This window comes from Lygodium microphyllum, chromosome 6, assembly GCF_053477565.2.
Source record: "Lygodium microphyllum isolate KBCC chromosome 6, Lygodium_microphyllum_v1.1.10, whole genome shotgun sequence".
Classification (NCBI taxonomy): Eukaryota; Viridiplantae; Streptophyta; class Polypodiopsida; order Schizaeales; family Lygodiaceae; genus Lygodium; species Lygodium microphyllum.
The window spans coordinates 32,808,651-32,880,739 of record NC_141140.1 but is presented as its reverse complement, the minus strand read 5'-3'; the positions used below and the strand labels follow the sequence as shown (position 1 = coordinate 32,880,739).

At 40.8% G+C, this 72,089-nt stretch overlaps 1 protein-coding gene across 1 annotated transcript; it reads right to left on the bottom strand.

The window, feature by feature from the left end:
• Window positions 1-18,191: 18,191 nt before the first annotated feature.
• On the bottom strand, window positions 18,192-48,976 carry LOC148034440 (high mobility group B protein 9-like). Its single transcript, XM_087679375.1, has 6 exons — window positions 47,892-48,976; window positions 47,199-47,277; window positions 21,159-21,321; window positions 20,912-21,049; window positions 20,418-20,818; window positions 18,192-19,269 (listed from the first exon to the last, which is right to left on the bottom strand). The coding sequence occupies exons 1-6, from the start codon at window positions 48,284-48,286 to the stop codon at window positions 18,949-18,951; spliced, it is 1,497 nt and encodes a 498-aa protein (XP_087535501.1). The 5' UTR covers window positions 48,287-48,976; the 3' UTR covers window positions 18,192-18,948.
• Between the last annotated feature and the right edge of the window lie 23,113 nt (window positions 48,977-72,089).

The following is a 72,089-nucleotide window of genomic DNA, read 5'->3' as shown; positions in this document are numbered from 1 at the left end:
TATCAATCAATCTTTGGCATGCAGATTAGTTAGTTTGACTTCCTCTTATCTTGCACAATCGATCTTCATTTTTTCTTTCTTCCTATTTAGCTGCTTCCTAGAGCATGATGTTAGTCTTTTCTTTCTTTCTGTTTCCCTTCTCTTTTGGGGGAGGGGGTTTCAAAAGCCTTTACATGAAGTTTGCTCTTTGTTTCATTTTATTCTTCCTTCTCATTTTTTTCATATGCTATTTTATACATATTCTCTTTATTGCTAGACTATTGGCTTTCCTGCCTATACATGTTTGTTTGTTAGAGTAAGTTAGGTACCTCTATGCACCTATGAACTTCTATCAAGAAAAGTTCACACTCGCCTTTCCTTATGCATGACATGTAAGAGATGGCTTAAGCATTCCAAGAGAGGACAATGATATTGTCTAAGTGTCCCCCCATAGTATGTAGGTATTCCTCAAGATTTGCTCTCTCTAAATTAATGCTCAATGCACCTACTTGATATTGATTTTCAATGAATGTGGCATGTGCATCTATGTGTATGTTTCATCATCATTTGATTTGCTCTTGGAATGGTAGAAATGACAATGAACTCTACACAATCTAATGTGTAATTTGGCCAAATTCAATTTTGTCAATCCTTTAGTTTATGTCTAAATCAAATGTCATTTGGAATATCATTCATTATTCATCTTTCTCTGGCTTTTCGGGTATTTAAACATACTTACGTATGATAAAAAGATCAACTACCATCAAAATTTTTAAAATATACACAAGGTTTTAGAAGAATGTTGTCACATATGGAAGGAAAATAGATGGGCAGTCAAGGCTAACTATTATGTCCCGAGAATCCTCTTGAAGTTGCTCCCAACAACATCCTTCAATGATGCAGCATAATAAAATACTTGGTTTTGGTTTGACGACTTGATGATGACCTTTCCAAATATGCCACCCTAAGAGGTTGTTAAATATGAGTAATCATGGTTCCACTCAAATGCATGTAAATTTCAAGATTGCTATGGGTCCTCGTAAATGTTTGACAAAGAAGACTACAACTCCTCCATGGGATCATGGATTGTGGTCCAAGACTATCTGAAGCACAATGAGGAGACTACTTCTAGAACACTAGTGAATGAAAATTCACCTGAGTCTTGTGTGGTATCAGAGAATCCTATCATGCATTCAGAGCCCATTGCACATCAATAGCCAAGTTTGCCACCAATGAGTGGTATTGGTGCCAATGCTTACCAACAGGCTACAGGCCTATCCCACACCACTAATACTACAGAGGTTGTAACCCAAGAAAATAATTGTGATGTTGACATAGGCAATGTTAGTGCTGAAACACAATTTTGTGACATACTAATTAGTAAGGAATTAGAGATTGATAATTTGCAAAATGGAGTTGATACCTTCATCATCAAGAGGGGATCATAGCATCCACTTGTGCCTTCATGCAGATTGGTCCCCAATAAGACAACAAAGACCATAGGTGCACATGTTGAGAAGTTCAAATATGTCTTTGATAGACATGACTATAGGACTACTAATACTCCTTTTCTAGTGTCTATCATGTAGCCCTGTTTTGACATGGCCATGGAGGTGACAGATCTCAACTTACGTGAGTGGGGGACCTGTTTGGGCAACTAACAATGATGAGTTTGAAAATGAGCTTCATGGCACTAGTTGGGAGGATCTTATCAATAAAAAATTCATTATTTTGGGATGAGAACCATCGATTCAAGGAATGGTACAATTGCATTTGCGAAGGTATGTTTCTTACACTAGGATTCTCTATCATTTGTAGTCACATAATGTGGATCACCATTGTCTTGCTTTGCTCATAGCATGGTCCCATATGGCAACCTGTCATGTGAGAGTGCAATGTTAGTTCTTGGAGGTTACAAAGGAGAGACAAGGTGAGATGGTAATGGCACTACATGCCCAAAATGAGCAAGTTTGATAGTAGCCTTTTAGAGTACTCTCCTCGTGGTTTTATATTTTTCTCATTTGCCTGTTGTGTGGTCATGTGTTCACAATTTAGTCAATTGTTGCATCGGAGAAGCAACCACAACTAGAAGAATCATCAAGGAGAGTGGTATACAAGTAGGTGCTTTATTTGAGCAATGTATTGTTGTCCTTGTAGAGTATACACAAAAGATAATACAATTACCTACATGGTGCAAGTGGGCGAGGACCTTAGAGAGGGAGGGAGGTTTGGATATGCCAAAGCCCATGTTAGTTTGGGAAAATATAGAGGTGCCGAGAGGCACGTATCCAGACTCACGGAAGGAATGAGAAATTAGTTCTTGGGAGTATCGCAAGTGTATGTGGTGGTTGGACTATCCACATGGACATATCCATCCCTTGGAGGAAGCCCTTTAGGAAGGTAAACAATGAAAATGGCTATTTGATCGTAAGCTAGTGTATCATTTTTTCTCAATAGATAACAAGATGTGGTAATGCATGGAGTAGATTTTCAGGCAACTTAGCACATAGAGAAGGGGAGGGGAATGAGGAGGAAGACAATGAAGACATAAACACACTAGATAGGCTCATACATATGGAGAGTGAGCTAGATTCCACTACTAGGAAGAGGATGGGATCTACCTTGTATGCCTCAAGACAGGAGTCTTGCACAAAGAGATGCTTGGACAAGATAGCATACAAACAAGGAAAAGGAGAGAGGTGTTGGATACAATGGCAAAGGCCCTTGTATAGGATATAGTAACCATTGTGAAGTGGCCTATCATGTGAGTATTTTTATTTGTAAATTTTTCTATGTCTATGATTGAGTTCTTCATGTGGATTATATTGTGTAGAGTGGATGACTTTTTAAAGAATATTGATAGTGCATTATGCCACAAGGGGGAGCCATGTGGATTACATTGTGTAGAGTGGATGACTTTTTAAAGAATATTGATAGTGCATTATGCCACGAGGGGGAGCCATGTATGGCTATAACCAAGCTAGTGTGGGCCAACTTTCCCAATGGTCTTGCTGTGGAAATGGAGTCTATAAATTGTTCACCATGGAATCATTTCTTTGTTTCTCTCTTAATGGGCATCACATCATTTGACATCAGATATGTTGTAGATGAGGGATGGTTTGTGATATATAGCATTTCATACCATTTGCCTATTGTTTCCAAACATGCGAAGAAGGCAGGGTTTGTACATTACAAAACCTTGAACTTGCCATCATGTCCTTCCATATTGAGTTTCACATGTCTTGTATTGAGTGATATGCCCATAGGAACTAAAACCATTTCTTATTGTTAAGGTGAGGACTCTCATGGTCATAATTTTCTCAAAGAAGGGATATCCCCAGCCCACTATGAGGCAAGATAGAGGCGAGGAAGTTTCACAACCCCTCTTCAATGTGAAGTGGAATATGTTAGGGGAGCAAAGCAAGAGCTAGCCATATGAGCACACCAAAGTAGGTAATGAATATTTGCAACAAGGGTCAAAGAGGTCATCATACTTTTTTAGGTGATGTTTATAGTCAAAGATGTAAATAATAAATATACCTAATGATTATGGGTGATGTTTTGTAGCAAGTGATAGGATACTTTGTGCAAGTGGCTATTAAACACTTTTAAAAAGGAGAGAGACATAGCAGGTGATATATTTGCTAGATGTAAGGGGCCTAGTTGACAATGCAAGGATCTTGGTCAACGTTACTTGGGCATAGAGAATTACGAGCATCTTATGTTCCATGCTATGATATTTAGATCTATGTAGTTTTGTGAACTCTATTCATGACAAGTATTGAACATGACTTGTTGCCCTTGTATGCAAGTGACTTCAAAATAATTTAGATTATATCATGTTATGGTGTCTCTATCATTATTTCTTTCATCATTAGGTATATAAAAGAAATTATATATTTTGTATGGAAACATTATAATAAAGATAACATACCTAGTTGACTATGCAACACCAATCATCAAGGTTTCTATCGCCCTTTCCATCGACTCTCTGAAAGTTAACTAAAAATCCACAACATCAGGTGTTCCTCTCCTTGTCATGATTGTGAATTAGTCATGGCACCATGTAGATATTATGAATTAATAAATGCATGTTAGTAAATAAATTTCTTCATTCTTCTTCATGATTCCATACATTATACCATACACTATCAAAGATGGCAATTCCATCCATCAATTGGACTAGGAGAATGAAAAGCATACCCTTGAAAAGTTAGCCTAGTCTTTTGAAGGAAGTTGTCTATGCTTGCACTTGTAAATATGTTGGTATGGTATGCTTTTGCCTCATCTCTAATTTTCACTTCCAACTCTCTTTCCTTTTTTATTATTTTTCTCTGACTCCCCCAGGCCATGACACCACTCATCCACAAATTACATAGGGGATGTACAACCTTATAGATTGACTTTGTGATGCACAATATTTCACCAAAATAAATCTTAGGTCTAGTTACCATTAGATATGAATAGCTTCAAAGGATGTCTCAAAAATTGCATTTCAAATGTGGTACAGATATTATCAAATTTTTGTCCTACCTTTTGGATTGATCAATGCTCCCACAACTTTTCAGTAAATGGTGAATGACTTATTTCATCCATATCTCAAAAAGTGGATAGTCCTTTTTCTCAACGACATCCTTATTTATAGTAAGTCATTGGAGAAACATGTGGAATATCCTTTACAAATTCCTAATAGAAAATGGACTAGCATTTAAATGGATTTTGTAGCAGGATTGCTCCAAATGAATTGAGGTTACTAAAGCTAAATGGCATAGACAAGTAGGGATGTTATATCCTTTACAAATTCCTAACAGAAAATGGACTAGCATTTAAATGGATTTTGTAGCAGAATTGCCCCCATGAATCGAGGTAATGATGCAATTTGGGTTGTGGTTGATTGATAACAAAGACAGCTTGATTCATTCCTACAAAGATAGCCATGAAAATCCATAAGTTTGTTGGTCTCTTTGTTGAACGACTTTACAAACTCCATGGTTTACCTAATGAAATAGTCAATGATAGGGATCCTAAGTTCATTGGCCATTTTTATCAAATGGTTTTCCAAAAATTGGAAACTCAATTGTCCATGTCATCCTCAGAGAATCTTAATACCAATGGAAAGATCAAGAGAACAAATCAAACCATGGAGAATATGCTACATGTGTATGTCTCCCATAGGCAATTTGAATGGGAACATTATCTTCCTTAGATTGAGTTTGCTTATAACAATGCTAAGCATTCAATTACTAATTATAGCATGTTTATACTTATGTATGGTTATGAGCCGAAACTACCAATTGTCATCAAGCTCAAGGGGATGAAAATGTAGTTAGTGGGGTCAACCTTATGCACAAGATGCAAGAGATATTGATGATTGCTAGGGAAAGCATTAGAACAACCCATGATCATGCCACAGCTTTTACTAACCAACATCCTACTCCTCAAGAGCTTTATGAGGGCATGTGGGTTTACCTTAGAGTCCCAAAGGACTCTGATTCGAAGACAACTAGCAAGTATTATAAATTACCTTTGAGGTATTATGGTCTCTTTCACATTACCAAGAAGAGAAGTAGCATATCCTATGAGCTAGATTTACCTTTGAAAATCTAAGTTCACCTTGTGTTCATGTTAGTCATTTGAAAAAAAAATTGGGACAAGGTGAATTGATCGGCTTTGAATTTCACTCAAACTCAAATCGATTTTTGACCTTAGGGGAGTAAATCATGCTACACTGTCTACCTTGACTATTTGGTCAAATGAAAAAAAATTCCAAAGGTGGAGGCTACTTGGGAGTTGGTACGTTCATTGAAAAGTCGCTTTCCCCACTTCATTTCTAAGGATTTTACCGAGGACAATAATTATTTATAAGGAGGAAAGTGCCACATCCTTGGACATCCATATGGGTGCTAGTAGTATTGGTCACAATGGTCATGAAGTGAATAATGTGAATATATTAAGGGTACTTTGGGGTTATGGCAGCCAAGTTTTATTTATAGGACTCAAGGCCCTATTGTGCACATTCATTACATGATCACTACTCTTCGACTCTTGGCCCATTGGTTAATTATTCGTACACTAAGATGGTATGGGTTGATAGTATGGAATGTCAACCCTTGGAATGTGGTCATGACCCGTAATACTACTAGTTCCCAAGCTTAAGGGTAAGTCTATTTGGCTCTATGGCTAGGATGTAAGTAAAGATGTCCAATCCCTTTTATTTGTGGATATGACTTGTGCCATGTCTCGCATGTAGGTTGGATTCTAAGGGGATGTTTCAACCTCTATTAGTGTATTGTGGCCTATCTAATTGGTTCGATCATCATCCACCATTAGATAGATTATTAGGATTCCTAGGTTACTATAAGTTCCTTGGCCTAGTTAGATTATATATGCTTTAGGATTTTTTAGGCTACTCTTTATGTGGCATACGTTCTAAGAAAAAAGGGAAAACATTTGGTTCTTGCTCGGACACCTCTTTTGAGTAGCACTGTTTGGACCCCTTAGAATTCACATACTTAGCTAGTTAGTTGACTTCCAATCTATCTCGCAACAAAATGTCACGCCACAACCTAGTAGGATAGACCTAGGGGACCTATGACTTATCAATCTTTATCAACAATATAGTGCCTAACAAATGTCACTTTGCAACTAATCAAGATCAAGAGGAACTAGCATTGTACTTGGTTTGAAGAGAGCAAGAGATGAGTGGGAGGGGAGCATTGAGCCCTTTGCCTCAACATAATCTCAGTTTTCCTTCCTTAAATGGTGTTGGTTGGGTTTACAATTTGACCTTAGGCAAAGTTAAATGTTTAACCCTTGTGGAGATATGATAGGGTTTGCAAAAGAAGACACAGAGTATACTACCACGATTGAAACACAAAGAACTCAAACGCAAATGCAAAATAGAAAAATACAAATACAAATGAAGGAGAACTTTGAATCAATGCATGGATGTTGTAAATAAAAGAAAGAGTATACAAGATGCTCAAAAGCAAAGATGTCAACAACTAATACCCCTTGTGGGAGTAGATTGAAGGACATGTCGATGTGTGTCGAGATAGATCCCAAGTGATCTAACCACCAATTCAGTAGAGGCTGATGAAGAAAAGTTCTAAAAACACAAAAACAATGTGATGTAGTTGATGATGGCATTAGCAAGTTGGACAAAATATGGCCCATAGGAGATTCCAAGCCAAGGGCAATAGCTAGAGATAACCATAGTAATAGGCTAAATGAGGCGCTTGATTGATGAAGGCAAGGAAGAACTAGGGTAACTTGCAAAACGAAGGATGAGAAGAGTGATTGGGCACCCTCCTATTTATAGATATGGATCCTCTCAAAGTTTAGGAGTTTTCTTATGGGACACAAAAACTTTGGTAAATTTTGAGCTTTGGAGTTGTTTTAATGAGCTAGTGAAGATTTAATGTGTAACACATCTTTTTTAGCTTAACACCCTCTTAAGTCCAAAACTAGAACGAGAAAGGGATTGCAAAAATAAGTTCGCCCATAATAATGCAAGGCATCCCACCCCAAAGCTCATAATAACGTTAGTTGCCCACAAACCAACCAAGACTACAAAGGCAATAGTTATATTATCTTGGGAGCTAAAAGGGTCACTGTAGATAGGTTAAGGCATTGGACAAGGGTGTCCGTGATAAAGGAAAAAACTGGTAAAGAGGTATGGAGGAATGGTGGTAAAAGAACAGATAGTGGAGATAACTCAAGGGTGCTCTACACAATGAGATGCACAGATGAATGGTACATGATGAGAATGCACATGTAGCAAGGTGCCACTTGGGCAATGTCCCCCCTCATGGAGAATACTCTATTCCTTGCAAGGATTGTTAGAGAGAGGGAGTTGGTGCCAATTCCCACTTAGTCAATGACTCATAGTTGTGTTTGTTTGTCTTATGTCTAGGTATATGGATTCCATTTTGTGAGCAATCTTATGAGTTCTTTATTTGCAATCTTCTTCTCTATCTTTGTAGTTTGTCTTCCTTCTTCTATTGTTTAGTCTATTATAGTAGTTTTACACAATATTGCTACGGTCACTTCTAACATGGTATCAAACATCTATGTTAGATCTTTGAGCACTATTTTTTGCTATTGGGGGTTTGCCGATTTTTACTGATGATCTTCCATGGCTGTTGCTACCTAGGTGACCTAATTTTAGTGCAAAATCGATTGTTTCTAGCCATCTCTTTTGTCTATGTTTTGACATAACCTACATGCATTTTAATTTTCTATATTATTTTACTACTATATGCATGCATTTAATGCAAGTACTAACTATGTTTTTTCTTCTAGCATTTGTGTTTTTAGTTTTTTCTCTTCCATGTAGGCTAGGTGATTGTCTTTCCAAGCTATGTTGGCTATGTTTGATCATATTTTCATGTTTTAGTCATTTTTTTATCAATCGTGTCTACATTTTGTTTGGAGTCATAATAGTGCGCTATCTATTGTATTTTGGTACACTTTCTTTGTTTCTCTTCTTCACTTTTTCTTCTCATTCTATCATCTCCAAATGGCACATCCCTACTTCACAACTAATTATAAACTTTGTGGTCCTTATTATCTAACCTAGAGTGTTGTTATGAAAGCATGGTTTGTGTAGAAGTTCTTGTGATATATGGTTTCAAGAGCTAGTGGGCAGCCTTGATCTCTAAATTCTCTTCCAAATGATCGAGGCAATGCCAACTATGAGAGGAAGTTGTGCTTGCATGGGTATAGACAATGCTTGTGCATATTCCACTCTTCTCTGATGCATTTTTAAAGAGGTCCTCCCGACAGTCACCTCTTATAGGACAACTTTAGAGGTGTGGGAGAAGCTACATATCTTATATGAGAGAGGCTCCATTGACCATGCAAGCTATGACCCTCTATGGTCGACACTAATAGATGAAGTTTAAGCCTAAAAATACTATGTAATCATACTTACTTAATGCCACACATAGTGTAAGATCAAATTTGGCACATGCAATTGGCGCTTCCAAAGGCTCATCTTGTTACTTTGTAAGCTCCCTCTAGAGTTCCATGGAGTCACGAATGCTTTACTGGCCTAGACACCAGTAATACTAGTGAGCTTCTTATTGCAATAGGAAAAACATGTAAAAAACTACCATTTCTTATTGCAGACTTGACTCCTAATGCCTTTGTACAATTCATCCAAAGTCTTGTGAAGGATGATTTTAAAAATACCAAACTTTGTGCAATGTTAATTTCTTGATTATCCATTCATCCATAGTTTTGTGAAGGATAATTTTAAAAATACCAAACTTTGGAATGCAATGAGACTTCACACATGCATCCATTAGGTGGACGAGAGTCCATCTTTTTTTTTTTGCAAAAAAGAAAAGCTCGTAGCTACCCTATCCAAAGTCTAGCATCTAGAGCCCACTTTTCCTATCATGTTTGAAGTCTGGCATGTGGGGCCTAGGGTATCTCATCGACCTATTTGATGATACTCAGCATGGCACCCATCCATGCAAAGCATGTCACAGTCACCGACAAAGATATGAACTCTATCATTTAGCTTTGACAAGGTAAGGGGTCTCCATAGGCTTATACCACTAGTGATGCAAGGTCTTGCCATGAGTCACATGATGTAATACCTTGGAAAGCCAAAACATTTTGTATAATTTGTAACAATGAAATATATAATATATTTTTTGTCTCATGTGATATGTGTTCAATTAAGTTGAATATAAGTAAAGTTTTTTGTTTTATTTCATGAAACACATGACCTTTAATTTATATTTAATGTATGCGTACATCAAAAGTAGTAATAGGTACGGATATGAGCTATTTTATCACCTATACATGATCATAAGTGTATGTACCATGTGTTTACGTGATTTAATTGAATTATGTCAATATATGTACATGCATCATTCACATATCACACGTTATCATCACACTTACATGAACCACATATTTATTTAATAAATTTAGATTTATTGTTACAAAGTAAAATATATTACATTTATCAAAAAAATACAAGCAACAGATGATAGCAATGACTAGTACAAAGAGCTGATAGCCAATAAGGACTCTCATTTGTTCCTTGTCTTTTTCAACAGCAAAGAGGAGGGGCTAGCTTGAAATGAAAATAGAAGTTTCATCTTTTCTTCAAAAATGGCATGCTTCCCCTTCTACTCACCCCCCCCCCCCCCCCCCCCAAGAGAAGTGAGTTTGACACTTTTGCAAGCTCACTTAACACAGCAAGCACATGCATTGCTCTACCACGTGTTTGGTGAAACAAGTAGAGAAGCTCTGGCTACTTAACTAGTACCACCTTCTCCAAGCTAGATATTACAAGTATTGCTTGAAAAGTTTCAAACTTAGTTAAGGTCCAAATATTTATGAGTGTTTCCTCCCCTTTTGGTGAGAATTTCTTGTGGAAGACCACCACATCGGCAGCAAGGTTTCAATGTACTCCTTCAAAGCTGAATTCTTTCATCAATCTGCATGCCAAGTTCCCTTTCCTCAATGCAAACTCATCAATATATAGTATATCTTAAATGATACATTCAAATCAACAACATAATTAGTAATTGACCTGAAGATATGGGAATACAATGAAACCTAACCATAGGGTGCATCGATCCCTAGGAATCCACCGTTCAAATCTTGGGCCAAAATTATACATGTAGCTACTCTCGCTTCTAGGGCTAGAAATCTCACATTTTCCAACTTATCTTGTATATTCATTTTTAAACATCCCTATGGATAGAGGGATCCACAAATTCCTTGGTAGGAAGTTGGGGCCTTATTCTAAACAAATCATGTTGTAGTGCTTCAAACTCAAGTTGTAAAGTGTCGTTGTCCAAGACTACATATGAGACAATAGATGCTCCATTGAGTTGAACACGATATGGGGCTATAAAGCTTCTTTCTATCTATCTTAGGCCCATCCATATTTCCTACACATCAAGAAATCTAAAAACTCAATGAAGAAGATAGAATGAAATCCTAATATATAATGCTTAAACTTTAAGACTCATCCATATAGACTCTCTCTCTCTCTCTCTCTCTCTCTCTCTCTCTCTCTCTCTCTCTCTCTCTCTCTCTCTCTCTCTCTCTCTCTCTCTCTCTCTCTCTCTCTCTCTCTCTCTCTCTCTCTCTCTCTATAAAGAACAGTTATAGCATCTCACATGTTTCCTTATGAACTTCAAATGCAACTAGCCACCACACATGGTACTCTAATTGAACACTGATGTTTATTCAGTTGTTCTTCTCAAATTGTAAGGCTCTCTTTATCAAAGTTACACTAACTATTTTGAGATTTACTCCCTTAATGATCTCTCTTTCATCCAATTTGATGACAAACTGCAATTTACTACTACATTCCTCAACATACATATTACAATACATTACCACAACTAACTACACATTACATAGATCTAGATCTAGATAGTAATTGTTGGGTTTGGTAAACTTAACCTCGTGTATTTTTTGTCCCTATCTTTAGTGTTTGCATACGAAGAGCATGCATGGGATCTCTTATCTGCTCCAAAACCTTTGTGTTAAGTAATCGTTGTGCCTATTAACTTTGAAGGTCTAGAAAAAGACATGATTCTATTTCTTTTCAATACACGACCAAACACAACCTTCACACCCTTTAATATTTTCGAGTAAGTCCCTGCGCTAATGCTAGCCCTATCATAAATAGATTATGTATCCATAGGTGAAAACGCATTTGAGATATCTTTTAGCATGCACTCAATCACCTTCTCCTTCACAATCTTGAACTTTGGATTTTGCTCAAAGCCTCTTCCAATATACTTGCCTTTAGCAATCTTCGAAATGAATAATCCAAGCTCACCCTCACCTAGGTTTTCATTCTGAGCTACTTTACATACTTTGATACGTTGCTTCCACTGGGCCGATGTTCATAATTAACTCATTAATTGGCATTTTCTTTTGTTTGTGCTCTTGTGTCAGCTTGTTGTTGATCTTTCTAAGGTCGTTCAATTATAGCTTTGCTTTCTTGTACTGAAAGATGCCAATATCATTATTAGTGTCATCCATTGTGGTAATATGATTATTTGGTTGAGTTATAATTTCATTCAATTGCTTTACTTGTCCTATGAGCTATTGTATTTGAAGCTTATGTGCAACGATCGCATCATGGTAATTTTTTATTGTTGCTCGACAAAAAGTGAACACTTTGAACGCTTAATCATTGAGGCACCTAGTGTAACCAAGCAATCCATTTTCACCCTCACATACATATCTCAGCAAGTTTGTGATTTCTTTAGAAAACCAAAGGTTTATTGGTTAGGGGATCAATTGGATAGATACTTCCATCAACCCATAAGTCCATATGCTTCACTCCCATCTACCTATAACTTTGTCAAATTTGATACTTAACAATGGTACGCTTTGTCCTTTTGAATAATGGGGCATATTCTAGTTCTATCTCAATATGTAACTCCTTTTTGCCTATATTCATTTTTCTTATATCTTGTACCCTAGTTACAAATATATGAATTGATTACACATAACACACAAAGAGGCTTATGGGAATAAGGGATCTAATATCTGTGGAGTAAAATTAGAGAGTAACATATAGAACGTTGAGACACACACACACACACACACACAGGTTAATGAAAATAGTTGGGTAGGTGTCTATGGAGATAGGCTAGAGAGGATGCACAGACATGTTAATGGAAATAGGGATGCACAAATAAGACACACAGAGATGTCAAAAGAAAGTAACTAGCTTTGTTTGTTTTTGCGTGTGTGTGTGTGTGTGTGTGTGTGTGTGTGTGTGTGTGTGTGTGTGTGTGTGTGTGTGTGTGTGTGTGTGTGTGTGTGTGTGTGTGTGTGTGTGTGTGTGTGTGTGTGTGTGTGTGTGTGTGTGTGTGTGTGTGTGTGTGTGTGTGTGTGTGTGTGTGTGTGTGTGTGTGTGTGAGCATTATACAGTTACATATAACTAGTTATTAATGATTGTTTGTGAGCAAGAGAGGTTCGAATAGTTGGCTGTGTTAGGAAGGGTGGATAGACACAAAGAAGAGGTCATGGTAGAGCTATGAGAGAGTAGTAAAGTGGAGCAAAATAGCTTAGAGAGAAGGGATAACCAAGAGTTTCTGGATTTTGGAAAATTCAAATTTACCTCCAAAAACATCTCCAAAAAACAAGAAAAGTGACCAATGAGTTTGTTTTTTTATCAAATTCTAAAATATTCAAAAAATCCAAAATATCTTTAAAAGCAACTCTTGATGATTCATTTTTCTTGTTCTTGATTTAAAAATGAATTATGTATCATCTACTAATCATTTTGCATTCAAAATCAAGCATCACACTCTTGTAACTAACACCTTTTTTAATATAAAATTTGGCTGAAAAAATGTTCTTAAATTAGGAAAATCCTTTCCAGATAATGTTAAAAAGGTAAAATGAGATTGCAAAAGTGGAGGGAGAAGGGGATTATTTTACTATTCTTCTCTCCACTTTTCCTTGTTTTAAGGAGGAGAGAGAGTAGGGATAAAAGGCCCATTTGTTAGTTAATTTTTTCCTAATGGTGGAGAGAGAGAGAGAGAGAGAGAGAGAGAGAGAGAGAGAGAGAGAGAGAGAGAGAGAGAGAGAGAGAGAGAGAGAGAGAGAGAGAGAAGGAAGGGAGCTGAAGGATGAAGGAGGTTTCAAGGTGCATCAATATTCCTTTTGGCACTCTTCATCTTCCCCGTATCATCATTACTGGATCCCTTCTCATCTCCTACTACTCTCTCTTCCCCAAGTTCCTAGTTTTCTCCCAATCTCCTTATCATTTGCTACTATTCTCTCTAATTCTCCCCCAAGTTCCTAGCCTTTCCCCAAGATCGAGGGCCCTTATCCACTATACCTAAGCCCCTCCATCCCTTCCACTCATAATCTACAAAAGGGCTATCTTCCAAAGAAATTCTCAAAGCATCCTATTGCTATAGTAAGATCACACACCCTCCCCCAAAGAAAAAAACAAGATTTACTCTTTCATAGTCAAGGTCTCATATAACCTAGCCATACCAGTATCGAGCCCTAAATCTCATCACCTTGCTAAGATTTGGATTCAAGGATGCTTCAAATTTCAAGATCAATGAAGGCCCAAAGCAAGTGAGATGAGTGATGCAAACAATAGAGTTTGTGCACTCATGATGGCCCCAACGTGACAAAGTGTAGGAGCAAGGTGAGAAGTTGCATGTGCAGTTGACATCCATATTGTACCAAGTCAAGCTCACGCCCTTCCTTATGCTTCAAGAATACTTTTGATATGTTAGATAATATTGGGTATTACTTTAAAAGGATAAATAATGCGTGTAACACAACTACTGGAGTTCAACCATCTTATGATGTCTTGAGACTTCATTATATGGACACTAAAGAAATCACCCTAGGAGGGAGTTTTTGAAAGGAGTATCCCTCCCATGATGGGACTAATCCATGTGTAGTATGATAATTCTATGATAGTTAACATAATTTTTGTACTTTTGATTATAGTATGAATATTAAACAAAAAAAGTAAATTGTAGTTGAAGTTCCATGAAGAAAGATTACTAGAATTTTTCTTTAATTTACGTTCAATAAGATATTAGCTTGAACTTAGTTCAAAATTCTCTCAAAGAAATTAAAATCCAAAAGGACACTAGGTTTATAATATTGATTTTAAAATAACATTGGATTATCTTGAACATAAGAACAATAAGTAATACCTAAAATAGTCTAAGTGAAAGAAAGAGGATAGCTAGTCCCAACTGAACTAAAGAACTTCAACCTTTATTTATAGATCCATTTCATTATGGCGTGGTCATAGAAGAATTAGCTAAGAAAAGTAAGTACATCCTAACCAAGGAGATGCCATTTTCTTGTACTAATAAGGTGTAGCCCTTACTATGAAACTCAAGATAAAGAACTTAAAAAATGTAGATTAATCCGATAAAGATATAGGGGATTCCCTTCCAAAACCCTTGTGAAAGGAAATTCATTGTAGCCTTAACAAGTCATAAAGTTAAACTTCTATATCCATAAGGAGGGACTATGGTTCAAAGAAAACATAAAGGTCCTTAAGTCTAAGTACTTCAATTCAAAATAACTAAAGATTCCCAATGAGGGGAAATCAAGCCCAATCTAAGATGTCAAAACAATCAAAAAGGTTTTACATCTAAAGGATTCCCTTCCAAAATCCTTCTAAAAAGTCTATGTAGCCTTAACAAGTCACAAAGTTAAACTTCTATATCCACAAGGAGACTTATATGTCATAATAATTGGGACACGATCAAATGTTTTATGTTTCCCTAGTACAGTGCAACTTAGCCCCAGTGATAGCCATTCCCCCATACCACATGTATAGATTCTACTAAGCCTCTCACTCCACCACATGTCATATATGGTAGAATCCTCTCACCCCACGACGTCATATGTATGCTAGTTGTGCTAGGTACACCAATGTGTCGCATGTCTCACCAAAGTAATTATACCAACTAAACCAACCCTATTACTAAGTTTTTATCAATATGTCTTTTCATCTTCAATCATCCCTCCAAGCCCATGAGACCTATTGAGTGAGTTGATAGTCATATTTTAATCCCCACAAATGATAGGAGTGCTACTCCACCTTCACACTAAGCTTTGGTACCTAAAGAATTAAGGACGTAGACTAATACAACATCAATTTTATCTCCATCAACCATCACAGAAACAATAATGATATACACCCTCATCCAAGATAAAAAGCCCCAACCAAGGATTCTTCAACCAATATCAAACACCACATTTGCCCTTGCAACAAGCATTCACAAAACTTTATTTAACCTCATGAAGGAAGCAATCAACTCAGATTCACCATATATGCAAAGCCTCACATTGATTAGTCTATTAAGGTGGATATTTAAGGCAGCTTTTACCTCACCAAAACCTCACCACCCTAGCCTTGCCTTATACAGATACTTTTTATGGAGTATGTATAAATTTCCCCTCTTCCTGTCATCAAGAGCAATTTCTTTACAAAAAAGCAACACCATTTAAATAGGACTATCTCAAAGAAGGTATCTATTGCATCTATAATATTGGTATGTCCTTGGTCAACCAACATACATCAATTGACCAATGCCCTTGGCTGCTTTGGCAGGGGACATTTCAATCATAAAAAGGCGTTGGACGTGTGGCGTGCCCACCATCTTAAGCACGACCATTTTTGGGCCTCTAAGGGGATGTCAAGCCACTACAATTAGAGTTTGCACTCCAAGACAATTAAGGAGCATTAATTGCATATTTAATCTCTTTAAAATAACCCCAAATAGCAATTAATACTAGATTAACAATAATAAATGGCTTATTTTTTACAACGCGACAAATGCAACCGTTTTTGGGCCTCTAAGGGGATGTCAAGCCACTACAATTAGAGTTTGCACTCCAAGACAATTAAGGAGCATTAATTGCATATATAATCTCTTTAAAATAACCCCAAATAGCAATTAATACTAGATTAACAATAATAAATGGCTTATTTTTTACAACGCGACAAATGCAACCATTTTTGGGCCTCTAAGGGGATGTCAAGCCACTACAATTAGAGTTTGCACTCCAAGACAATTAAGGAGCATTAATTGCATATTTAATCTCTTTAAAATAACCCCAAATAGCAATTAATACTAGATTAACAATAATAAATGGCTTATTTTTTACAACGCGACAAATGCAACCGTTTTTGGGCCTCTAAGGGGATGTCAAGCCACTACAATTAGAGTTTGCACTCCAAGACAATTAAGGAGCATTAATTGCATATATAATCTCTTTAAAATAACCCCAAATAGCAATTAATACTAGATTAACAATAATAAATGGCTTATTTTTTACAACGCGACAAATGCAACCATTTTTGGGCCTCTAAGGGGATGTCAAGCCACTACAATTAGAGTTTGCACTCCAAGACAATTAAGGAGCATTAATTGCATATTTAATCTCTTTAAAATAACCCCAAATAGCAATTAATACTAGATTAACAATAATAAATGGCTTATTTTTTACAACGCGACAAATGCAACCCCAATCCTATATAAGTTGGAGTATTTGCTTCAAACCTCTCCTTACCTACTGCCCAGCCACATCGCTTATTCATGGAGCTTGTAAGAGTGTTGTGCTGTCCCTGCTGTCTGAAAGTCATCAACAGCTAGGCGACCTGTTTCTACTACTGTTACAGCTGTGCTTGCTGCTCCAGACTGCTACCTAGCTGATCAGAGTTGTGTCCTTCAGCCTGTCCGACTGATTTCAAACACTCTAGACTGCTGCATTCAGACTCCTCACAGACTGCCCTGCTCATCAGCATCTTATTCATCAGTTTCAAACCTGCATTTTGCTGCTATGCAGGGAATGCAGCATCAAAGGCATCACATACAGTCATCAACAAGCCAGGACTTGTTTTCAGTCAGCCCCCACCTTATCGATCGCCTGGACTACATGCATGCAGTCACATTTGCACCAAACGCATGCACACAAGAACACTAACATGTTCTTTAGGTAGGACTTCACACAAGCCACTGAATGTGTGTCATCACCACACTACCAAGAAACATGAGACAAAAGACAACAAAACAACCACCTTCACTCAAGCATCAGCCCAAAGCACACACTCACTTTTGCATCAAATACATGCACACAAGAACACTAGCTTCAGGTAGGACCTAGCACAAGACACTGAATGCATGTCATCACCACACTGTCAAGAAACACAATACAAAAGACAGCAAAGAAACCAGCTTTCCCTCAAGTATCAGCTCAAAGCTTACACAATACATGCACAAACCGAGTCCACACATGCAAGTACACACGCACACACAAAGCAAAAGGTTTACAACAAGCAGACATTCTCCAGCAAACAAGTACCACATGCCCCATTATAAATGGTTGTCCCAAATCTGAAGTACTCAAATGTATGTAATCTTGCTAAAACAACTGCGACTTGATGACAGACTAATCAGATGAAAAGCTAGTACGTGACACTTCTTAGCCACAAACGGCTAAGGACATTGCAGCAAGCCATTGCTATAGTTCTTAACAATTGATATAGAAGCCAATGCCTTGTCACGAAAATAATGTATTCTTAGAAGGCCAATTACACAATGCACGTCTAAAAGCCATAAATTAATGTGCTGCAAATTTTGCCAGATTGCATCTTGAGTATCTTTGAAACAGATTTCACAATTTTGTTTTATGACACCCCACAATATCTTTATCATCACTTGATCAAGGTAAGGCAAGCATTGCAGAGTTACGCAAAAGCATTACTGCTGTTGTCTTATGGCACCCACTCTCGCTTATGAGTATCTTTGTTATCAGTCAATCCAGAAAAGGCACATATAGCTCAATTGGCTATGACAAGGATTGAATGATAGTGTAAAAGCTTTACCACTTCCCTCCATTTTCATAACTTGGCATTTATCAGGCCACAAAAAGATTTTGGAATCAAATGGCCTATAGCAGAATCAGTAAAAGAAGGTAATGCATCCACAACAAAAAAGTGTCTTCGGCAATCTGTCCAATCACGCAATGATCTAGTGCAGTAAGCCTGCAACCTTTCCACAACTGGTAATCCTGCTTTCCAGGTTAAATCTGGGGGGGAATACATGAAACCTATCGACCCAAAATTGAGCAAATTGGCAAGTTGAAGTTAGAATAGCATTTAAAGAGATGTACAAACAAAGAGGATGCATCCTCTGAAAGATTGGTGGTGCATCATGTCACTAGCCCCTGTTGCCTGTAGACTAGACAGCCAATGAGCTGCCAATTGGAGGGCCTAATATACATGGAATTCAAGTTCACAAAGCCTAACACTTGCATGGAGGAAGAAAGTGTTTGTCATCCTAAGAAGTGTGATCATCCTAAAGTTACACCCATAGGATATAATTCACTGGGTGTGGGTGCTCCCCGTTTTGCACCTCACAAAAATGTGGTTTTTCTAACTTCGTAACCTGATTGGAAGGCAACAAAATAAAGAGGCTAACCATTTGAGCCCTGAATGTTCTGTGTGGCTCCTGAATGTACCTGCTCTTCATTTTTGACACCCGTATCTTTCTCTGCAGAAGCCTCACAACCATTCTTGGCCTCCTCGGTTACCATTGGCGACTCTTCTTCCGACATGCCAGATGTCAGGTTATCAGGCCTTTCACTTCTGTCATCAGCATCCACAACTGGCTGCATAACTACATCTGCACCAGCTGCACTGCCTTCACAATGAGCTTGTACATTCTGCCTCTCCCTATATTCCTGCATCTCTCTCTTATACCTTTCCTTGTCCTTCACCCCCCGTTCTTGATATATCTGCAGCCCAAAAATTCCAAATGAAAAACAACCAAAAAAAGAATTAACAAATCTGTAAAATTCTCAACTCAAACAAATAAAGCACCCAACCCTCAACTTCTTCAACAGCCATTGTTAGGGGGAAAAAATAGCTTTGACAAGCATCCATTTATTTGTCAGCTTAGCCTTTCAGACATACATACAAAACTCAGTTCCAATGAGCACAACAATGTAATACATTTATCCATTTCAATAAAAATTTTAAACCTCCCATTTAACTGCTCATACATATAATGGCCTTTGATGTCTACATAGGGTGAAGGAGACCCAAAAAAAGGTCATTTTCCTTGAGATCACGCCGAATCCATTTTCATGAACCAAGAAACAAGATGAAGTAATTACAGTAGACTGCCTAAATGAATGTTTGCGGGAAGTGTGATCAAAGCAAGCCCGGTCAGGGAAATAATACCTGCAAACTGCAAGCTGAGACCCATTTCCAGTATTATGGGCATTTCAAGAGTCATGTACAGCACAAAATTTAGGGTGAAGTTTCAAACCACAAAGCACAGAAGATCATTTACAAATCACCCATTTCGTAATAACAGTGGGAGAAGGGCCTTCTCAAGTGGTTAATTACTCCATGAGTTACATAAAAGAGGCTTCATACATAACACTAATTTCAATCAACTTAGGAACTACCAGGTTGAGATATATTGTAAATAATTGCTCATGCTTAGAACCACACAAAACAATTACATTGAAGCCCCTGCTGGAAATAAACACTTTTTACTTGTAAACCTGGGGGAGCCCAAATGAGTCCCTCTATTCTGAATCCCACACAAAACATTCCCTATCCCCCAATGAGCCATATGATTCATTTGAATACTTCTTTTATGCATATTTCACCTTCAAAGTTTCACCATCCATAGCACAAGCATAATAAGTACAAAGAGACTAGCTGATCCAGTTAGACAGCCCTGAGCCTCCTTCAGTTGTAAGTGCTATGAACCAAATGCCTGAGCCTTCATGGAAAACATGTACAAAATAGCCGAGGCACTGCAATAGCTCTAACAAGCTTTCATATCGAAGCAGCATCAATATACATCAAGACATGGGAAAAAATCACCACTCGTATTAAATAACATGATTGTAACAAGTGAGACACTTACAGCCCTCTCCTCTTCTGTTTGCTTATTCCACAGGTCCCCTATCATTCTGCTGATCTCTTTGTCTTTATCAGGATGTAATGCTTTCAGCCGCATATGCTGTTCCTGGAAAAAAAAATTATAGCCGCTTCTATTTGGTTTAGGAGCATTGGGATCCTTCTTGGGCATCTCATCCTTGCGGCGACGCCTGCGCCGCCTGCGGATCTCAGGATTGGAATCTAATCCAATTGTCCCAGCCATACCAGGGACTGCAGCAAACTGTGGGGCTAAGCTGCCAGATGGCATGTGATACAAGACACCCCTCAGCTTCTCATTGCCAACAGTCACAGTGACAAGATATCCATGCTCAAACTTCCCATCAATAACCCCAGAAACTGTATGGCCAACAGATGCTCCAAGGTCAACTGCCAACAACACCAATCGTAAACCAATCTAAGAGACATTCTGAAACCAGATGAGCTGGAAATAGGTCTAACTGGCAAGTAAAGAAAGAATACCTCCATACAACCTAGCCGGATCAAGTGTTCCTCTGCGTCGCCTCCTCTTCTTGACAACGACCTCCCCATCATCTGTACCGTGATTGGTAAAGCCATTGTCTGCAGATGGATGCCCAGGGCTTTGTCCTGGTAAAGGAGCTGGAAGAACCATGTATGCTCAAATCAATTGCCATAAACAAGTAGTCTGAACAGAAGAAAAATCTCACTACCAAAATTATTTGCCTAATTATACGCGCTAGGTCCATACCAGGAGGAGAGACTAATGGTCCCTGAGTTCCAAAGAAGTAAACTTGCTCATAATGATGCAATAGAGTAACATAATATTTGCGAAGGACATAAGAGGCACTTGTGGTGGTAGGTGGAAAGTTGAAAACTACAGTGACCTCCTTCCATTTCCGGTCTTTGATCACCTAAGATATGTGCAATCCAAGCCATAAAAATACCAACAGATATCTTAGCAAAACCAGGGTTATGATTAAGGCATACCATAGATGACAGATATCAAAATCCAAGATTACTGGAGGGAAACTCTAGAAGGGTAAAAAAGTCATAGACAATTACATCCAAAGAACTAAAATTCTCAAAGATCAGCCCTTTCCAGGAAGTGCCCATGCTGTAACACTTCAGGAAAAAGAAAACCTCAGATGACAAAGATTGAAATGCCTATTTGCAATCAAATACACACAGGCAAACTTTTGTCTCAGGCAAAGTAGAATAGGACATTCAATAGAACAATAATTTACATGCCACATCCATCATCCATGACCAACCATAACCTTACGTATAAAAGAAGCATAAAACCATAGAGGCATAGCAACTAAATTTTGTCTTTGTGAAACATCAAAATGAATCCATGTAGCATGAGAGCTACTAAATAAGCATGTTTAAATGATAATAATATTCTAAGCTCAAAACCCTAGCTTGGGTCCTACAAAAGACTCAAACTCATCAGCATTTGAACACTTACCCACATCCATTTCCTCATCTATGGACTCGATGTCATCCACCTCATCTGACATACATCTAAAAGTACCAATTCTAAGGGTATTCCCGAGTTCGCACAGTGAGAGAGAGCGAGTGCAGAGTAGAGAGAGAGAGAGAGAGAGAGAGAGAGAGAGAGAGCAAGACTCGATTTGGGTACAATCTCCAAGTACCACTGTAGGTTTTTGATTATATATATAGTACATGTGTAAGGGTGTGTGCACACCCGAACACCATAAAAGGCACGATGACCCTTTATTCCCAACAACCTCCCACCTAAAGGCAGCATGCTTGAAGATAGAGGAAAGAATCGGCTAAGTCTATGTATGTACAAAGCTGAAATACACATATACTTCATGAGAAGGTCTGCAATGTTATCATCTGTATGTACCTTGACAAGCTCAATGCTCTTGCTGTCAAGTACATCCCTAATAAAATGATGCTTCGTCTGTATGTGCTTTATCTTTGCATGAAAGATAGGATTCTATGCCAGCATGATAGCACTCTCTCTGACTATTACAATGGAGGATAAGAATCTCTGTAATGCCAAGCTCTCTCATCAGACGTGAAAGACATAAAGCCTCCTTGCATGCCTCAGTGGCAGCCACATACTCTGCCTCTATAGTAAACAATGCAACACACTTCTGCAGCCTGGATATCCAAGAGACTACTGCCCCTGTGAACGTGAACACATATCCTGAAGTAGATTTCCTGCAGGTCAAGATGACCAACATAGTCTACATCCGTGAAGCCAACAACAAATGACTTATGCTTCCTAAAGCAGATGCACAAGTCCTTTGGGCCCTTATGGTATTTGGTGATACCCTTCACTGCTTCCCAATGCTTTTTGCCAGGATTTGCCATGTACTTACTAACCACCCGCGCCACAAATGCAATGTCAGGACATGTAGCAAACACAGCATGCATCAAGCTACCAACAGCTGAAGCATAAGGAATCTTAGCCATCTCAGCCTTTCCATCATCAAATGTAGGGTTGTCATCTCTGCACTAAGTTTCACACATGGAGGTAACAGTACACCAATGGCTTCCCCCCCTCCATATTGAAATGCTGCAAAATCTTAGTAACATACTCATGTTGTGACAAATAGAAAAGACCCTACGATCTATCCTTGAGTATACACATGCCAAGAATATGGTTAGCCTCACCAAGATCCTTCATATCAAAGCTACTGTGTAGGCTTTGTTTCAAGGAGTCCACAAAGCATAAACATCTAGCATGTCATTCATATACAAAACCAAGAGAATAAGGCTACCATCTACTGCCTTCTTGGTGTAAAAGTAGTGACCAATTAGAAATCTACGAAATCCCTGGGATTGCATAAATGTATCAAATTTATGATACCATTCTCATGCTGCTCATTTCAGCCCACACAAACTCTTGTTTACATACCATGTGCTCTTTCCCCTTTGCAATAAAACCCTCAGGTTGCTGTATATAGATCTCCTCATGCAGATCACCATGTAAGAAAGTTGTTTTTACATCCATCTGTATGAGTTCAATATCTTCAGATGCAACCAAGCCCAATATGGTTCGCAAAGTAGTCATTTTGACTACAGAAAAAAAATCTTCATCAAAATCAATGCCATTTTCCTGCTTGTACCCTTTAGCAATCAATCATGCTTTATACCTTGGCAAAGAACTAGAAGTGACTTCATTTTGTAAACCCAATTACATAGTAGCAATTTTTGCTCGTTAGGCAAATGCACCAAATCCCAAGTGTCATTTTTCATGAGAGATTCCAACTCTGACAACATAGCCTTATGCCATTTCTTGTTGTCTTTTCTGTCCATTGCTTCCTTGAAGCATAACGGCTCATCACAATATGTCAACATGACATACTCGGTCACATAATTGACACCAGGAACAAACCTATCTAGCTTTCTTCGCATTTCGGTCAATCTACGAACCCAATGATCAAGATTTGTTGGTTGTTTACTTGCAAGCATCATTCCCTCCTTTTCACGGCCATTTACAAGAGATATTTGCTGCTGTCCAGCAGGCATTCTTTACTGTCCCATCGGTACATCTTCCCAAAATACAACCCTTCTGACTTCCTCAATCTTTTCAAGTTGTTTGTGCATACGATCTTCCCAGAAGACAACATCATTGCTACGTACAATTTTCCTTTTTTTCGGATCCCATAACCTGTACCCCGTTTCACCCTCATCACCGTATCTTATGAAAACACATTTGCAAGACTTTGGCTCAAGTTTATTGTGTTCTTCCTTGCGAATGTGCACAAATGCCTCACAACCAAACACTCTCAAGTGAGCATACGAAAGCGGCTTGTCTGACCACGCTTCGTGAGCATACGCTCTACAACACATTTTGGGGTGGATTGTGAGGGGTAGTGAGCTCCCTTTTAACCCCTTTGCTGTCACAAAAGTCTTGAAAGGCTTTGGACACATATTCCCCACCATTGTCAGAGTGAAGATACTTTAATGTCTTGCTGGTCTGATTTCCAACAAGTGCCAGGAATTTTTTAAATTTATCCAAGGCCTCATCTTTATGACAGATTGGATAAACCCATACTTTGCATGTGGCATCATCAATAAAAGTAATGAAATACTCATTTTCCCCCGGAGATAACCTTGGCATTTGACATACATCTAAACGTACCAACTCTAAGAGTGAAGATTTTAGAAAAAGAGATCTTTTATGTAACGTTTGAGCATGCTTACCATAAATACATTCTTAGGCACAAATTTGACAATGCGGTCAAAAGCCCCAAATTTTCAAAGTCAAGCCTCTTAGAAGAAGGGGAAGGACCAAAAGAAGAAGAAGGGGGATAACAAGTCAAAGAAGGACAAGGACAAGGACAAAGAATCCACATGTCATATTTGTGGAAAGACCAGCCATTGGAAGAAGGATTGCCCTGACAAAGACAAGAAGGACACGAAGGATTCTGGAGCGGTGGCTGCACCCTCATCAACTGCGTTTCTTCATCTAGCTGTCATTGAGGACTCTACACCGAATGCTTCCGATGCTGCGATGACAGCTCCCCAAGCTCGAGAGTAGATCGTAAAGATGGTGTTGCCCAGTTGCGACCTTCATGTGGGTAGATTCTCATTGGAGATAGCTCTTTGGTGTCGATTGCAGGACAGGGTGAGATGCAGCTTATTCCAGATAGACATGGTGGTACCCATACCTCAGAGGTCTTGTATGTACCAGGTTTAGGGTATCATCTACTGTCAGTTCATAAGATTTGTTCCCTTGGACTTATGGTGGAGTTTGACAGTGATTTGGTGTGAGTCCTTGATCATGGGTCAAGGAAGATTCTCTCATCAGGATATGAGGAGAACGGCATCTACAAATTGAAGTCTTCTACCGCCCTCTCTACTCTTCTTCTTCCCTCTCAGACACAGTCAGAGCTATGGCATGCTCGGTTTGGTCACCTCAACTATGATTATCTTCGAAGGGCATCACGTGGACAGCTTGTTCGAGGGTTGCCGGACATAGTGGTGAGCCAACAGCCATGCGTCTCCTGCATTCGTGGGAAACAGCATAGGGATGCGATTCCCAACAAAGCTTTGCGAGAACGAATCCTTGAGAGGAAGCTCGTACTTCATGTTGATCGTAGATGACTACAGCAGGATGACATGGGTCTATTTCTTGGCGTTGAAGTCAGAAGCTTTCTCCCACTTCAAGGATTGGCTTCTCTTTGAGAAGAACCGATCGGGCCGGAGATTGAAGACCTTGCGATCCGACAAGGGTGGTGAATTTGTTTCTAATGAGTTTGCTCGTTTTTGTGCAGATAAAGGTATTCACCAGGAGTTTGCTAACACCAACACTCCTCAAGAAAATGGCATTCTTGAACGGAAGAACCGAAGTGTGATCGAGATGGCGCACACCATGATGGAGCACCGACAAACACCTCAGTTTCTGTGGGCCGAGGCTGTGGCTACTGCAGTCCACATCCTTAACCGATCCCCCACTTCGGCCGTTGATGGGATGACACCTTTTGAGGCTTACTTTGGGACTAAGCCCGATGTTTCTTATTTTAGGGTCTTTGGCTGTGATGCCTATGCTCACATTCCCAAAGCTCATCGTGATAAATTTGAAGCAGCTTCCCGAAGACAGGTGTTTGTTGGCTACAGCTCTCAGTCCCAAGGCTATCGTTTGTATGATCCCGTCAAGCGGGATGTGTACACCAGTCGAGATGTGCGGTTCATGGAGGTTCCGACCATAGCAGCGGGTGAGGAGCATCCCGTTCTTGGAGATCCAGGGGAGAGTTGGACTCCCGAGACAGTTCCTTTGGAGCCCGCGCCTTTTGATTCCGATTTTGTTTCTGATACAGAGTCTACTGTTCCACCGGTCACCCCCGAGGCGTTACCACCGGTGGATATCCCAAAGTCTTCAGCTGATGGAGAGAGACGAGGAGAGGTCCAACCTCCTCCTCGTTGGGCCCGTGACACACTCCGTGATTCAGGGATCGAGGGGATCCCTGAGGAGTGGGGACCGCAAGATGGTCCGCGGCAGTCACGGAGACACCAAGCACATTCTACGGAGCTTGTTTGCTCTAACTATTGTTTGATGACCCATGTTATGCAGGATCGAGAGCCCACCTCCCTGAAGGAGGCTTTACAGTCCGCACCATGGAAGAAAAGTATGGAAGCCGAGTTGGAGGCTATTGAGAGGAATGGCACTTGGTATCTCATGCCTCACCCCCCGAATAAGAAGGTGATTGGCGTCAAGTGGGACTTCAAGACCAAGTACCTTAGCGATGATTCTTTGGACAAGTACAAGGCTCGCCTTGTTGCTAAAGGTTTTGCACAACGCCCAAGGATTGATTGTCATGACACTTTTGCCCCCACTGCTCGTAAGGCGACTATTCGAGCTGTTCTTGCCTTGGCTGGCCATAGGAGATGGCCTGTCTACCAGTTGGATGTGAAGTCGGCCTTCCTCAATGGTGATTTGAAGGAGGAGATCTATGTAGACCAGCCTCTTGGCTTTGGATCTTTAGATGGGAAAGTCTACAGGTTGAAGAAGACCTTGTATGGCCTCAAGTAGGCTCCGGTGCATGGAACGAGAAGATTGATTCGTTCCTTCAGTCACAGTTGGGATATCGGCGTTCCAAGGCCAATCCGCAACTTTATGTACACACTTCCAAGACTGATTGTGTGCTTTTTGTGTTGTATGTTGATGATTTGATTGTCACAAGTGATCATGCACAGAAGGTCAAAGAGACGAAGGCAGCTTTACATCGGACGTTCGAGATGACGGATTTGGGCCTACTCCATTTCTTCTTGGGCCATGAGATTTATCAGTCTCAGAGGGGGATCTTCATCTCTCAACAGAGATATATACAGGAGCTCTTGGTTTCTTTTGCGATGGAGGATTGTCGGACTATTTCTACTCCTATGGATCCGAACTGGAAGGCCACTTCACATTCAGCTTCTCCCATGGCGGATGCTTCCCGCTATCGTCAGATGATTAGATCATTGATTTGACTCCTCAACACTTGTGTTGATCTTTGTTTTGTTGTTGGGCTCTTGGCGGGGTTCATGAATGAACCTCAAACGGTGCATTGGCAGGCTGCCCAGAGGATACTTCGGTATTTGAAGGGGACATCTGACTTAGGGATTCACTATCCAGCAGGCACAGGTGGTTCAGATTTTGTACTTGCAGGTTGGAGCGACTCAGATTGGGCTGGTGATGTGGACCATAGGCGGTCTACTACAGGCTACTGTTTTACTTTGGGTGCAGGTGTTATCTCATGGAGTAGCAAGAAGCAGCACACGGTAGCCCTTTCGTCTACTGAGGCGGAGTATCGGGCCGCGTCTTCCACCACATATGAGACTGTGTGGCTTCGGAGATTGTTGGAGGAGCTTGGCTGCCCCCAGACTCGTCCCACTTTGCTGCAATGTGACAATGAGAGTTGCATTGCCTTGGCACAGAATCCTGTTTTCCATGCCCAGACGAAGCACATAGAGATCCAGTACCATTTTATCAGAGAGAAGCTTCTAGATGAGACAATCGCTATGGAGTACTGCAAGACAAAGGACAATCTTGCAGATTTGTTTACAAAGGCACTTCCCCAGGCTCTACTTCGGAGACATTTTCCAGGCTCTGCCCAGGTTCCACAGCCTCTGCTGATTCAAAATATAATTTGCAGATTCAAAATAATAAATATAATTTCATAACATTTTCTAAGGATTAAAAAGCAACTAATCCCAGCTGATAACTAAAAGAAAAATATGCAAGGGTGGCCAACTACATGTCAATGCTGTCTCCTACAGTGAATTTGCATGGTATACTAGTACTTGTAAAAAAATGCCCTAACACAAAAACCGTTCGACAAAGCACACAGTGATAAAAAAACACAACTAGGATTAGGATACCTCAGAGACAATGTACCTCGAACTCCTATATCTCAAAGATCAAGGCAAGGATAATGAGCTAGAGAGTGTGTCGTACTCTGAATGGATCCCGAATCGCAACAAGGTAGTCTCCGGATGTCGAACACCAGCAAACGCATCAATGAGAAACTAGATCTGATGCAAACGGCAGTGAGAAGAGAGAGACTAAAAACACAAGCAAGAAAGCCTGCAAGAGAGAGAGAGAGACTAAAAACGTAGGCAAGACAGCTTGCACGAGAGAGAGATTAAAAACGCAAGCAAGACAGTCTGAAGAGAGAGAAAACTGCCAATTGACAAGCAAGATAGCTGGGCGACAGTCTGCAAAAAGCAAACTTAGGGTTGTGATGACATGGCAAGCTGTACGGCAGCATGTCTGTGCAAAGAACAGCAATCGCCACGCTGAAATCAGCTTCAAACTACATGAAGAGGGCAAGAAATCAGACATCCACTGATGTAGACAGCAATGGACAGCTTCAGTTGAAATATCCTCTGCGAATGGAGTGTGGACAGCAAGCTGAAACACCTAAAATCTGCAAAAACGAGATCATGAGCTGAATGAAGGGCAACATACGTATTTATAGACAGTTTGGGCCTTCCCAAGTGGATTTTTGTTTTGTTTTGTTTTGTGAGTCGGGTGTGCACCTTCATGCCATGTTCACTAAGTGAGTATAGTATGCTAGTACACGCACTATCACAGGGCCAAACCCTTTCGCCTCCGGCTTCGGCGGACGCATCCGCTTTCCTCCGCTCCCTTTGGTTGATAGCTCCGGGGAGACCAACCTCTTGGCTAGTGAGGATAGGCACCAAGACCCCTATATGGGAGCCCAGGTAGTCCGGGACTTGAGAAAGGGTTGCCCTAACTCTCACCCGGTAAAACGCCCCATCCCGACGAATTCCCGCAGAGGAAGTTGCATGCCTAGCTTGGACCTCGGCTCGTAGGAGGTGTCCGTTCCTGCAGGTTACCTTAAGACCCCATTGCTACAGGTAACCAGTTTTGGTGAAACCAACCGTTTATGCTTATGGAGCACAAAAACTCTCTAAGATCGCGTTTCTTTTCGATAAACATGATTTCTTCATTAATTAAGCATATTTTAAGGCTATTTAAGTAAAGCTAATGCATTTTTAGCTCAACACCCCCTCTTAGGCCCAACAACGGTGCCACGAGAATAAAGGCCAGCCAAGCCTTTTCTTGGTTTATCTTTTACCACAAGGCATCCCACCCCAAAGAAGCCAAAGCATCAGACAAAGGGTATATGTCGATTGCCCAATAGCCTACTAAGACTACAGAGGTGATGGTTATCTTACCAAAGAAGCCCAAGTGATCACCTCAAAGAGGATAGGGCATCGGACAAAGGATGCACATCGGCTGCCCACCAGTGGCCTACCAAGCCCTACAAAGACGGATAGAATCAGCTATGGACTTTTTTTTTAATAGGGTTTTTTAAGTTTGATAGATTAAGCATTAAGTGAGGGTTTCAAATCAGGTTTCTACCTATTGAGTATCCGTGCCCAAAACGTGAGAGTGATAAGGGATGATCAAACCCAAGACCTTCACAAAATAAGCATACTATCCCTACTACTACTGAGTGTCAGTGACGAAGAAAATGGCTAAAGTGTGTATAGCAAATATGTCAAGCAAGCAAGCTGGGAAAGACTACCTTGCAGACCGCCATGTGCAATGCCACGAATATGATGAATCCTAGAGTCGGCCACTCCAAACGACCAAAAAGGGATAAATGCGCATAGATACATGTTTACATGAACAGAATGCCAATGCATGGGATAATGCAAAGGGAGATGCAAGATATCACGCTCATGCAATATGCTACACAACGGTACCACTGGAACAATGCCCTCACAAGAAAATTGTTCACTTGTCCAAGTACCCTTTTACAATCATGTCATCCTGACAATGCAGATGAAGTTACAAATGTTCATAATACAATATAAAAGAATAAATGAATATAATGTTTTAAAAACATTGTAAGCATCATCACTGTCATTATCAAGAGTAGAAGCCGTCCTCTCTCAATTTGAAAGGAAAAGCAAGAGAGAAGCAATCTCTCCTCGTCAAGCTGAAAAAGTAGAGGAGAGTGTACTCAAGTCAATCTTGGATAGCAGGTTTTAAAGAACTGGCGGTTGACAACTTCTGTCAATATATCTACAAATTATCTGATGATGGCACAAACTCCAGGCGAATAGTGTCTAGCTCAACTTGCTCTCCGAAAAAGTGGAAGTGGACTCTCACATGCATGTCCGTGGTGTGATGATCAGATTGCCCGCAAGGGCAATGGCACTCTAATTGTCGCGATAGACAACTATGGGAGAGTCACATGGAAAGTGAAGCGCCGCCAGTAAACTCAAATAGATAGCCTCGGTGGCGCCATCAAAGAGAGCCCGATACTCAGCCTCGACCGTGAAAGCCGCCATCATCTCCTGCTTACGACTGGACCAAGAAATGGGAGCCGTGCCCAAGGTAAAGAGGTAGCCACCATAGAAACACCGAGTATCGAGATCTCCTATCCAATCAGAATCAATGTATCCCTACAAATATAAATTAGAACCACATGTCAGGCCGTAAGAATAAATACACCGCAAATAAGATAACACACGAAGGCATACAATCCAATGTGATATCCTAGATACTATGAAATACTGATTGAGTATGCTAACTGAGTAAGCTAAATCTGACCTAGTGTGAATTAACCAAAGAAGTTTTCCTACAACAAAACGATAAGTATATTCATCGAAGGGTTGTCCTAGGGTAACCTTCGATAAGTGGACAATAGGATCGAGAGGCGTAGCCACTGGCCATGGCTGATCCTAAGTATACTGATCTGCGAGCTGAAGTGTGTATTTCTATTGTAACACAAAAATATAGCCCCCAAAACGAACTACATCCCCAAGAAATAGAACAACAAACCAAGATCTGTCATCTCAAATGTAGCTTTAAGCTTAGCCTTAATTTCCGCTATAGCAACGGAATCTGAGCCTGTGATGAGTAAGTCATCAACGTATAGCAGGATATAGCTAACCCCCTTTGCAATAGATAGAACATATAAGTTCGTGTCATAAGGGATACAATGTTATCCGTGAGTCTGCAAGAACTCATCCATCCTATGGAACCAAGACCGCGGCACTTGTTTCAGCCCATAAAGAGCTTTATAAAAACATAATACCTTATTCTTCCTAGGGGTTCCCTGAAGGAAGGCCTAGCGGTTGCTCCATATAGACTTCCTCCTCCAAGAAACCGTTCAAAAAGGCACTCTTGACATCCATCTGATGTATCCACCAACCGTCGTGAGCAGCTACCGCAAATTATGCAAATGATGTCTAAAGAGCAAGCCAAGCAGATCTTTTAGGTTCCTCCAGAGTGGAATTCAATGATAGGATCCCCGAATCCCGCATGGTCTGTTGGTACGAGTAAGGTAACGAGTTTCGAGAAGGGGGCCTGAAAGAGGAAAAATCTACCAAAATGTCAGGAGCGAAAAGTAGACCATAGTTGTTAGGTACGAAAGATACAATACAATACGGTATTAATTGATACCTTATGATTTTATAAGGTATGGTACGATATTAGTACGAAAAAAAATAAGATGATTTTTTAAATAACAAAAACCATCAATCATTAAATGATAGATTATAAAATACGTATTTAAAGTGGAAATAGCCATTTCATTACAGAATAAGATCAATACATGAGGGTAACCATCGCGGTCACATGGGCTACGCAAAACATATGATACAACTACAGTCTAGTATATTTGATACAAAAAAAGAGACCTATGTCATATGAATGATAAATCTATGATGAGGCATCACTATCATCATCATCAAAACCATCTGAGTGCTCATCAAGAGAGTCTGAAGATGACTCCTCGGCATCCGATGATGAGACAAACTCATACTCATCCTCATTGATGAGGTTACCATCATCATCAAATGATGGCTCCCTAGGTGGCGCCTGTGTAGGCAAGGAGGGGATGTCAACATGAGACACAGGATGTAAGCTACTATAGTCCCGCCTTACATATGTCTGCAAGCCACTCAAACCATCCCTCCTCGATGATGGAGGACGTCGAATGACCATGCCGCTGCTACCACCTACTCAAATTTTTCGCCCATGAGCATGCTGACTGCGAGTGTCACGAGTATCTGCCCCTTGCGGTATTTCTTTATTTTTTAAAAGAGAAAGTACAATGGGTTGTCTTTCACCTATTCTGGGTGAAATTTGACAACATAACAGTACAATTACCGGCCCAAATCAAGTTGACCAGGAGGGGAAACTCTGCCCAAGTCTGAATCTTCTGGTTGAAGTGCAGAATTGACCATTTCAACCTGCTGTATTTACTGGTTCAGACCTGTTTACAACTCATATTGTTCCCTGTACTGTTCAGTCCACTGTAATTACTGGTTCAGACCTGTTCTAACACCTGTTCTCAGCTCATATTGTTCCCTGCACTATCCTGCATCATTTGGGCCAAGTGCCCCTTGATTCTGACATCAATTGGGCTCTGAAATAACCTCTGAACAGTCCAAAATCAGAACTGATTTAATGCTGTTTCAGACACTTGCTTGGTGAGGTTACCACCCTCACCTGTTCTTGCTGGTGGGCAGAAAACAACTGCTCCTGTTCCTGGAGAAAAGCGGCTCTTGCCTCATGCAAAAACAGCATATGAGTTGTACCTGAATCAGAAGAAAGGCCCTTGATTCTGCAGCATAACCATACTGTCAGGGAGAGAAAGAGAGAGAGTAGGAAGCAAGCTCAAGCCTCTGTGCATCATAGACAAGGTAGACCAGCTCTCAAGAGCTCTCCATCTGCAGCAATCCATCTCCCTTTCACAAAATGAGCCCCCCATGCATTGAAACCCGTTTTTTTGTACTGCCCTCTCTCTCTCTTTTGGGAATTTATGCCCAAATTGTGACACATGGCATACATGTAACAATTTTCCTGTTTAAACCTTTCGCTCTAAAATTCTCCATCCTCGATTCAAAATTTGACCTCGGCACAGATCAGAGGATTAATCCTCGTACAAAAACGAAGATAATGACGCAAACAAATTCTGGGGTCCAAAAATAGTAACTTCCTAAATTTTAGGAGTTGCTTCCATTGCATCCCCACTAGTCTTCTGACCATCTTTGCAAACTATGGCTACATCCAAATCTGTAATGTAGCTCAACTGAAAGTGAATTTCCACTGATGACCCCACATGGACTAATCTCTTGAAGATTTGTCCATCTTCACTTTGAACTAGTCTCTTCCAGGCTAGTTCTTCAACAGTATAAGACCTGAACTGTCCAATCTTGACTCACTAGACATTCCTGTCCGTTTCACAAACTGGCCATGCAACTCAGGCGTTTAGATTTCAATTTCACACCCGAGCACATTTAAAGGCATGAGGCCTTTATTCCCAACAAGTGAGAGAATCCCAAGATGAGTGTACCAACTCGTCACAGTACACAAAGAATAAAATGTATTTATATGTTAGTTAGGATACAAATAAGAGTGTGTTCACACCCGTATAAGTTTATATACGAAGATTAAGGGACTTTACACCCAACAAGCTCCCACTTAAAGGCTCAAAGTGGTACCTTTGAGCTAGATGACTCTCACTAATCGAATGCAATATTCATGCTAAGCCTTTGCAAGACTCTTAGTGAGAACATCCACAAGATTATCTTGGATCTTGACTTATAATCTTGGATCTTGACTTTAGTCAGTGTGACAAGATCATCATCCAAGACCTATCAAATGAAGTGGTATTGAATATCTATATGTTTGGTATATGTATGAAACATGGCATTCTCAGCCAGACATACTGCACTCTAGCTATCACAACCAAGCACTGGAGTAGATGAAGAGAGACAAAAATCCTTGGCCAAATGGCCAAGCCAAATAACTTTCTTAGAAGCTTTTGTGGTGGCTGAGATATATTCAACCTCTGTAGTACTCAAGTGCCACAATTTTCCACAACCTTGAACACCAAGAGATAGCCCCACTAACCAAAGTAAAGACATACCCACTAGTAGATTTCCTAGTGTCAAGATCTCTTACCATGTCCAAATCACAAAATCCCTGCAACTCTAGTACACCCTTTCCATAGCATATACACTTCTCAAATCCATGGATGAGCATAAAAGTATCAAACTTTTTATACCACTATCTAGGGGCTTATTTCAACCCATATAAGCTGTGTTGCAACTTACAAACCAAATGCTCTTTCCCTAGAATAGCAAAACCTTCGAGTTGTTTCATGTACAACTCTTCATCCAAATCACCATGAAGAAAAGTAATCTTCACATCCATCTGATCCAACTCTAAATCCAAGGATGTAGTGAGGGCAAACAAAACACGAAGCATAGTCATCTTCACCACTGGTGAAAAAACCTCTTCGAAGTCTCTGTCTTCCTTCTGTGTATAGCCCTTAGCAACCAAATGAGCCTTGTACTTGGGCTTCCCATCAATACATTTCACCTTGTAAACCCATTTGTTAGGGATAGTTCTATCCTTGGCAAAGGTACAAGCTCCCATGTGTTATTTGCAAACAGCATCTTCATCTCTTCCTACATAGCAAGCTCCCACTTTCTCTTGTTTTCACATGATTGCGTACTTGAGGTTCCCATCAATACATTTCACCTTGTAAATCCATTTGTTAGGAATATCCTTAGGTACAAGATCCCATGTATTATTTCCATACAAAGACCTCATCTCTTCCTACATAGCAAGCTTCCACTTTCTCTTGTTTTCACATGATTGTGCCTCTCTAAATGTTAGAGGCTCACCTTCATCATTCAATAAAATGCAATCCAAAGATAGGCTAAAACCTTTATGAATGCCTTCTGACACAATCTTACCCGATGATCTGTATTGTTAGGCAATGGGCCTACATCCTCAAGTGTGTGCACACTATCACCTAGTGGCTAATTTTCAACATTTTCTTGCTGTTGTAACCTATTTTCAACATGTTCTTCTTGATGTCCTATTCCATCCTATGCATCTATTTGCTGTCCATTATCTTCTAGCTCTAGCACAATAGGTTGCTGCTTGTTTTCAGTATCAAAAGAAACAAAATCTTCAGCTAATGGTACCAAATGGCTAGATGTTCATGCTGAAATTTGACCTTTTTGTCAACGTCACCCTGTGTAACATGTTTCAGCAACTTTGCCTCACTAAATACGTCTCGGCTGTGTACTATCTTCCTGCCTTGAGAAAGCCAAACTCTATAACCCATCTCTCCCTCATCTACATATCCCATGAAGATGCCCTTGATGGATTTCATGTCTAGTTTAGTCCTCTAATCTACAAGAACATGCACAAAGGCATCACAACGCAAATGATCATATGAAGCAAGTCTGCCAAACCAAACCTCTTCAGGGATGCCATTTTCCAATGCACGATTGGGAGAGCGATTGCATAGATGAACTGCAGTTTTAAGGGCCTCTCCCCAGAACTGCTACGAGAGATTACCTGTGGACAACATGCATCTAACTCTCTCACAAAGTGTGAGAATATATCTTTCGGACACGCCATTTGATACAAGATTATAATGGGTTGTCAACTCCCTCTTAATGCTACGCATCTCACAAAACTTTTTGAACTCATTAGAAACATACTTGCCCCAATTATCCGTTCTTATAGCTTAAAACTTAAGTCCTTTCTGTGTGGTAACAAAAGCATGAAACCTTTTAAAAGCATCCAACACTTCCTTTTTGCTCTTTAACACATATACTCATGACATTCTATTGAAATCATCAATAAAAGTAACAAAGTACCACGCACCCCCATATGAATTAACAAGCATAGTGCGCACATCAGAGTGTACTAAATCAAGGGCATTGGACTTTTTAATGACACCAAAGTAATAAGGAGACTTCACATGTTTTTCATATATACAATCATTTACGAAAGTTGAGATCAAAGCCTTTTACATCAAATCTCTCTAAAGAGCAAAGTTTCTGAAGGCCCTTTTGGCTCATATAGCCAAGTCTTTTGTGCCAAAGTTTCATCTATCAATATACTTCAGCCACAACCAAGAACTTGCCAAGTAATGATTTACAATGCAAATAATACAAAGTCCCCTTTTTGTTGCATTTAACAATTAGCATAAAGCCCTTGTAGGCCTTCCAAGATCCACTACCAAAGGTAGTAAAATACCCTCATACATCAAGCTACCCAGCTGACAGTAGACTTTTTTTTAATGCCAAATACATATCTAACATCCTATAAAATCAGCTCTTGGCTATTTTCAAGAACCAAATAAATAGTACCTACACCCACTTATCTCACATACATAGTTGTTGCCCAAGTAAACCTTACCTGGGCAACCTGCAATGTATTCAAAAAATGACTCCAAAGAAGGAGTAACATGAAAAGAGGCAGCGCTATCCACTATCCATGATTGGAACAACCCATCATGAGCTGAAAGTAAGGCATCAATTACTTCCTTTTTGGTGATGTGCATATCTCCTACTATTCCCATAGTGTCTACATTGCATGAGACTGCAACAAGTATCTCTCTAGTGTTAGAGAGCTCTTCAATGACCACACTAGATGTAACATTTGCCTTTGCGGCTTCTTTTGAGGGAGAGTTTTCATCATTTTTATTGTCATCCTTCTTTTTCTTTCCCTGTTGTTTCTTTCTTTCTTGCTCTTTCTTGTAATTCCGACAATCAAACTTTTTATGGCCTTTACGCTTACACTGATAGCAAGTAACATCCTATTGTTTGCCCTACTTTTACTCCTACTTTTTCCTTTATTTGTTGTTGCATTACCCTTTTCTCTGACCTACCTCTAAGATGATAAGCTAAACCACTACTTTATCCACTAGACTTTCTTCTGATCTCCGCATTGAGGATAGAGTCCCTAACACTATCAAAGGTTCAAGTAGTGTTATTGGTAAGTGAAACAACCAAAGTCTCTCAACTATCAAGTAAAGTCATTAACAAGAAAATAGCATTCAGCTAATCATTGAAGGACTGCAAACCAGAGTCGTGCAACTGACTCAAAATCCCTGTGAAAGCACTCAAATGCTCAAATATTGTCTTAAGACTCATCCAACTCCATGTTGACAAGCTTGCGCATGAGATACACTTGATTTACTAGAGTTGCATTTTCATAAGTATCCATTAACTTTTTCCATACAGCATAAGTTGTATCAAGACCCTTAATGTCTGTGAGTACATCATCAGATATATGCAATGGCCTTCTTGTTGAGTCTAGCCCAATCCTCATCTGCCATAGTTGTAGGCGTAGTTTCTAAGAGAGTATCATCACAGTCTTTGAGAAACAAAATGCCTAGCATTTTGTCTTTCCGTAGATAAAAGCCAATGCTGTAATTTATAACAGCAAACAACAAGCTGAATATTCAGCCTAAAATTTCAAAAAAGAAGAGCAAGATTTAGTGTCATTCTATTACATGCATACATCATTGCCAAGTGACTCACACTTCAGCTATGTTACCAAAAAATACATCTCCAACAATCCTAGATCTACACATGATCTCTAAGACTACTGCAGCATGAATATTCAGCAATACATCAACTCAATAGGAGCTGCCTGACATGTATACTGCATACATAGGTGTCCAAATCAACTTCTGATATACAAAAATACCAAAAATTCTCTGCAATTTCTCCAAAATCTCACAAGTGGGAGATAAATGACTCAAATTACACTACTTACAACACCAAGTTTGCTTCAGCAATATCCTTAAAGTGCGTTTCACACATCAATTTTACCAAAATCCACAAATTTCAGAAAGAGCCCCAAAATTTTATTGACCAATCTGCCCCAATTGCATTAACACAAGTTCGCAAGAGCATAAAACGAGTGAATTTAGCAGAAATTCGCAAAAGTTGCAAAACCCCCAATTTTTCAGGTCCAAATGTGCACCAAGGTCAATGAATTCAGCTCTGCTCAGCAAAATTTCACTGTTACACAAAAATCCCCAATTTTTTCAGAGCCAACGTGCACTATGTTTGCAATGTTTGGGTCAAGTATCACTGTTATGTGTGAACTGCATCAAATTTGGGAAAAGCCCCAAATTTAAGGCAAAAATCTGTGAACTGTGCATATGCACAAGAACCCCCATCAATGAGCGAGGGGGCTGGTTGCAAAGGATATTGAAAAAAAAGGACAAACTGTAAAACAGATGATGAACTATCCAGGGAATGTGGTGCGCACCCCCATTGACCTATCATCTGAGTTGCCTGTGGGTGAATTCTGCCTGCACGACTGATGACCCTAAGCTGTCAGTGTGTGTGTCTGACCTGTTGCTCAGCCCTGCAACAGTCGCTTGCTAGAAAACGGTCACCTGACTTCACGCTGGCTGAAACTGATCGCCTGACCCAGTCGCTGCCTCCCCTTGACCTCTCAACTGCACTCACGTTAGTTTGATCTGACGCTTCTTCGCGAGGACTAGCTGAAGTTGGCGCACACAGACTTCGGGAAGCGCGCACACCTCAGCCACAGCTCTGATACCAGTTTGAAGGGAAGAGCACGTAAAGGGAGTGCAAGTCAGAAGTGGAGCAACAACGTTGAGAGTGAAAGAGAGTGAATGCCGTACCAGATTGTCACACTACACAGAATTAAAAACGTATTTAAATGTTAGGGTACAAATAAGGGTGTGTTCACACCCTTATAACTTTAACACACACCCATATAACTTGAACACACACCCGTATAAATAAGGGTGTGTGTTAAAGTTAGGGTACAAATAAGGGTGTGTTCACACCCTTATAACTTTAACACATACCTGTATAAATAAGATTGTCACAATACACAAAGAATAAAGAATGTATTTATATGTTAGGGTACAAATAAGGGTGTGTTCACACCCATATAACTTTAACACACACCCATATAACTTTACACGGAGACAAATGGACTTTACACCCAATATGATGAATGACTTAGGAGAATGGAGGCTAACAATAACTAATCAAAAATATTGCCAATAATAATGAACAATCAGTCAACAAAATCTAGCACCCAAAATCTTTATTGCAATCATTCAAAGATGCCCCTTCTTGCCACAATGATAATGCTAGGCTTTCTTCTTCTTCTACTTGTCACCTTTCTCTAAGGCTGTGAATGCATCCTACTTACTACCATATGGAGATGGTAGCCTCCCTAATAAACACAAAGAAGCCTCATGCTTAAGCATCATAGAGGTCATATGATCAAAACTAACAAGTATTGCCGATATATCTAAGCTTCTCAAGCATTGGCAAAAACATTAAACTCCAGAGGAAGCTTGTAGAGGACAAAACGAACAAGACAAGCTTATCAAAGTTGATCTTATGTCTGCATTACTCCGAGAAGGAATGATTGAATCATATCAGCCACCTCAAACTTGATAGTCTAAAATTGACCATAGAGGGTCATAGCTCGATGGTCGATAGAGCCAGGTACATAAGTTGTAACTTCCCCAATGCTTCTAAAAGACATCCTACAAGAGAACTACCAAACGAACTTCTTTAGAGTGTTAGAAGTGGAGCAGCAATGGAAGCGTAAACATATGTTGTAATAAACTGCTAAAACACAAGACAAAATAGAAAAGGAAAGAAAGAACACAATACAGATGAGAACTCAAATGTATACTCGGGAAATGGAATCCATATATCAAACATGAGACTGTCGCATACAACAATGAGTCATTGGCTGCATGGACACTAGCACCAGCTCCTCTCTCCATGGGACCTCCACGTGGTGAACTAACCAACTGAAGAGAAGGAGCCCAAAATAAATAGGCACAAATAATGCCGTAAAATATGTCAAGTCGGCTAGCATTTAATGCTAGTCGGCCAACAATAAACGTCCAATGTGACCATAAAATGGCACAATAAAAAATGCCTAAATAACCTAAATAATGTGCCCAAGCCTCTACAACAGCTCGGACTCACACATGAGCTGACATATCTGCTAACACCCTCTCTCAGATCATGGGTGATCTAATACAATACAATGGTACAATGAGAATTAATCATAAACCATACAACATAGAACCACCAAGTAGAACCATGGATACCCAAGCAGTGGGTGATCAAGCCACCACCAAGGTGCCTCAGAGAGAACCTGATGTCGATGTCAATTGTACCAACTTCAAAAAATAGAGAAGACCATAGTAGCTCTCAATGTCTGTTAATGATGCCTCTAATGTAGTACACGTGACCATTCTGTCACCAATGCCGCAACGCATAAATGACCATGGATTCCCCTTCTTTGGCCATCCTGTCACCAATGTCGCTGCACATAAATGACCATGGATTCCCCTTCTTTGCCCAGACCGCCAATGTGTCCCCTCGTATGAGCTCCATACAAAAGCCACCTGCTCTTCGTCAAAGAACCAGTCCATCATGAACCTGGATGTCAATCCTAGCTCCAAGAGTTGTACCTGCTAGACTTTGGTCAATGCGTCAGGAACGTCTCTCTCTGGATCCTGTGCATCTGTATAGAAATATAGATGAGGCACAACTGCCCCATCTCACCACCCTCTCACACTCCCTCTCTAGCACTGAAGAGTCGTGAGGGATGACACCACCACCACCACTAGAAAGCAACTAAGGAAGGGGCCACCAAGCCCTTCCCATGATCTGAAAAATACAATCCCTTCCACGCCTTGGACTTCGCCTTGGCCGAAGGATCTGCATCGGAATTTGAGACAGACGATGACTCGTCGGAGGAGTCCACATCCCGCTTCATCTTCTGGTCCTTTTTCTTCTTAGAAGCCGCTAACTCTTTGCAATCCTTCCGCAAGTGGCCCTTCTTGCCACAATGATAACATTGGGCCTTTGACTTCTTCATCTTCAAACCCCTCTTTGAAGCTACAAGAGCCTCACTAAAATCTCCATGTAATGTATCATCAGTGGATGAGCACGGAGAAGCCATCTGTAGAGGATTTAGAAGAGGAATAGAGAAAAGAAGGTATTTGGAGAGGGAACACAGCCAAAACACGAGCACAAGTTGCAAAAAACAAGAGTTCACATGCAGTATAACCCAAAATCTGACCAAAAGAAAACAAAGCTACTGCGAAAAATCAACAAATCTATCAAAAACTGCCAAAAACAGCAAAAACGACCTGAAGGTACAGTCGCCCAGCCAAGGAGGAGTCAAGAGCACCAAAACGCAAGCTGAATATTGCCACAAAAAGGCTAGAAAATTGTCACAGCAACCTGAAAACTGAAAACGCAGGTAGCAAAGGGGCTGTAGACAGCAGGTAATGGCAAATCTACAGAAAACACAAGTAAAACGGGTCACATGTATGGAGCAGCAGTCACCTGATCAGCAAGGGTGAAAACAATCTTGAAATCAGCAAGAAAACACAGCAGGAGCACAAATCCTGAAATTTGATACCATGTTAGAAGTGGAGCAACAATGGAAGCATAAACATATGCTGTAATAAACTGCTGAAACGCGTGACAAAAGAGAAAGGGAAAGAAAGAACACAATCCATATGAGAACTCAGATGTATGCTAGGGAAATGGAATCCATATATCAGACGCAGGATTGTCACATACAGCAGTGAGTCATTGCCTACATGGACACCGGTACCGGCTCCTCTCTCCACGGGACCTCCAGGTGGTGAACTAACCAACTGAGGAGGAGCCCAGAATAAATAGGCACAAATAATACCATAAAATGTGTCAAGTCGGCCAGCAATAAATGCCCACTATGACCATAAAATGGCACAATAAAAAATGCCTAAATAACCTAAATAATGTGCCCAAGCCTCTACACTCACACATGAGCTGACATATCTGCTAACATAGAGACACATCAAAGAAAAGTTAAAAGTATACACAAGAATGATGTATTCTAACTTCTAAGTAAGAATTTGTTCCTTTGTTGTATTCGTCCCATCTTGGAATAGGAGAGGCCATCCGTGGACATAAAATGGTTCCTAAGATGATGTACCACAAGCAGTTCTGCACAAACCAAGCTTGTCATCAATAGAGCAACATGGAAGTGTCATTTCAAACGAGGTGCAAAGAATATAAAAGAAGGCAAGGGTTTTTTTTTTTTTGGGAGAGAGAGAGAGAGAGAGGTACTTGCTCAGAGAGAGCCAAATACCACTAGTTAATCAGTTCAACCTAATACAGTTCAAAACACAGAAGGAGAAATAGATGCACAAGATTGTAGTGATAGAAGCTCGACAACTAACACGCGTGAACATTCCTCTAAGCATGTCCAAATCAAAGTGAAACACAAACTTGGCTAAAAACGCATGCCTTTAAAGAGTAAAATCCTACGAAAAAAACAATTGCAAATGACTACACACCACCAAAATTGTCAACTATAGAAAAATACTTGCTAGAAAAAGAGCACTTGGGCTGAAAACTACCACCCATGACCCAACACTCTATACACATCTGCTTAGACTTACTTGGATGAGATACTCAACAAATGCAAACTTATGGAGCAATCTACACGTGAATAAACGTGAAAACAACAATCAAACACAGCAAGCAATGCTAATACCAAGAGACACAAGCTTTATTTTCAAGCTTGAAAAGAGTGGAGCAACGAACTACAATGAACACAATGAACAGAAAAGTGAACAACGAAAACATAAGAGCTCAAAGAGAATAGACTCAAGAAATTGAATCCATATACCAAGGCTCGAGAACAATATAATGGCACGAGTAATGAGTCATCAACAATGTGCAGCAATCTCCCTCTTTCCAACAAGAAGCAATCGTGTTGTAGGATGTGTATTTGATGAATGATTGAGGAGGGAAGAGATCGACCGATAAAATGCAAAAATTATGATGATTTGAGGAGGAAAGAGACTCTACTATAAAAAAGATATGCACACTAATGCACAAACTCAAACACCCATGAGATGCACTCTATTAACACATTGTGGGCAATAACTCACGAAGGCTACAACTCTGAGAAAGGGTAACCTCCACCAAGCACCAAGAGAGAGGGATAATCAATCTGAAGATCTAATGGAGAGAGAATGGAAACCCCACAACATGTCCTTTTACAAGAGAATTTTGAGCATTTATTCTACTATACCCAAATAAAGCCTTGTAAAACAAATAAAGCTTTTTGGGTGGCTCAACATTCTCCAAAATTCCCTCCCCATATAATTTAATGACTAAAAAAGGTAAGAAAGGAGCAAGCTATCAATAGCCACAAAAAGGACTAGGTCAACTAACACCAAGTCGCACCAAATCAAGACAAATAACAAAAAAAAGTGTCACCTAATCACTAGCTACATGTCCCCCAACTTATCACCCAACCACTAAAGTACAGCACCTAGCATACCAATGTGCCTCCCCAACCAACATCGTCAAACCATGGGATGTAAATGCTAACACCCTCTCTTAGATCATGGATGATCCATACAATAAAAGATACACAATGATGGCAATACCACAAATAAACTATGTATGCCCCAACTAACCAATGTTAGATATACCTTAAGAAGACATTGAAGTCAAGGCCGATCGTATTTGAACCCTAATCATAGATAACAAGAATAGCAAAATCTCTTTGTTTACCATAAACCACCTTTGCAACAGCACATCATTACCATGGACCTTCCCCTTCCCCCCTTGAGTATGCCCTCAATCATCTCACCAAAGAAACCCCTCGTGTATGAACTAAAATGAAGCAAAGCCACCTCTGTCAAATTCACCCATCTTGGAATTTAATTTACACCAACTCCAGACAATGAAAAACCATCAAATAATTAATGCATGTAAAAATCCATACTCAAGGGACCCCGCATCACATAGATATATGTAAGAAATGCATGCTCCACCACCATCATCCTCTCATAGTCCCCCTATGAACCAAGAACATATGAGAGGCACCAACTTCCAAAGCACCATGGCTAGAAATGAATTCCATGGTCACAAAAACCTTAGCTACCACACCAAAATCAAAGTTGAAACACCCTTGGCCTTTCCCTCTTTGAAGCTACTACTTTTTAACAACCCTCCGAAGAATCCCATTCTTACCAAAAAAGAATCCCTTCCCTATTCTTCTTGACTTCTCCCCTCTCCAATCATAAAAGTTAGCAAAGCCACTTCCAACATGATATGACAATCTCTCCAATGATCTTTAATCAAACTCATGCTCAAAGAACATAGATATCATACATGGAAAGCTTGCCAACTAATATGATGTTTGAGCCCTTAAGGCATTCGCCAATATATCATACTTGAGATGGACCTCGTAGAGAATAATCCCCGCCAAATGAGCTACTAGAAGAATTGTTGGCGTGTTCCAAAGATGCTTATCACTAGTCATCACTCACACCAGGAAATGATACAATACATTCGACCACCTCATAGGGAATGGTTGGGAGAGCCAACCATTGAAAGTGATAGTTTGCATGGTCAATGAAGCCTTATACGGGAGCCAAAGCTTGGTCCATGCCTTGAAATATATGAGAGAAATATCATGGTCCTAAAGCTAGACATCCTCTTAAAAGTTGTCTTCATCAAGATCATCAAGAAGAGGTGATGGCCATTAAGGTCAACAAGCCAAGCCAAAGACAACACCATACTCTCTCTTGCAAAAACCAAGTTCCATAAGAACACTCTGATAGTGATACTCTAAGACTTAGCAACTTATCATACTTTGTTAGTACACAAGGTATTGTGAGCAATCCATAATTCGCGAATGATCACTATGTACCTAAACCAATGAGAACATGTGCAATATTGATCAGATTATAAGGAGAAACACAAAAAAAACATAAGCGAACTGAGACAATGAAGACACAGAAAATACAAGCAGCTATCACCACAATAGCATTAAAAAACAGTCTAAATAGCAGAAAACAGCAAGATATCCACACACATTAGAGGATGGCATGATTCCGATCCATTGCTGTCCAAAAGGCCATCAATGATGTAAAACAAGAGCACTTGGCTTTGCTTATTTTGCAAGGATTTGCCTTTACATCTAGACATTACATGCCTGGAAAATGGATCTCAAGTACATAAAGAAACACTCTATTGAAACGAGTAAAGTTATTTGATCAAGTGAAGGGGGAAGGTTGCAAAGCAGTATGAAATGCAGCAACGGTCACCAAAAAGCCTCAAGCACAGCTCTAACACAACCTGCAACATCAAAACCTAGACAAGATCTCAACAGACTAGACATCTAATACCATGTGAGACTACACAATGGAAGTGGAAGAGTAAAACATAAACACACAAACAAAGTACACTAGACAATGAAAGCAGAGATCAAAACACAAAAGACGACCGAGGACAAACAATGGAATCCATAAGCATGGGGACAAAGTTGTCTCCTCCAACTAATCTTTTGAATCAACGAGAGAACCAAGTAACAAGAGAACACCCATGTTAAGCTCACCCATCAATACTATGGACTGTATGAGCGAAGGGGAAAACACATTGAAGTACAAAGGGTGAGAAGAGTGGAGGTGGGGACAAAGTTGTCTCCTCCAACTAATCTTTTGAATCAACGAGAGAACCAAGTAACAAGAGAACACCCATGTTAAGCTCACCCATCAATACTATGGACTGTATGAGCGAAGGGGAAAACACATTGAAGTACAAAGGGTGAGAAGAGTGGAGAGAATAAGCACATCTTTTTAATGCTTTTGTAAAATGAGATGATTGACAAACGGTTCACATCGGTTGGCTCTACTACATGAGGTCTAATGTAAGATCTAGCAAACGCAAATTACCTAATCTTTGGAAAATTAGTCAAAACACATGACACACAAGACAGAGACTATGTAAAAACGATCAAAATCAAATTCAATATCTTGCAATGTATACCCAAAAGCCCAAATACACTCACACATCCAAGACATCAAAACTATAGATATATTAAAAAAGGTTGGATTCTGATTGCCAACAACCATCCTAATGAGCCAGACATGCAAGTTACTACAAATAAGAATGTGACTAAGGATAGCCAAAAACTCCTCAATAAGTACAAGATAGGCCAATACATCAAATACCTTGTCCTGCAGCAAAAGTTTTAAATCCCACATTTCAACTACTGTAACAATCACCTAGAGCCATTCTTAATGCCCAAAACTTTCACCAATTTGAATGGACAACTTGGAAACACTCCGAACAATCTCTTATCACAAGACTCATTTTCTTGCCTAAAACTTCTTCTATTGTTCCCCCATCAATATGATCATCATCTACATTTCAAAAGCTAGTGTTATGGGGCCATTTTGACAAACACTAAACCCCTTATTTGTATTTTCTGCAAATATATTGATAGCTAGGATATATGATAACAATGTGCTATGCACCTTGCGATCTTGGTATATAGCAATGTAGCTTGCTTTTTGCTTTTTCAAGTATTGACAGGTTGGGATATCAAAACAAGAGATCATTTCCAATGATCGGCCTTTGCAAACAAGATATCATTTCTGATGATTGGGCTGTACAACATACATGGTGCCTAGTGCGGGTTGAATACAGTGCCAACATCTTCTCAACCATAAGATTTAAGCAATTGAGCTATCCCCAAGTAGCTGCCCCCCCACCCCACACACACACACACACATAGAGACTCATCTTTTAAAAGGCTAACAATGGTCTTCTCTACTCGTCCACACTAGTACCATGTGAGATCTGAGAACCTAAACTAAAAGCACTAGGGTGAAAGCATAGTAGTATGAGACATGTTTTGGAGACAGGCATAGGAACAAGGGAAGGGGACAAGAATTGCCATCCCCCATTACCAAGAGAGAGGGCTCTAACATGGGGACAAGACCAGGACAGTACAGAGACAGGATGCTGGGACTGGGATGGGAAGCATTAAAATAATGGCCATCCCATACTACTATGGGTAGAAGACACATGGTAAAATACAACCACTTCCCAAAAATTGAATTAAAATATTTGTGACATACTTGAAGAACAGAGAGCAAAATTGGTTGAAGAACTCTAAACGCAAAAATCACATTACCTGTTCAAGCCCACCACGACCAGTAACCTCTACATAAAGCAAATGCAGATCTAACTCCTTACCACCGATAGTAGGTATCCTGAAAACCACATAAAGTCTTTACACATCAACCTTGAGCCTGAGTTTGTGACTAATGAAAAGATCGTGTTCAAAAATCCTAGCATATCCTGTAACAGAGAACGCAAATGAATACCACTGACAATTTGACGGATTCACTGAACACACGTGACAAGCTTACGACACTGCATTCCTTTAAAACCTCAAGCCCACCAAAAAATTAAAGATAGATTTCCTAGCAGAACATGCGGATGCTGATGATGTCACTGGAAAGAACCAAATCATCTTGCATCCTCGGAGGTGCCAGAGCCTGCAGAGCCCAATTTTACAATTCCAAATGTCAACTGAAAGGCATGTCAAAGTGCCAGGCTGAAACCTGTGACCCCTGTAGCCATTTCTTTGTTACATGACCCAGTCGTGATGACATGTTCAGAGAAGGAAGTGCACGAGCACCAGTTTTATGGTCTGACATGCTACCCAACCTGTCATCCTATACATCTTGTATCTCAATTGCTTTCTGATTGACCCAGAACCCATGTCTCCCGGCTGTGCTACTGTGGACCAAAAAAAAGGAGCCACATACATTGACATCGCCAGTCGAAATTTGGAGCTTCAGGGGTTAAATACTCTACTCACATGAGGCGTGTACCAAGTGCAGCATGAAATTTGTTCAATGTGTCGTAGAACACGTCCCGGTCTGTCACTACCGTCTCATGCTTCGCAAGGGCAGAAGGATAGAGAAGGGCAGGCTGCTGGGGTACAATTGCCAATTGGGAGCCCGCAGCAGGGGAGGAGGTGGCGGCAGCGGCAGGCTGGGAAGTGTTCGACGGCGCCAGCTGTATGGATGGAGCTTGGAGGTTATCCTGGTGCAGCTGCTGATGTTGCGGTAGTTGCTGCTGCTGCTGCTGGTGTTGTGGCAGTTGCTGCTGCTGAGAAGGAGATGGAGAGTGCAGGGGCGCAGCAGCCATTCTGTCAACCGATGAAGGAGGGGGCGGAGCAGGGGGTGAAGACGCCAGAGATTGCCCTGACATGATGGATCTGTCGGTGAAGCACCAGGGTACTACTGCTTGCTCTAGTGAGAAGGAGCAGGCCCGGCCCCAAATGCGGAGACACACGCGTATTCTACTCGGACTGATGACTGTCTAACATAGGACAGGGTATTATGCTCCAACATTAGAGAAAGCAGGTCAAAAAAAGGGGGCAGGGGGCAGAGTCACAGACGGATGAAGTAAAAAAGGGGCGATGGTAGTTTGCGGGTGGCATCAGGAGAGGAATATGTGGAGGTGCGAGTTTTGGAGGGAGGGAGGCAGGGAGGGAGGGAGGGAGTAGCCTAGCAAAACATGGGAAGCCGGAGATCGGGGAGGGGGGGGGAGGGGGGCCCGTGGAGGAGGCAAAAGGGAGGAGGAGAGAGAGGGAAAGTCAGAGATTCAAAAAGGGGGGGTTGAGGGGGGGAGGATAGAATGTCAACAGCAGGAACAGGGGAGGCAGGGTAGAGTGGTACACTACCTACAAGAAGCAGGAGAAGAAGAAGCAGAGGAGGGAGAGAGGAAGGAGAGGAAGAAAGGAACGTCAGAGAAGAGAGGAAGAAAGGCACATCACGTGATGACTTTCGTGAACAGCGGCATGGCCGGAGCTGAGAGAGAGAGAGAGAGAGAGAGAGATGGAGAGAGGGGGGAGGAGGAGGCGGAACAGAAACACAGGGAGGAGAGAGAGAGAATGAGTGCGTGTGTGTGTGTGTGTGTGTGTGGCGGGGGGTGGGGGGTGGGGGGGTCCGGGGGTTTTTAGGGTTCCCCCTTTCGGAACAAGCGCCCGCCGCCGCCGCCACCCCAAAAGAGGAATGCCACCACCCTCCTTCGCTACCTCCGCCCTTTGCCTCCCGAAGTCACATTTACACTTAACCCCGGCCGTTCACACGCGTGGCCCGTTTTGGACGTGTTTTGTTTCTGACCCTGTTTTTTCCCCCCCGTCGCTCTGCCCCTTATTTATTTTGTCGATATTCTCTTTTGTTTTAATTTTTGGAGATCACGCTTTTACCAACCCCGATGATCCCCAGCCTTTGCTGCCTGCCAGGACTTACTACACGGCCAGTATCATCACATCCGGCACACGCGTCTCGAAAAAAAAAAACCAAAAAAACAAAGAACAAATTAAAAAACGTGAGGTCTAAATTCTAATAAGTTATAACCATCTAACGCCTTCTTTTAACTTTGAAGCCAATTAAATTACGACGCTATTTGAGCCAATCGTTGCATACGCAGACTCATGCTATTAACAGCACTCAACGTTACTATTACCCGTTGGTTGTGCCTGCCCGCTCTCTTGCCAATATGTGCTTAGACGACTTTTAAAAGCCTTCCTCATTGTCACATGGCATTAGCACACGCAGCCTTACACCTAATTATACCAACTAATAATAAATAACCAGTGTATGACCTACATGTTGTCCTTATAACATCCAAACAAAGTCATCTCTTATCTTCTACTTGATTATTTGCATTGCTTCCTAAAAGCCCTGCCTCCATTTTTGCTTCAAGCATTTCTAATGCTTCAGCCAATCTTTCGCATTGCCATGAACAGAATAAGGTCTCCCCCCATTGCTGCTTCTCACTCCTTGGTATGATTCACCCAACTTTTCCAGCCACCATCATGAACACCTCCATCGTCACATCCAACAAGATGCCTTGCATATCTTCCTTCAGCTATCAACTTAGAGAGGTTACTTACTGTAGGAAAACTATTTGCCTTCGTTGTTACTTCCCACTCCCTTGTGCAACCACCATCAAATGAACACCTCCATTGTTGCATCCAACATGATGCCTTGCATATCTTTATTAAGCTATCAACTTAGAGAGGTTATAATTTTTTACTTTTTTTTTAACCCACCCACTAGCCCAAAGGAAACAAAGGGCATCATGCCACAAGACAATGTTATGGGCTCCACATTGCAACACTAACAAACGAAGTTGGATGGGCAAAAGCTCACCATGGGCATGCCCTACCCAGATAAATGAGATAAGGCAATTTAGTAGTTTGAAAAATCATCGCAACAATGGGCTTTGAACTTACATTAGCATCTTGAGAGGCTAGTTGCCTGGCCACTAAGCCAAAACAACTTTTGGTTTGAAGAATGGCATTTTAGTCTTTGAACATCAAGCACACTGGTTTTTTATTTTTGTAGGATGGGCAAGTGTGAGACTAGTAGTAGATAACCACCCTTAGTCTCATCCTTTGGAATGACTTGCAAATCTTCCTTTAAGGAGTCTTGAGCACTGTACTTGGCCTAGAATGTCATGAGGCATTTGCATGACATGTTAAGCTAAGAGGTCTAATGCAAAGACAAATGCACTTGTTGTATGGTTTTACTCGTGCTAGAATGTGTCTAGTGGGGAAGATTTCTCCTCTTAAACATCCCATCCTTCACCTTGACAAACTACCCTAGCTCTTTACCATTTGCCAACCTTTAATTGCAAGCTCTTCTACCTAATATTATCGATTTCTTTTTGTGGCTTGAAGATGCAATCTGTTAAGATCCTCTAATATTATCAAAAAAAAAAATCCTGAAGATGCCCTCGGTTAAGATCCTCTAATACTCATCAAATAAAAAATTTAGTGGAGTACATGCTTCTAAGTCATTTTTCATTTTACATGCCTATCTAGCATCTTATTAATGAAAAAGTCAATTCCAAACAACCCCCCCACCCTCTCCTTTACCTATGCTTCTCCATAACATGCATCACTAACAATTACAAAACACCTTTTTGTGTAAATTACACACATGCACTTCTTACGACATTTCAGAATATGCTTCCTTTGAATTGTTCTAGATTACAAAGATCGAGAATATCTATCTTCATGATAAACCAAACTAGATCCTCGCATACGATTTGGAATGTTTTTAAATCCATTATGATTCAAAGAGATAGGGTACACTTTTTATCTAAAAGTTGTGCTTTCACAATCAAGAAGAATTTTATGCATAAACTTATAATGAACAATAGTACTAAACATACTTGAGTTACAGAGTATCGAGTCCATAATGTCCAAAGAGTATACACAATCATACACTTGAAATAAACAAGGCATTCTACAATAATGTGACATTTCTAGACAAATAACCTAGGTTAGGAATTCTTAGATATTGCTCATTTGAATATTTCCGTAGTCTTACTCATCTTCATGTCTTTAAATCCTCGAAAAACTTAACACCATGAACTTTGTAAAGTCTCCTATCATTTATAGCAATACAACATGTCTTTAGATTGTTGTGAAGATGTACAAAAGATAGCTGTCAATTTTCATTTATGCTTTCTTCTTTTAGAAGCTATGTACAAATAAATTCAAATAGAGAAATTGTATGCATACAAGAAAAAAAGTCCACTGTGACAAGTCCATTGAGGGGAGGGGTTCGTTTTGAAAGATAGCAAACTAGTAAGCAAACATGCAAATAAGAAAAGAATACGTATAAGTAGACAAGCTAAAGCATGGATTCATATATCAAATATGTAATGACTTAATAATACAATTATTTTACCTTTTGACACTGTTTATTAATGGGATATCACCCATCTATTCACCCAAAGATAGCACATTGCAAACCCACCCAATTGTGGGTTTCAATCCCCGAACCTTTTAGAACTCATGCACCCTCCCAACCAATTGGGTTACCTCTTTTTGGTTAAATTATGCAATGAGTTACTTAATATCTTGATATGGGCATACATGTGTATGTGTCTTCTTCATATTTATAGCTTCAAGGATGTATTTGAGCTACAAACTCATGCTAGAGATTAGCCATACATTTGAGTAGTTGGAAAAGGAATACAATATTTTTGGTTAGTTGGTTGTCCTCACTTGCAAATTTCTGACCTAATGTTTTACAAAGTTAATTAATAAACCACATGTCAACAATCAATCAATAGATTATCATCATTACAAATGAGCAAGAATCGTGGGGTAAGCTTAATCCATAAATATCAAATATGTGAGGTAGATAACATTTTCAACGTTGTGTTTTCAACAAAGAGACTATAAGTTGGCATAAAAAGATGTTTCGCTTAACACCCTGGGGTGCATGAATGACTAATGATGTAATTGTACATGTGAGCCCCTATTTGGGGGCTTTTCTAATCATTTGGTAGAAAGTGAGGACCTTTTGAAACAAAACCCCAAGCCTTGCTTGTCCTTGACACTTGTAAGAACAATATCCTTTAGACTATTAGGTGACTAGGACCTCTACTTCTAGTTTTTTGTACTTTCAAAGTAAGTCAACATAAGCCTTATATTCTGTGTAAATGTTGGTTTTTTCAAGTCATCTAATGAAACACATTGCTAATTTTAAATACCACATCTAACAATGGCTAAGAATGCAATCTAGGCTTTTTTTGATATGCAAGGAGTCAATGTAGTGTGCAAAAATAGAAATGACAAAGCACATATATGTTTATTTCAATATCAACAATGTATATTTGTTAATTATATAGGCCCGCTAATGTATCAACTCTACTAACTAAAACACGACATGTCCTTGTTTGCAATTTGTTAACACGAGTTTTGCAAATTGTTAACGTGAGTTTATGCAAGCTTGTCGCTTTTGTGGTTCCCCATGGGCGAAAGAATCGAATCGCCACCAATCATTGAGCTATTCGATCACATTATAATTTGGTTAACATGAGTTTACATGGACACACTTGCTTTTGGGATTCTCCAAAAGGTGAATGAGATATATTTTCTTGACCTACATCAACTTCTATTTGAAATCTTAACTCAAGATACCCTCTATGAGTTTATTGTGGAAGCATCGAACTCAATATCTATTTTTCAATGAAAAGTTAAACAGGTGTTTCCAAAAGCAATCAACTATAATCTCGTATTTAATACTCGAACCTCTTGTAGCATATTTGTCATGTTGTACTACTTAGATCTTGCAATTATGCATAAGGCATGTATCAAATCAATTTATTTAATAGAGCACCATATTTCTAACATATGCTTACCTAGAAACAATTTAACATTAATATTTTTTATTGCTTAAAACATTACATTTACGTTGTCACGATATTTAGCTTGTATCATGTCTTAGTTCATCCTTAGTCATTTGGATGAACATGCATATCACAATATAATATAATTCCATTTCCTTATAGGTCACATAAGTAGATTAATAAACTCTAGCTTAAAATCTACTCAAAGTAAGATTGTGCACAACTCCTTGTTTCCCTTTTTCTTTTCCCCTCTTTATCTGGCAATGAGGTATGGGAGTACCATCAAAAGATCACCATGTATACAAACAACTTTATTATCTGAACATAAAACGTACCAAAAAAAGAACATAAATGTGAAAATGCTTTAAGAAAGGACATGTTAAAAACTTGTAGTCGAAAGTAAAGTGCAACATCTTAAGTTAAAAAACCATTTAAATGCTATAAGAAATTACATTTTAAGAACAAACACTCAAACAAGTGAAAGTGCCACATCTTAAGTTATACAACCATTTCAACACTATAAGAAATGACACGTTAAAAACTAGTAGTCAATTTGCGAAAGTGTTATAAAAGACCATTTCATAATCCTATAAAATATATTAAACAATCAACTACTTACGCTAATGATGATCCAGCCCTACCCAAAACTTTAGCCACATCTAGAAATATGTTTGTAGAGCCTGCTATGTTTTCTATTTTCTCATAGGTCCCTAAGAGCAACGACCTTGACTTTTTTCTAGAGCTTTGATGATTCTTCATCCAAATTGCCTTCATCTCCAAACAACATCGCTCTAATCTTCAAAGAGTCATTGAGGTCAACTTCTTTGAACCATTTTCTCAATCTATCCCACACTAATAACATCATTCTAATCTTTAAATAGTCATCCAAGTCACCTTCTTTGAATCATTTCCTCAATTGATTCCACACAATTCTAGCTTCTTTATGGCACTAGAATAAATGTTTGACATATTATTTGCCGACAACACAAAAGGAATAGTTCAAGTTGACTTTTCTTACCTTCCCCATGCTGTCCTTTGCAAGGAGTTTGTTTGTAACCACCTTTCATACCAAAAGGTTAAGTGCCCTACTACAAGTCTCTTTTCAAACTTTTACCAATCTCCATCTCCATGTAGCTAGAGTAGTGTAATGATAATTATCTCTCCATTTCAAGCACCTTTCTCTACACCACTTTTACTAGTTGTTTCGCTTCATGAGCTCAATGTTGGGACTTACGACACAACTCTTATTGTTTTAAGGGGACGACACACATAGTCAACAGCTAAGATATAAGTAAGAACAAGGAGTCCCAAAGTTTGCATGTACATGAATAGATTGTTTTATCTTTTAAATCCTTTTTATACATGGCTTTTAGGGTTTCCACCCTTCTCGAGCATCTAGCCCACTCTTGTAGCCTCATGACCAATCCTTGTAATGCATATGTGCATATAAAGACTTATTTTGGATTGTACTTTGAACAAAAATAATTACAATTTGCATGGGACAAATCTTGACTCTTGATTTTACAATTGTTATAATATATTTCAAAAAATGACTATAGGTATTTCCATTGGAGGAAATTCTTGTGCATCCATTTGCAAAATTTGTTTCTTAATTTCTTGTGTTCCATTGTTCTTCTACTTCACTCCAAAATGGAGTTAACATTACCCCTCTCCTAGACATGTACAAATCCCATGGCACACAATAATGTAGAACTTCATGTGAGGAATGCTTGTGAAGAGATGGTCCTTTTGGAGGAACGGTTGTCTTTTCATGATAGTATAGTAAGGTTGTCGCTGCAATTCTAGTGATGGTAACTCGAGGAGATAGATGATGGTTCCATGGATGTAGGATTGTTATTGTACATAATAAATGGCTATTGATGTTGTTGGGCGCTTCTTCAATCTCTTTAGCAAACCTGTAATCAACATGCCCTCCCTAAAGGTGTGTCTACCTTACTATGTAATACGAGTGCTCATGCAAGTATAACTAGGATATGGGTTGAACTTTAAGCAAGCTTGGGTGGTGTCCCACACTTGAGGACCTAGTCAGTGTAAGATTTTATTGTATGATGCAATTGTTAGGGTGATACAATTGTCCAAGCAAGTTTGCAATGTATTTTTCTTGATGTGCCCTAAGGTTGTGCTATGGAGGAAAGAGCTAGGGGGTTAGAAGCAGAGCCAGCTAACCGGGGCCACCAGATGCACCTAACTTAAGGACCCCTGTGTGCAATGATCATATAATGCATCTATCTAAGTTGGAGTCTTTGCTCTACTTTATTTATTTTATTTTTCATTTTTTTTCTTAAATGGTGATTTTATTCTTCATAGAGTGGGGAAGAATGTGGTGCATAGGTGCAAGTGAATCATGGCTACCCTATCTATGCTTGTAACAATATTGAAAAACAATGGTGGCCATCCAATCTTCATATGATATTGACGCTCACTTTAACAATGTTAAGGGTAGTGGTAGTTAGTGTCGTTTAAAGCGAGACAAGCAATGGCACATTAATGAGCAAATGAATACGACAATAGTTATGGAAATCTTCACAACACACGGGTATAGAGAATAATGTAGCTAGCAATAGGCTATAAAAGGGAAAGGCCCACCCAACATGTGTAAAAAGATAGGGAGAGAGAGATGAGGCAACACAGAGCAGTGAACTCCCATATTCTTCATGATTCCATGTACTTCGCACACATACTAAAAATGATTAAAAAGAACTAGGTCTAAGTGACCTGATGACTACTCACACTGACTAACTCTACCAGAGCTAAGTGGACCCGACTTATTGACTACAACTCATATGCCAGGGACAACTGGACACTAGCTGTCATGTTAGTGTGCATGAGTTGAGCTTGAAGTCTCAACACTCCCCCTCAAGCTCAGACTAGCTGATGTAGTCCAAGTCGCTCTATGAAACAAAATTCTCTTTACCAAGTGATTTGGTAAAGATATTTGCTACTTGGTCTTCTATCTTCACATGAAGTAGATCAATCTGTCCTACAAGTACCATTTTCCTGATGAAATGGTAATGAATCTCTATGTGTTTGGATCTAACATAATAGATGGGGTTGCTAGCTAGCATCACACTACTGAGATTGTCACAATGCAATGTGACTTTGTTGTCCAACTGGATACCCAAATCATATAGCAGTTTCACAAGCCAAACTGCTTCGCATGCCGTTAAGGTTGCACCTCTGTATTCTGCCTATGTAGTACTAGATAAAGCAACTGTGGGTTGCTTCTTACTACTCTAGTTGATCGTACTGTTGCCCAAACTGAAAGCATAACCACTGGTTGACCTCCTGTCATAGACACAACCAACCCAATCAGCATCCATATAACTTGTCAAATCGAATGACTTTCCATGCTCATAAAATAGCCCATAATTAGCATTACCCTTCACGTACCGCATAATCCTCGTGACTGCATCTAAGTGTGGCTTACGAGGTTTATGCATAAACTGGCTAATCAGCCCCACTGCATAACTCAAGTCAGGACAGGTAATAGTAAGGCGAATCAGGCTACCCACCATCTGTCTGTACATAGTGACATTCTCCATCGCAGTCCCAACATCAACTGCAAGTTTGACATTCTGATCCAATGGTGTTTCCATGGCTTTACACTCCATCATGTCATATTTCAGCAACATTCATGAGTATATTGTTTTTGCAATAGCCATATATCTTCAGGTGTAGACACAACCTCAATCTTGAGAAAGTACTTTAGCTCACCAAGGCCCTTGACTTTGAATTCAGTCTGTAATATTGCTTTAATTTAAGCAATCCCATGATCATCATCTCTAGTGATGATCAAATCATAGACATAAACCACCATAAAAACATAACCATGCTCTGTCTTCTTTGTAAATAGGCTGTGATCTGCATGACCTATCTGGAAACCAAGCTGCTGCAAATAAGTGCTTATGCAAGCATTCCATGCTCTCGGTGCCTGTTTTGGCCTATACAATGTCTTTTTTAGCTTATACACATATGTTGGATAGTCAGGGTATACATAACCCTCAGGCTGCTCCATATACACCTCCTCAAGCAAGTCACCAATCAAGAATGCATTTTTGACATCCATTTGCCATAATTTCCAGCCCTTAGAAGTTGGTAATTCAATTACTATTCTCATTGTTGCCATCTTGGCAATGGGTTGAAAGTCTCCTCATAATATAGGCCGTACTACTGTGCATATCCCTTTTTTGCAACTAGATGGGCTTTATACCTTTCCAACAAACCATTTGACTTATATTTCACTTTATAAACCCATTTGCAGCCAATGGGTACTTTGCCTTCAGGTAGACGGACCGATTCCCATGTCTCATTTTTAGCCAATGTTGTGTATTCCTCATCCATGGCAACACACCAATTCTCATCTGTATAACTGCCTCACTGAACTTCGTAGGCTCTTTATAGCTTGACACTTTAGTAATATTGGTGTGCAAATCGAATGCTAGATGTGTATGTAACGAGCACTGAAAGGTCCCCAACAACAAAGAACTCTACTTTAAGCTCAAAAATCAAGAGAATAGACTTGCACGATATGAGGCAAAAAGACCAATTGGGTACAATCTCCCCCCATGCCTTGTGTGAGCGCTTCACAAAGTATATATTTATAAATTTATTCATCTCAAAGCTAAAAAATAGCCCTATTTTACAAATAAGTATGCTTTAGCTTTTATGTTTGCTTTTGTCCAAATAAAGAATAAAGCGGTTGGGTGGCCCAAGAGTCAGGTTGTGCCCAAACACAATGTCCAATAATGAAATATTTAAATCGTGCATCCATGCGCATACAAAATAATAAATATTTATCAATCACTTCAATAAATAAGCGTGCCTAAATAAATATTAGCGCCACGCCTTTAATGATAAGACGAGCACGCTTATTTATTTAGGCACGCTTATTTATTTAGGCCCGGCCACACATTGTGGTTGTTGGAGTTCCCACTTTGAGTTTCACTCTCTCTCTTGCTCTTGCTCTCCATCCGCCATAGCTCTCACCCGCTATAGCTTTCACCGCCAAGCTTCTTCCTCCTAGGTTCCACTTCCCTTTCAATTGGTATCAGAGCAAAGACATTGGAGCTTGCCCGGCATTCTCTTCAGCCTGGATTTGAAGAGCTTCAACTCGAGCTTCAATGGCAGCCATGGCACCTTCATTTGCAGGTATGTTTTGATCTCTCATCTCCTCCCTGATCTTCTGATCTTCCATTGGCACCTTGCAGGGCTGCATCGAAGCCCCCTCAACATTGCCAAGTTCTCTAAAGCACTGTTGAAGACCCCCCAGCCCCTAGGACCAGCCATCGCAAAATGCAGCGCATTTTTAGGGGGCTGGGCTAATCTCCTCCTGACATTTCCAGCTCCTTCCCCGGCTTCCCGGTACTGTTGGCAACCTTCCTGATCATCATTGGACTCCCCGGCATTAGTTCTTGGCTCTCGACGATCAATACGAGTGCTTCCACCTTTAGCCCTTGCTGTATACACAATTCCATGACTTTCAAAACAGGGCAGCACTTGACAGTTACTATTTGATGCTTCCTGGTATTTTCCATTTGATGCTTATTGATGTCCGATGATGCCCAGATGTTATGGAATGCTATGTCTATGATTTGGAGCAGATTTGGGTGCCGATTGAGCTTCATTTAATAGTAAATATGTTGCTATAATACAGTGGGATAAATCTCATTTACTTGGTGTATGCATTGGTTCTTGGATACGGGGTGCTTACTGGAGACTTGTTGATGGGACCTGAAATGGGCCGGCACTGGCTATAGCACTAGCCGGACCTCATGCTCACAACAAACAAGCATACCCTCACGGCCTCGCGGACTAGGAGCGTCTATCTAATGCTAAAGGACAAACTACTCTGAAGCCTAATCTATGCGTTTATAGTTTTATAGTTTTGTAGTCCAACGTTTCCCTTTCTATAAACTCCACAGAGGGAGAACCCATACACATTGGCACTAAATACCACGATCACATACATGGGAGCAACCTCTCGGTAGAAACATCGCGGCCCCACTGCAGCTCTCCTACATCGCAGGGATTGTCCCCTTGATGCGCTGCTCAACATATAAAACAAACGAACAAACTCCACTCTTCATTTCGAATCCAAGAGATATACCATGTGTCCTTACTTAACAGTCCCTTAGGAAATCGACCCTCTATCCTACGGCAAGGGATAACCTTACGCTCTCAATCGTGGGTCCAATTCCTAAGAAAACAAGTGCTATGCAGTCAAGGAGCTTTTCCGTTGATACCATGAACTATACATAGTGCATAATGTGAATGGTTTAGTGCACAAACAGAAGAAAATCAGCATTGTGCATCGTGCGAAACCACTCTTTTCATGATTTCCATACTAGCGTTTATGTACTGCAATGAGAAAAGACACTGAGACTTACGCTCATGCTGCCTTTCCCTTTATTTTAAAACAATGTCCTATAGGCATGATGCAACACATAAACTAGATTTTAGTTTATATTTTGACGCTCAACCTCCCCTCCCACCCTACCGTTTAATGTTTTGCATTCGTTGATAGGTGAAAGGGTCGTTTTATGTGTGTTTCCTTACAAAGAAAGCAATAAATATGAACAGAAACATAGAAACGAGGGTCAACTGAGGCCAACCTCGTGCTTTACCTTCATTATATGTTGCACAAATACACATGTAATTTTTTGGAAATTTCCTTTTATCGTTTCCTAATTTTCTCCCATTTAAAACCCATTTTGGGGTATTTTTCCTCTATTTTCTTCAATAAAAATGACTAAAAATTAAGATTGATTGTGGGCTATGGCCTTTAGGTTCCTTGACAGTAAAATTTCAGGTTTTTTAGGCGTTATGTCTCATATTTCCCATTTATTTTGCAAAAATCCCATTTTTACCCCTTAAATGCGTGTTTTTCGGGTTTTATAACATTAATTTCAGCCATATCGCTTATGATTTTCTGATTTTCAGATTATAAACTATTGAAACTCATAGAAAACAACATCTTAATGAATATTCAGTCCATGGGAACAATGTCTCATCAATCAAATGGGATAAAAACTCATTTTTCTTCATAAAAATTTGAATTACCTCTTAGGTTTCGTGTTTCGGGATTTCGGTTTTGCTACAGGACTGCAGGTCAGCCCACATTCAATGTCCAGCATCTTCACAATCAGCAATCTTCATGTCTACATCGACCCGGAAGCAATCCGGTCCCAACCAGACCATCTTTCCTTCACCGTTCTTCATTTCCTCTTGCACGCAAGAACATCCCTTTAGAGGAGAGAGAGGGAGGAGAGAGAAAGACTAGATCTGGTTCTCTTCATTCAGTCCATCATTCCACGAGCGAAGGGCGGCGATAAGACCAGCAGAGAGAAAGAAGTTCAGCCCCATGATCAATTGCATAGGGTGTTGATAGCCTACCATCACCCTCATTAAGATTCATGGCGCATTTTTCGGGCGCAGATGGCGCCATCTTCCCACATTTTCCTTCACCTTCTCTCTCCACGATTTGCATCTTTTGATTGCATAAAATTTGGGGGGGTCCCAACTCCAAAAGGCACTTCTCATTTGGCCTCTCAAATGTCCGCCTCTTTGAATCTTGACCATTTGTTGACTCCTTCTTCGTCTGGCATCCGATTCGAGCTCTGAAAAATCTTGGGCGTCCGGCTTAACATCCCACATTGACTGGCAACTCTTGACAACCCGCACGGCACTCGAAAAAATTATCAAAAATCCACAAGTGTCGCTCGAACGCTTTTTAAAAGTCGTATTTCACTTAGTGCTTAAAATCGTCCTAGCTGGAACTGCCGCCTTCGATGTTAAATATTTTTTCCCTAAATTTCATATTTTTAAGCGAATTTTAGGCACATTTCGGGCTCAAAACTCCGCTCTCACTTGCATGATCATACCAATGTATTTGGAGATTGTTAAATGCTTCTTTTTGGTTCCGGAATGCTTTTGAGCTTGGATTAGGCTCCACCTTGGTCGTCATTCACTGGCATTTGGCTTCAGTTGGCATGCTTTGGACTGGTTTATGTCTATTGTCACTACTTGACATTTAGGCTTCTTGCATTTATGCTTTGGTCAAATATGGATGCCCCTTGGTTTTCCCATGCTTGACAATTATTTGGAGCTTCGTCTTCGGATGTATTTGAGCATTTTGGACCTACTGGACATTACAATTGGTTGTCAGTTACATGCTATTTGACTGCTTTTAGGCTTATGCTTTACGTGTCTATGATAGCTTGGGATTTATACTCTGGATGTACCCTACTGGGATTTGGCATGTCTGATGCTATGTACTCGATGTATTTGAGCATTGCTTGCTCTATTTGCATCTGTGTTTACTTCCAGTGGGAGCCTCTTGGTATATTTGGATGTACACAGAGTCTTACTTGCACTTGAGCTTGAGCTTGTGGGACAAATACATGCATTTGCTCTCTTGAGAGCTTTATGCCTACAGTTAGTCTGTAGTGGGCTGATTTGATATGCCTATTGGGGCAGGCACCTATCTCTATCACAGGTTTGTCAGTTTTGCATGCATCTTGAATGGTTATGCATTGAGCTTCTTGCTCTATCAGTTGTGCTTGTGCTTGGTCTCTTCTCTTACCCCGAGACCCATTACATGCATGACTTCTAGACCTATGAGATGTCTCTTGCCTGACAGGTTATTAGTTTGACAGTTCTCGATACCTTCTTGCCCCTTGACACTCATTGTTGGATGTATCTTGCTACCTGGTAGTTGCAGTGACAAATGTATCAGTGATTGCTTCACTTTGGGACAGTTTTACATATTGCTGTAATTTATTCCAGCAAGTTGAAATATGCAGATTTTGAGCACTTGTATGAGGGCAATGCTTATTGTTTGATGTTATCTTGGTCATATTTGGTGGACATGTAGTTTTCTTGGTGAAATCCACTCTTTTAGCTAGTTTTAGCAGTGGTTTTAGTGCATTTTCTGCTAATTACAACAACCTACAATTTTGCATTTTTGCTTTGATTTGGGACAGTATGGCTAGTCATCTGAAAGACACATCTCTCTTTAACATTCACAAGTTGGATGGTACCAACTATGGGTATTGGAAGTCCCTTACATTTCATGGGTATTAAACCCGAGGATATGGATGATGATGTTTGGATGGAAGTCGATGAGCTATGCAAGTCTACCATTATTTTGTCACTCTCAGAAGAGGTCCATCATAATGTTGTTGAAGATGAGAATCAGAGTGCATGGAACTTATGGGAGAAATTTCAGGAGCTTTATGTGCAGTAGAGTCTTGTGTCACAGATGTATCGGTTGAAGCAGTTAATGGACCTTCACATGAAGGAGGGGACATACCTATCATCTCATTTCAGTCAGTTTCATGCTATCATGAAGAATCTGTTGTCACAGGGTATTGAGTTCAAAGACAACTTGCACCCGTTGTTTCTGTTTGGTACCTTGCCTGAATCATGGGATGTCTTCTGTACTGCCATATGCACGAACAAGCTTGATGGGTTGAAAATCAAAGATATTAAGAGTGCTTTATTGACTGAGAAAATCAACAGGAGAAACAACGATGCTTCCTTCTCTTCACATGCATTGACCATTACAGGTGGCCGATATGGCAGGTATGATAATGATCATAAGGGCAAGGACTCTCAGAAGTCCAGGTCAAAGTCACATGGCCGTAGTAAGTCCCGTGAACAGAAGTCTAATCTCACATGTCATTATTGTGGGAAAGTAGGACATATTAGGCTGCAATGCCATAAGATGCACAACGATAAGCACAAGGAAAAGGGAAAAGAGAAAGTGCAGGAAAAGTCTTCAGAGTGCAGTATTGTACCTGCAAAGTCCAGTGTGAAGATAGAAGAGGTTAATGTCATGCATGCTATTGATTCCGATGAAGATTACATACTTGCAGCTTCTTCATGCGATGCCTTACAGGCTTCTGAGATACATTCTATATATGTGCAGTGCTATCTTTTGGATTCGGGTGTGTCATTGCATGTGACACCCTGTAGAGATTGGTTTCATACCATCTTTGGTTCTATCCGTCTTGGTGATGACAGGTCTCTTGACATTGTGGGCTTTGGAGATGTTAGGCTGCAGTTTCCTTCTCATAGTTGTTTTGTTTTGCATGATGTACGCCATGTACCTGCATTGACTCGTGTAGTGGAAGCTCACACTCAACCGCCAAGACCCACGGACCGATTATTATTTCAAGCGTTTCAAGTGAGCTCCCATGGCTATCTCTCACCTAGCCGACGTGCCGTCGATCCTCTCGGGGTATAGTGAGCTTACCTTGATGCCGAAATGAGTTGCCTCCTCTCTCGCAGACGTCGATAGCTCCACGATCCTAGATGCTAGCTCAAGAATCCTTAAGCCTCCTCCATCTCCAAGTTCCATCCACCATAGCCGTGCGCATGAGAAAAGAGAAGAGAAGAGAAGAGAGAAGAGGAGATAGTGAAGAGCTTCACCCTCTTGCTCCCTCACTCCCACACACTCACTCACTCCCTCACACTCTCACACTCCCTCTCTCAAGAGCACACACACAAGCAAGGTGAAGAGAAGAAGAGAAGAAGAGAGGACTCTTGTTAGCCACACACCAAAGAATGAGCTTCCATTTGCTTTTTGAACTTTATATACGAGCCCTAAAATCCCATGGGCACCCATCCCTTTTTACATGACCAACCATTGTGGCAAGGTATCTTTTTCTAATTCCCTCTTATTGCTTCATGCCCTAAGTTTATACCCATCTATTCTTTTACAAATGGTACAGGAGGGAGCATGACACTCTTTTACAAGAGTTTTTAGAGTTTTTTGAGGTGCCTTTCATTTAAAATTGTGCTTTTTGCCTTAACTTAGCTTTAGGGGCCGCCTCTACACCTTTGCTCTTTTCCATCATTTTTCCACTTTTTTCTTTATTTTTCTGCCATCTTAAATTGAGGTTAACATTACCCCCCTCCGAGATGGGTGCCAGTCCCATGACACTTCTAGCTGTTTATTGTGAAAGGGTAGGTGGTTGGCAAGTTATTGGTTAGGTGATGGTAGGGCTACATGTGGACTCAGATGCTTTGGAAGCTTTGGCAATGATGGTTGATGGAGAAGACAATCAGATCTTAGTTGGATGATAGGGCCTTTGAAGTTGGTGGTTTGCCGCATTTTGTAGTACTTGAAAGGAGAAGGTGCGGTGCTCTACCTAAGGGGAGTGTCTACCTTATTGTGTGGTGCATTGTGCTCGTGCTGGTGCAACGGGGAGTTGGGTCTAACCACAAGCAGGCCTGGCTCATGCCCCACACTTGAGGACCCTGTTCGTGCAGAAGGGAGGTGCGGTGTGTGTAGCATAGGGTGACAGGTCTAACCATAGGCGAGTGTTATCTCCCTAGGTATGTCATGTCCTTAATGTGCCCTAAGCATGAAGTAGGGGGTCAAAAAGGGGCTAGGGGGTTAGAAGTGGAGTCGGTCGATCGAAGCCACCGGACACACCTAACTTGAGGACCCCTAGGTGCAGTGATCGTGTCCTATGTGCTCTTGGTTGTGTCTTCACACGAGTCTTTCTTTCCATGTCTTTTTCTTTTTGTGATGTGTTTTCTTGCCTTCCTTTCTTTCTTTTATTTTTATTTTATTTTATTTTTCTTTTTTTTAAATGTTTAAATTTTATTTTTTATTAAGCCAAGATGACAGCCAGTTTCTAACTTTCATTGTCAGAGTGAGGTGGACAAGGGGGCCAGATAGATTTGCTAAAAAACTGCAAGCTCTGCATGTATCCCTTGAGATTCATGCAAACATGGAGTGAAGTGGTGGAGAGGAAGGCGTGGTTGCATCGGGTGAACTAGCTATTGTTCATATCTTCAAGAAGAGCTAGGCAAAAAGAAGGTAGAAGGCTAGCTCTTATCATCAAGCGCGTCATGGCGCAGCTATCGATGTTGTTAGGATCAAAAAAGAGAGATGGGAGGCCACGTTCTTGTGGGGTAGGATCCTGCTTAAGTAAGAGTTTAAGAAGCCTAAGGTAGTTATAGGTGGTTATGAAGGCTGGATTGGGGCAAGAGGAAAAGTCGGCGAGGAAGCGGGTCATGGAAAAGTCTAGGCTTTCAAAGGTTAAGGTGAGATCTTGTTCAAAAGAGGCACAGTTAGGATTATAGATAATGGGGAAGTCATAGCATCCATGGAGGGTAGCGTCAAAATCTACTACTACCCTACGAGGGTACGCCATAAATGTAGGGTTGTTCCTCTCGTAGAGTAAGGTGTTGCAAAAGGCCATCTAGGCGAGCATGCTAATGTCGCACACTCGTCTCCTCCACATGGGCTGGCAGTTATAGCCTTGTGCAAAATGTGGCACTTCAAAGACCTTATTCTGCCAAAAGTTTGCCTCTTTGTCCCCCAAAGAGTGGGATTCTTTTCTCTCTTCTAGCCATTACTGGCCTAGTCGGATTCCAATCGTAATCATTTCCTCCACTACTTTAAGTGGCATGACTCTCCTCAGGCTAATGGGCAGCAAAAGGAAGCTAAAGGAGAAGTGTTTTTTGTCCCTTTCCTGTTGCTCCCAAACTATTAATTCAGCATGGAAACCTGCTGGGAGGTCGTAGGGTGCGGATGGTTGCACGACCGGCTTGGTTCTCATTTGTTTCCTGGTTTCTTCCACCAGTTTCTTTCTCCTTTCCCTGAGGGTGGCTTGTCTTTCCGCAGATGTGTCAATCGATGGCTATTCTTGGGAATGTGGCGAGGGGGGTTGTGGGATCACCTCTTCTTTAAATCTACCTATATCAAATTAGAGTTCAGCTTCATCCCTCTATCGGTCTACTTACTGTGTTTCCTCTTCAAAGCCTAATGCATCGACCTCTTGGGGGGTTAGGCGGCCATCAATAAGTACTTTCGTTGATCATCAAGGCTCAGCCCCACGACATCGGGTTGGGGTGGCATGTGCAGTCCTGTTTGCAGGGCCCTGCAGGCTACGCTTAGTTTCTTCTTTGCCACCTCGAGGGATTCCCCTTCCTCTGAGTGGGTGATATCCATTAGTGTATTCAAGAAGGCTTTTTGTTGAGTGTTGAAGGCTACTTGGGCAGCCTCTGCTCTGCTCTCTCTGAGGATTTTCTCTTTTTCCACGAGAGCCAAGCGACACGCCAAGGTCTGCATTCTCTGTTCATTTTGTCCTGCCCATTCTTTGGCTCTCTTGTTCATTTTCTCCATGCCTTTTGCTTGCCTTTGCACTAGAGCTATGAGTATTTGCTCTTGGTCTTTTAATTCTTTGCTCATTCTCTCCTGCTCTTTTCTTTCAAAGTTCAGCTTCTCAGTCATGGTCTCCATCTCCTCGTGATGTTGTTCTTCCTCTTGCTTCCTTTCCTCTTTTTTGGCGGCAAACTCCTCCATGCCTCATTTGACCTGATCAGTCTTTGTGGTTAGCTCTTCATGTTACATGATCAAGAGTTTATACTCCCTCTACATTTTTACCAACTCCTGATTCTCATCTTCCAGCCACTGTCTCTAGCTTTCCTCCTTGTCGTCCTTAGCCTTCAGCTCCTATTTGAGATCAAAGATCTCCTTTTGCTGCATGGCTATCAGTTGGGTCTTTTCAAGCTGAAAAGCAGCTACTGACTCTTTTTCCGCAGGTAACTCGACCACAGCTATTTTCCTCTCCTCTTTAGCTTTCTCTAGTCGAGAGAGCAATTCAGCAACGTATTCATCATAGTTAGCTGGTGGGGTCATTGTCGTGTGGATTGGAGTGGTTGAGGCCTCCACTTTCTGGCATTTTAGATCTTGTCTAGATTTGGCATCTGTGGCCATGGCCGTGGTTTCCATGCTCTTTCCTTGGGCTAATTCTTTATTGATGAAATATTGCATCCAGGCCACAAAGTTTGAGACGTCGGCACTAGTGGGGATGCTTGGGGTGAGGGTGGCTGCTTCGGTGGTAGGCACCAGGAGGGTCGGGATAGGATGGATGGGGGCTTTATCCTTGCCTTCAGTGACAGTTGGCGGTATCATCTCCGGCACCTGAGTGCTTGAGCCTGGCCCCTCGTCCCTAGGCGGGCTTAGAGCTCCTAGGTCATCTGCCCTGCTTTGTTGCTCTATAGACTGATGTGTGGCTTTGGCCATGTCTTCCTCCTCCTTCCTTCTCAGCTCCTCCTCTTCCTCAGCAGCCCTTCTCTCCCTCTCTTCTTTTGCTTTCCTAGATTCTTCCTCTGATTTATCTGCTTCTTCTTTTTCTTTCTTCTTCCTCTCTTTGGCCTCCTGTTTTGACACCTTATTGGCTTTCTAGGCTTCTTCCTTCGACTTTTCTGCTTCATGTTTCTTCTTCTTTTCCCTCTCTTCCACCTCTTTGAGGGATTCCCTTTTCCCTCTCTCTAAGTCCTCCTTCTCCTTTTCGCGGCCTTCGTCCTGCTTCTTCTTTTGTGTCGTCCTCTTCTTAGGTTTCTTTGCTTGCTTTTTGCTTGACTGTTCCCCCCCTTCTTCATCACTTTCGGTCCTGTCGCTAGACAACTCTTGGTCCTGGTGAGGGGGTGATTTGTCGGGTGTTTCTCCTTCTCTCCTTCCTTTGCATCCTGTGCCTCTTTTAATGCCTCCTGGATGAGGGCAGTCAAAACACTTCCATAGCCGATGAAAGATGCTTTGGATGAGGCTTTCTTCCTCTCAGTGCTTTTGGAGGCTGGGGACTCCCCGCATGTTAGCTTGCTCCCCAAGGCTAGTGCTTTTGCTGCATGGCCTATGGTCTTGCATACATAGCCATTCCAGTCAACCTCATCCAAGGTGCGAGCTACCACGTTCTCCAGCATAGGCACGCTGATCCGGTGCATAAGAGAATTGTAGCGCTGGCTGAAGAATAGTGAGTGCACCAGTTTTGCTTGCATGCAGGCTTCAGCATCAGGGATATCCTAGATGTTGATGCCGTCGTTGGTCAGCACCTCTTTCCTCTTCATCCTAAGCATGGCATAGATGTCTCTTTTCTGCTTCTTCTCCACCTTAGGCTCTAACCCCAGTGCCTTCTCCACCAAGGCTGGGTTCAAGGGTACCTGTTTGGCCTTCTCCCCCCTTCCCACTATTACAGTCCCACATTCCTGATCTGGGTTGTAAGTTATGAGGAATTCCACACCCTTTGTGGGGTCAGGCTCTTGTGCGAACTTCTCAAGGTACTTAGCGAGCTTGCACTACTCTATGACCCTCTTGGCTGCTTCCTCCTTGGCTACTACTTCCTCAATGTTATGGATGGTTCGAAATTTTAGTTGGTTGTAGGCACGACTTCCCAAGGAGATGCCATACTGGGTCCTCTGCTCTTCCATGAAGGGGAGTCGGTGGGCACGATCTTGTTGCGACATCTTTCGTTCCTATCATGAACCATAATTTCCATTATTGCTTTTAAAAATAATAATTTGTTGAAAATAAAGAATTTATGTTTGTTGAATGAAAGCATTAAGATCCAGCATAGATTCTCCCCTTTAGACTTTTTACCTTTTATTTCAAAGCTTTTGTGACATTCCTCCTAGATCACCAGTTTCTTATGTGTTTATGCGTTTGCTTGATCTTGATTGGTTTTAATTTAATTCACCTTACCCTCTCCCCTTCCAGATTGAGAAGAATCCTTCTTAGGCGGCGTGTGAGTAGTGCCTTGGGCCATTCGGGCCTTAGGGGTCCATATCCACACATTTCCCTCATAGTAGCCTTGCACGTGCAAGAGGGCTTTAGGAACCCATCTTGGCTTGATCATGCTTCGAATTCTATGATTGCGTCTCGACCTCCTAGGTTTAGAGTTTCTTGTGTTACAAGGATACGAGCGTCTACTCCCAAGCGGCGGTGGTTGCATTTGTTTAGGCCTCCATTGAAACTTAAGATGTGGGCCTTAGCTTTTGCTGTTGTGAGTGGCAGCCTGTGAGATGGTGGTGGCCGAGCACTACCCCCCTCCATAGACTTGGCTACGAGTATTTCTACCGGTGGCCTTGCGGACTTTGATGAGGTCGCACAGCCCTTACTGAAGACTGTAACAATGCGGACGTTGCCTAAGGCAAGGTGGATGCACTGCAACTCATAATCGGCATTGTAGTGAGTTGCTTCTTAAAGGTTTGCCCTAACAGCAACCCTGTGCCTGCGTCTTTAGTATTTGGCAACACGTAAAAGATCATTGGTACAGTCTTAGACTTGATAGCAACAATGGCCCTACACTTGCCGAGAAGTGCATGTGACCAGTCCCCATATGGGCTTAATTTGGTATTAGTGGGCTGTAGTGGTGGTTTACTAAGTTGAGTCCAATGATCGTGAGTTAAGACATTGAAGTCTGCTTCCTCATCGATCAAGGCATTGAAACTGAATGTTTGCTTGGCAGTGACCGTGATATGGAGGTATGCGGGTTCTACGGCTTCCTCATCCTCATCATCAATTTCCGTGATTCTGGCGACTCATAATTTGACAGGGGGTTCTAACATTTGTGGCTCATGCAACGGATGCGTGGGAGGGTAGTACTTCTTAATGTGACTACCATTGAAGAAGCCTATGCCCTCGCCGTCTAGAGTCTCGAGCTCAACGTTGCCAGTTCGACTGATTGCACGAACTTTGAAAGGCCTAAGACCTCTAAACTTCATTTTCTGCTTGTGTTCTTTAACTGAGTACAAGAGCAATAAGTCACCCTGTTCAAAGTCGTGATGTTTGACATGCTTGTCAAACCGGCTCTTGTGTCGTGCCTTCTCACATATGAGCGCATGAGTGGCTAGAAGGCGAGTTTTTGAGAGGTGTTCAAGTTCAACTAGGCATTGCGTTCATGCCTCCTTCCCTTCCCATCGTTCTTGAAGTTCTATTCTCAGGCTAGGAATGAAGAACTCTACTGGTAGAATTGTCTCAGTCCCATAGGTCAACCTACAGGGAGTCTGGCTGACAGCCGTTTTATAAACGGTACGGTAAGCCCACAAGGCTACCATTAGCTTGTTATCCCAGTCGTTGCATGAAGCAGAGACTACTTTGATTAGGATGTTTACAAGGATCTTATTTATGGATTCTGTCTACCCGTTTGCCTGAGGGTAGTATGGAGAGGATTTTCGATGGATAATTGGGGTCAAACTCACCACAAAGATAGAGCATAGTGTCGATGCTCTTATCGATGAAGGAGCAAATTTTAATATCTTGACCTATGAAGCATGGACCCTACTAGGCCAACCAGAGCTCACACCAAAATTGATGCAACTCTTAATCCTTATGGGAGACACCCACAAGCACTTACATGGAAATGCAAAATCCTTGTAACTATTGAAATGGAAAGCTTGCCTATCCTATTCCATGTTCCCCCAAATAATGCTAATTGTGGAAAGCAAACCCTTCTAGGAAGACCCTTCAAAAGGGCGAAAAAGTGTGAGGTTGATTATGTAGCACAAAGGATACACTTCTACGGGGTGTGAGGATAATCACAACCTTTAGCAAGGGTGACCTCATCGAGCCTCGAGGGAAGGACAAGGAACATTCTGACATGCCAGGCAAGTCTAGTGATGGGAGCAAGGACTTGTTGAGAGAGTTGATACAAGTGCATGTTGAACAAAGAGAACCAGTGAGCGAGGCCATGCTTGAAACAAGAAGGTTAGGAGACAATGCCAAGGATAGGCTTTAGACTTACAAATATTGTAGAAGACCACAAAAGAAGCCCAAGCCTCATAGACGAAGGGATAGATGGAGAGTCACCACAATGCCGTGATGGATATCCAAAGCATTGCTACATGCTCAAGGGTATTACGTAGGTAACTGATGGATTTCGGTGCCAAAGCTCTGTTATAAATTGCATGGTGGGGGGACTTGCTCAAGATGCTGTGCCGAGCACACACAGAATGCACAAGGAGAAGCTCACTCAAGAGACAAGAAGAGAGATGGAGGCCAAAACGTTTTCTTGCTGGTTTCTTCTTCTTCTTCCACACACTTTATAATGTACACAAAGTATAGATAAGATACAACATAAAGAAAAGTGGCCTACTAAGTCAAACAATGCATAACCGACTACACTAGTCGACTAGCGCTATAACTATGCCAGCTGTAAATAGGTGTAACAACCTGAATATAATAAGTAATCAGTTAGTGGCTTGAGAGTCATAATGACCACCAACATGGTAAGTGTAGATGTGTGGACCCATCTAACCAGGCAGTCCATCATTAATGTCCGCATGTGTTGAGCTTGTCATCTCAACACTCCCCCTCAAGCTCAACTGCATCTCTGCAACTCCAAGTAAGCTTCGAAACTTTTGAAGCTTCTATGTACCCAATGCCTTTGTGAAGATGTCATCTATCTGATCCTGTGTGCTCACATACACCAAGTCAATCTCACCTGCTAGTACATTCTCTCTCACAAAGTGGTAGCGTACCTCAATATGTTTTGTCCTGGCATGGAACACAGGGTTCCTAGCTAAATGTATACTGCTCATGTTGTCACAATAAATGACAACTGGACCTTCCACCTGCACATCTAAATCAGCCAATAACTTTTGCAGTTATACTACCTCACATGTTGCAATAGCAACACCTCTATACTCAGCCTCTATACTTGACAGAGCAAATGTAGATTGCTTTTTGCTGCTCCAAGTAATTGTTGCACTACCAAGAGAGAACATGTATTCTTTGGTAGATCTTTTATCAGACATACTACCAGCCCAATCTGCATATGTGTATCCAAACACCTATACATCTGTACCTGCCTCATAGAAAAGTCCATAATGTAGTGTGGACTTCACATATCTCAATATACATTTGACTGCATCCTAATGTGGCTTTCTAGGTACTTGCATAAACTGACTCACAAGACCAACATCGTAGCTCAAGTCTGGCCTTGTAATGGTCATGTAGATCAGACTTCCCACTATCCTCCTAAACATAGTAGGGTCTTCTATCTCATCCCCAACATCGGCACTCAACTTTACATTTTGC

What these genes read in the sequence shown, in the direction of transcription:
- LOC148034440 (XM_087679375.1), bottom strand. Translation starts at nt 48,286, where the DNA reads ATGTCAGGGCAATCTCTGGCGTCTTCACCCCCTGCTCCGCCCCCTCCT. An exon ending in GCACTTGGTACACGCCTCAT is followed by an intron (nt 47,278 to 47,891) that starts GTGAGTAGAGTA and finishes TGTGGTTTTCAG; the next exon opens with GATACCTACTATCGGTGGTA. An exon ending in GTCGTGGTGGGCTTGAACAG is followed by an intron (nt 21,322 to 47,198) that starts GTAATGTGATTT and finishes CACATATCTTAG; the next exon opens with GTGATCAAAGACCGGAAATG.